This window comes from Manihot esculenta, chromosome 16 (genome assembly GCF_001659605.2).
Source record: "Manihot esculenta cultivar AM560-2 chromosome 16, M.esculenta_v8, whole genome shotgun sequence".
In the NCBI taxonomy this organism is placed as follows: Eukaryota; Viridiplantae; Streptophyta; class Magnoliopsida; order Malpighiales; family Euphorbiaceae; genus Manihot; species Manihot esculenta.
The window spans coordinates 28129712-28201485 of NC_035176.2; the positions used below are offsets into that span (position 1 = coordinate 28129712).

Sequence of the window (71774 nt, forward strand, 5' to 3'; positions counted from 1 at the left end):
TAAAATATTTTCCAATAAAAATTGAAATACAAAAATCTAGAAGGGAGTAAAAGGCGTTGATATTTGATAGAAGGGAAAGTCAGGCAAAATTAATACAGAATAGTTAGTGTGAGTGTGACAGGCAAGTTTTTCTTATGGGGCTTGACTTGTGAATATAATAGACTTAAATGTAGGGTAGATATTTTGCATGGGCTGGCATTTGATTTGGAAGGAGTCAATGATGAGTTGGATTTATTTATTTATTTATTTATAATAATAATAATAATAATAATAATTTGTGTATTGTCATTTTCCTAGTCATGCATATGATGTGAAATCATTGTGTTCATATCATTATTCTATTAATTTTATACCCAAGAATCTAGTGATTATTTTGATGATAATTCATCATCCTCTACCTATCAGTTTCATGCATGTTTCCAGTGGCGGAGCCAGGAGCTTCTCTTTGACAGGGCACTGGCTGCGCTGCTGCGGCACCACCGGTTGCGCCGCTGCGGCACCTTCATCTCCTTCAAAGTATTTTTCAGTCGCCGGTACGGCACGTGCCCCTTGCCTTACCTTCCCTCCACCCCCGCATGCTTCCATCACATGTGTGCATGGGACATATATTCATTTCTATTTTTTTAATTAATAATATATTTAATTAAATAGCTTTTAAATCTTTTACTACACATATAACTATTAATAAAAAATATTACTATTATTTTAATTTTTAATTTGTTTTTATTATATTTTTACATCACTCATTCTAATGATATTTTATTTTGTATATTTATTGGCTCTTGATACAATCTATTAATAACACAAATTTATATTTGTTAATTAAAATATTTAATAAATTAAAATTAAAATTTTAATTATCATTTATTTTTAATGAGTAAATGATATTAAACTAATTTAAATAAAAATTGAATAATGAATTTATCGCTCTATTTCTACAATAAAATTTTTAAATTTTTATATAATCAATTATTCAAAAATACAATTCTTTTGTATAAAATATAAGTTATTATTAAGTGAGAAAAAAAGTTTTTATTGCCCCTATATGTATTATTTTAAAATGTTAAATGTCAAATTATTTTCCTTTTCTCCTCCTCTCTCTTGTTGAGCATGTGCTTTTAAAGTTTTTCTCTTTCTGTTCCTTTTCACATCCTCTATTGCCGACATTAAAATGATTCCTCACTTAATTATTATTGAGACAAGGTGAAGTTAATGTTTTTATTTTCAGTAACACTGGTTATTGCGGTTCCCGATTTTAAAAGTTCGTGATAAGAGTTGACTTTATAGTTTTTCTTTTTCTTTTTATACTTGTAAATATAGAGTTTTTCAAATTTTTTAATCTTCAGATTGAGTTCTTATAAGGAGTGAATGTGTGGTTCTATTTGTTTGTTGAGCTTATCTTTCCATCCTAGTCTAGTAAATTACTCCAACACCAACCCACAGTCTACCATGAATCAACCTCTCACATGGTATCCAAATACTAGTAATGTTCGTTTAGTTTCTGCATACAATCACTCAGTGCAGTTAATGAATATCCCAAAACTGACCAACTTCATGTAGGTAATGGTCAAGGACTTCCAATCACTCACACTAGTATGATTATACTTCATTCTCATAATAAAAAATTTTACTTGCAAAATGTTTTATATATTCCTCAAATAGTGAAGTATTTACTGTCCATGTTTTACCACTGATAATAATTGTTTGAATTTTGGCTTAACCATTTTGTTCTAAAAGATCAACAAACACACTACATTCTGATGTGCAGACCAAGTGAGGTTGGCTTATACAAGCTACAATCCACACCAAAAACAATACTGGCAACATTTAAGCCTACTCTTGATGAGTGGTCATCCAAATTATCAAAAACATCAAACTCTTGTTCGTAATAATTCATTTTCAGCTTCTTCAAATAATATTAGTCCTTATTCTAGTTGCATCTTAGGAAAACTTTCTCGTTTGTCATTAGCTTCAGTTGAGCATACTAGTCATTGTCCTTTTCCGATTATTCATTCAGATGTATGGGGATTCGTCCTAGTGCTTTCATCTTTAGGACATCGTTTCTTTGTTTTATTCATTGATGAGTTTACTTGATCTACATGGATTTATTTTCTTAAACACAAAAGCGATGTGTATGAAATTTTTCTTAATTTTCAAAAATTAGTGGAACGATAATTTAATACAAAAAATACAAGCTTTTCATTCGAATTGGGGGAGAGAGTATCAAAAATTGAACCAATATTTTAAACAGTTTGGCATCATCCATTAAATTGTGTGTCATTACGTGCATGAACAAAATGGCCTCCCAGAAAGAAAAACTTGCAGATGAATATATCTAACACTATAAAGGGAGGAGTTTACATTATAATAAAAAAAAGAATGAAAAACAAAGGATAATTGAAATATATCATCACGAAGGTTTTCCTTGAAGATTTCATGCTTCAGTGTTAGTTGACAAAATCACATTTATAGTGAAAACATATCAAAAAGAGCATACTTGCATAAGAGCAATTGACCATCATAATATAAATCATATATGCATTTGGATAGTTAAGAAGTTGAAAAGTAGTTTGAGTGTTGATTTATATACGAGTTATGAGTTAATGCAAAATGAGTTGAGAGAGAAATGGGGTGTTGAGCTTCTAATATGGTAGCTGTGTATGGCTAAATGCAAGATTAGAGATAAAAATATTAGGTTGCATGAAGATAACTATAAGAAGCTTCAAAAACGTATGCATTACTTGAAGACATTTAATCCTGCTAATGAAGTAAAGATTATGATTGATGAGTATGAAAGGGAAAATGAGCCAAGGGTTTTCAAGAAAGTGTTTGTCAAACTTGAAGTAATCAAGTTAAAATTCTTAAAAGGATGTAAGTATTCCATAGACTTAGATGCTTGTCATCTAAAGGATATTTATAAAAATATTTTCTTATGTACAATTATTCTTGATGGTGCTTGATGGTGCTAGAGGTATATTGCTTTTGGCATTTACCATTATTGAATATATATGTGGAGATAACTAGAGATGGTTTTTGTAAGCTCTTGAAGAAAGCATTGGTCAAGAATATGAATAAAAATCTTGGGTGATTATGTTTTATAGGAAAAAGATAAATTGCAAATATATTTACCTTTAGTTACATTTGTAATTCAGAACAATAACATTTAATATTATTTTTAGGGTTTAAAGGAGGTAGTGGCTAACATTTTCTCAAATGCTGGTTATAGATTTTATTGTAAATATTTTTATGCAAATTTTACAAAAGAGCTCCCAGGTATTACTCTGGATTATAATTTCTAGAATGTAGCCAAAACTACTCATAGTTATAAGTTTTGACTACATATAAGAAACATGAAGTCAAAGAAAGAGCAGAAACCATATAACTGGCGTACAAAAATACTTATGTCATAGTGGGCAAGATATGCTTTTTAGAAAATTGCAAATGTGATAACTACACTAACAAACATGAAGTCAAAGAAAGAGCAGAAACCATATGACTGGCGTATAAAGATACTTATGTCATAGTGGGCAAGATATGCTTTTTAGAAAATTGCAAATGTGATAACTACACTAACAATTTCACATAATCTTTTAACTGTTGGATTGGAAATTTGAGGAGACTATCAATTATTCAAATTATTGATAAGATTAGACAAATACGTGTGAGGTCTCATAAGAGATATGAGAAAGCATCAAATTGGGAAGGAAAAGTAACTTATAAGATAGAAAAAAAAAACTTTGAGAAAAATTATCAACCAAAGCAGATTTGTTAAACTCATACTTGGGAGAAATGATAAGTATGAAATCCATAAAAGCTCATATAGATTTGTTGTGTCTTTGTATAAGAGAATATACTCTTTTGGATAGTGGGTTATTTCTGAACTTCCATATAAGCAGGTTGCCAAAGCTATTGGGTATAAAAGAGTGGACATTAAGGATTATTGTGATGATACATTCAGTATTGCAAGTTATTTAAAGGTGTATAATCATGTAATACATCACATTCTATTAAGGCTCTTCGATGCAAATGGTGAACATCCATCGCTTAGGCCACCACCACTTAAAAGACATCCTGGTAGACCTAAAAAAGCTAAGAGAAAGGGAGAGGATGAGACAAGACCTGCATCTAAACACATGAGAAATGCAATAATTGTTTGTGCAAGATGCAACCAACTAGGTCATAATAAGAGATCCTCTCAAGGTGGACCTGTTTAGGTAAGATTATATATTTATCTTTTAACTTTTAGTTATAATTATTATGATGTAAGTTAATATAATATCATTTTGGATTATATAAGCTAGTATAAGAAATGGGAGGCAAAGTGGATCGAGTGGTAATCAGTACAATATTGACATTCTATCTGGTGTTGCATTTGATCTCAATACTCAAGAATCTCTAATTGAAATCACTCTATGAATAACATTTTCTCTATATTTTTGCATATGAACTTGATCATAAGAATGATTAATGAAGTTTATATATTATTCAAATGATCAAGTATATTAAAATATTTCAATGACTATTATCATTGAATTGACGGCTAACTTCCACTTGCTTATTCAGATTTTTCAATTAATTATTATGCCATTCTATGTGTAACGACCCGGAAACCGATACCCCTCTGTAACGGCCCGAACCGCCACCGGCGCTAGGATTCAGATCGGCTTAAGGCCGCCGGGACCCGTAGCAAGCCAAACATACCTCCTATCACCTGGTCAAATCCCATACATGATCAAAACTTTAACATAAAAACTGGAACATCTGATGTAATTACCGAGCTCGACCTGTATGCAACATAACTGAAACATAAAAGGACCCCCTACTAGAGCCCTCATCAAAACTCTAGCTGGGTCAACATAACATACATCAAGCTGGGATTACATCCAAAGAACTAGAACCTAACCTGTGCATGCCTCAAACCACAAACATAAGACCTCCTCTAGGGTCCTCATCCATTACCATAGCGTGGTAAACAACACATGCCACAAGATTAGTTCAAACATAACTCAACAATAAACCAAAACATACATCATGTATTAAACAGGGACCAACCAAGTCTCAGGGCCAAGCACAGTACTAATCCATAAATATAACTCCAATTAACCTTACATTTCAATAACTCAGTTACATTACATCATGTCCATACTAACAGTACTAATCTATAACTATTACAAAAGCATAACCTCTGCTCTTGAGACTTCCCGATCAACCTCAAAACCTGCAACACTGGGGTTAGGGGAGAGGGGTGAGCTAAAAAGCCCAGTGAGTAGAAACATAGAAAACAGTTCATTAATTACATGCTCTCATGAAATGCGTCATATCACAAAGAAATCACATAACTGTATCTTGTCCGTCTCGGGGTTCATGCAAATAAATATTCCCCACGGACTGTTTTTGAGAGTTCTTTTCTTTGCTAGCATCCTTTACTCTCAAGGATTAGACATGACCTCAAAAATCCCTCTGTCGGTGCCCGGCTCCCCCAAGGAAGCTCACACAGGACTTTCACATACATGACAGGGTACCAAATCCACAGAGAGCTCACCAGGACTTTCCTATATGTACTTGTCCGGCTCTCAAAGGACTTACCCAAGACTCAATGACAGAAATGGGCTATTGAAGTCGCCTTGGTCCAAACCTCCTGAATCAACATCAAATAATGCAATGCGCCATATTCGTGAAACTAGTGCAATCAGCCTATTACATAAAATCATGATGCATGAACATGCTTTAGGCATTTGATTTTATAAAATAAAAGATTTAGTTAGTTCTACTCACCTCTGGCAGACGCTGAACTTGCTCTGCACAGCTAACACTACTGGCCTCCTCGGTCTCTCGGGTCCGATCCTACACAGGTGGACTCGAATGAGGTGCCAAACATACTCTAAACAACTCATAAACATACCCCCAAAAACCCCTAAAACATCATAGAAACATGCATGGAAAACACCCAAGAAAAGGCTGGACAGGGCACTTTCGGCGGCACCTTCGGCGGCCGAAAGCCCCTTCCAGAGACGAAACTCGGGTAGGTTCGGCGGCAGGTTCGGCGGCCGAAACCCCTGGACAGAAACGAAAGTCCCTCCTTCGGGGGCACGTTCGGCAGCCGAAAGGCTGCCTCCCATGCAGGTTCGGCGGCCGAAACTCCTTTCGGCGGCCGAACCTGGTCCCCTCTGGACGACAGGTCCGATTCTGCCTCACCACAAACCAACTCAAAACCTCACATACTCTCTCCCAATCATGCATAAAGGAGCATAAACTAACAACATAGCATCACACTAACACATATAAACACACATTGGGCATCAAACCCACATAAACCTAAACATGCATATCTACCCAAACTCAACCATCAAACTCTATAAAACTTACTTAAAACTTCATTAAACATAAGGAAAAGCAAGGATCTACACGAACCTCTTGGAGATCGAGGGTTGGTGCAACCCGAACCTTGGAGGTGGGGAGAAATCTAACTCCGGGTCTCCAAGCTCCAAATCCTTGATCCAAGCTTAAAACTCTTTAAAACCAAGAATAAAACTCATAAAAACCATAGAAGATTGAAGGAAAACATGAAATCGACCAAGGGAGGACATGAACACACCTGGGCACGAGAATGGGGAGAAACTCGCCCACTTTCGGCCTGAGAGCCTTTTATAGGTGGCCAGCTAAACCTCCTTCGGCGGCCTAACGTGCCTCCTAAACTCATGCAAGTTCGGAGGCCGAACTTGACTTTCGGCGGCCGAACCTTGGCTCGTTCAAACAAGACTTTCGGAGGCCAAAGGCGCTCCCGAAGCCTTTCCATGTTCGGCGGCCGAACTTCACTTTCAGCGGCCGAACCTGGCAAACGCCTCATTGGTCTTTTCTCTTCAAAACTAAATTTTCTTTCAATTAAAAACCCTTAAAATCATTTGAAAATATTTTTAGAAAACACATTCTACCCTTCTAGAGAGATCCAACACCCTAGATTCCACCGGAAGGTAGGAATCCCGATGCCGGATTCTAGCCGGGTATTACACTATGGATCTAATTAATCATAAAAAAATATACATAAATAATAAGTTTTATCGACGTGAACAAGTTTTAAATTTTTTGTCATTTATTTATCAGTTAATAAAACAATTAAGTATTTAATTGTATAAAACTCAGAGTGCATTTTGAATTATAAAATTCAACTATTTATAAATGTAACGACCCGGAAACCGGACAGCTACCGGCGCTAGGATCCATATCGGCATAAGGCCGCCGGGACCCGTAGCAAGCCTAACATACATCATGTGTACCTGTTAATCCCATACATGACCATATAAGTATATAAAAACTTTAAATTTTTCTTTTCAATTTCCAAGCTTAACATGTGCATGCACAAACTTATAATCATAAATCCCCACACTGGAGCCCTCATCAAATGCTCCAATGGGGTAACATATCATACATTAAGCTTGGTTTTCATAACATTATCATTTATACATTAACATAAAATCATGTATCAAAAGGGATTAACCATCCATGACTAGGGCAAAGCACAACTCTAACCATTACATTACATTATAACATTTTACATTTTATTACACATCTTTACATTACATCATGTCCACTACTATTCTATTACAAAACATAACCATAACCACAACCTGCTGACCTTCTGAACTATCTTTGTCCCTGCAAACCTGGGGTTAGGGGAGAGGGGTGAGCTAAAAAGCCCAGTGAGTAGAAACTATAAAAGAAACAGTTCATTAAAATATATGCTATCATGGCATGCATCACATCACAAACAAATCACATCAAGGATGAATTTGTCACCAATAGCCCTCTACATAAAAAAATCTCATATCATAACAAGTTCAGCAATACTCTGTGCCAGGGGCAATACGGCCACACCTGGTCTTCTCTTACTCTGTGCCAGGGGCGATACGGCCACACCTGGTCTTTCCATCTCATATCATATCATACATGTCATATCATATCATTTTGTATCATGTCATATCATATCCTACTGAGGGCTAGAGGATCATCCAATATCCATCCATATCATCATCATCGTATTATGCAATGCATCATATTCATGAATTCTAATGCAAACAACCTATTACATAACATGGTATTCATGATGCAGAGCACTTTCGACGGCACCTTCGGCGGCCGAAAGTCTCTTCCAGAGCCAAAAGCCATGCAGGTTCGGCGGCACTTTCGGCAGCCGAAAGTCCTTTCAGAGCCAAAAGTCTGGCACCTTCGGCGGCAGGTTCGGCGGCCGAAACTTCTCACAGATCCGAAAGTCCTGGTCTTCGGAGGCATGTTAGGCGGCCAAAGCTGCCTCCCATGCAGGTTCGGCGGCCGAACATACCTTCGGTGGCCGAACCTGGTTCCCTCCGAACGACAGGTCCGAATCTGTCTCAAGCCAAACCAACCCCAAAACCAACTAAAACCTCACATACACTTTCCCAACATGCATACACACTCCCACAAGCATATAGGGGCATAAACTAACTAAAACCCCAACACAAACATCATATAAACACATATAGGGCATACATCCAATATAAACCCTATCATGCACATCTATTCTAACACATGCATCTAACCCCCATAAAATCTCTTAAAACTCATTAGAAACATAAAAGGTGGCAAGGATCTACACTCACCTCTTGAAGATCGAGGGTTGGTGCGATCCCTAACTTGGAGATGGGAGGAAACAAACTCCTTAGGTCTCTAAGCTCCCAAAACTTGATTTAAGCTTTAAAACTTCAAAACCCAAAAAGGAAACTCATAAAAACGTGAAGGATTTGAAGAAAGAACATGAAATCAGCCAAAGGAGGACATGAACACACCTGAACTCGAGAATTGGGAGAAAACTCGCCCATTTTCGGTCTGAGGGCCTTTTCATAGGTGGCCGGTCAACCACCTTCGGCGGCCTAAGCTGCCTCCGCAGCTTCACCACCTTCGGCAGCCTAACTTGCCTCCTAAACTATCCCATGTTCGGCGGTCGAACTTGGTTTCTTCACTCAAAGCCTTCGGAGGCCTAAAGCGCTCCCGAAACAGCCCCATGTTCGGCGGCCAAACTTGAGGTTCGGCGGCCGAACCTGGGTCCTTCCTGCTTGACCTATTCTTTTTAAAACTCATTTCTTTTTCATTTAAAACCCATAAAATCATGTGAAAACATTTTAGAAACACATTTTACCCCTCTAGAAGACTCTGACATCTTCAGAATTTCAGATTCCAACGGAGATTCAGCCGGAAGGTAGGGATTCCGATGTCGGAATCTAGCCGGGTATTACAATAAATACTTAAATCCTTCCATTTTTATACCATAAAATACTTCAATCTTTAATAATCTCAAAGCATACAATACATTTTTCATAGACTTGCTGTCATTTTCAATTTCCAAGATATCAAATTTAGCTACTTTTTATAATATGACAACCATTAAAAATCTCAAGTTTTATTCATTCAAATATTTCATACAACTAAATTATTTATCTTTTACTACTATCAATAAAAAATATAAATTACAAAAAAACTTTTTAAATGCTCTAACATACTTTCAACCCTTTTAAGCTTTTTTTAAATAATTTTATGATCTTAACTTTTTTCACCTCATGTTTCATCTTGGCCAATTCTTCCTTATTATTGGGCAGCTCGTGATTTATCTCTCTAAGCAATACTAACAATAAATTAAAATTTTTATGTGGACTAACATTTGCTCTTATATTTAGAATCTCACACTGATCACAGAAATTACTATGAACATATTTTTGTATTAGCATTAGGGGTTATTTGGATTGTTTGTAAATTCTAAAATATAGATCTTTGCCCTCTTCATCATGTATTTACAATTAATATTTCTCAACTTCATATTATATAATCCATCGTAAGCACTTAAAATAAATATTTTATCTACTTGTTAGTATATATTTTTCGAAGAAAAAAATAAAAAAGAAACTCATTGGTGAATAATGACAATATTCAAAATTAAATTATAAATCTTCTAAAATAAATTTAGATACACAGTTAAAATTATAGTTAAAGGATAAATTTGATAGTTTAACAAATTAATTTTAATCCAAATAACCACATAAAACACCAGTATTATTTATTAGAAAAAAAAAACAAAAAGGAAAACAGAATTGCGAAGCCCAATGTTGATTGGGTTTACGTGGACGATCAAGGGAAATATAAAAGTAAATGAAAGGAACAAGGCATAGAGGGGGGTAGGGTCAGTCCTTGGTGAGATTGAATCTGCAACTGGAACCATTCATCTGGGAAGTACATCGGCCGGTGAGGAGACTTGGTTTAAATTTTAGCCACATCTTGGGTGAAGGAAGGAAGACAAACGCCGGGAGTCTTGGACCGATTACGACACATTAATGTTGAGTGAGATATCGTATCAAAATTCTTCGTTCGGTGAATCTTGATTGACTATTATCAGATCATGGGCCACTCCCTATCTCATCATAGTACTCCCAAGGCCAAGAATATCATTCATCTTTTAATTTTGAGATAGCCTACGACCTTGCATTCAACATAATTTTCTCCTCTCATTCTTTCCAAAAAAAAAAATAAAAAATTATTATTTAATTTCTATCATATAGAAAAAATCACTAATTAGTTAATATTTTAATTATGAAAAATTAAAAAATTATATTTTTTTATAATATTTAAAGTGATAAATTTTAGGGCAGACATGACATGAATACTAGAGCTAAGCCTAGAGAGGTAAGTGGGCCAATGAGAGTGGGGCCAATGGAGGCCTAAATGAATAATAATGGTGCAGCCACATTTTAGGGTTAGATATCAGAGGGCGTAGGACATCTAATTTGGTCCAAATAGGGTTGCGGGCCATAGAAAGGTCAACGTGGATCGCCCTCATCCTAATATTTTGTACTCCCTTCCCTTATTATTACGTCGGAGCCACTCGTCTTATCAACTCATTAATATCAAAATATCCTTTTGATTTCTCTTGCACACAAAAACAAGCAAATAAAATAATAATCTTTACAGAAATATATATATTTAATTACTAATTTTTTCTCACAATTCCCATCATTAAAAATTCTATTATTAAACAAATTTCTTTTAAAAGAAAATTTAATAAATTTAATTCATCGAAATTTTTAACAAATTTATTTGTGTCACGGCAATACACATCAAATTCTTATTTATATTTATTTATTTTTTATTTTTGGAAATGATATAGGAAGAGTTTGATGGTTTTAGTCTAAAATTGAATACACTTTGAAAAGGAAAGTTTTATTACTTGAAGTAATCAAGCATAATTAATACATGTAAAAACTTTGTTATTAGGCCTAATAATAATAATAAAAACTTTTAACTTTAATTATTTATTTAATTTTATCGATTTTAAATATATTTAATTAAACAATATATTATTTATTATTTTGATTAAACAATATACAAAACTATGTATTTAATTATGAGTATAATTTACGTATAATAATCCAAAAAACATAAATTATTGTAAAGTCTAACAGTCCAATGAATTTTATATTGTATAACTAATTTTGAGATTTATTATTTTTAATGAGAATTGTTAATTAAAAAAAAAGTTATCTTCAATTATACAACTCATCATTAATTATATAATTCATCAATTATTATTTAAAATTTTATTTTAAAAGTATCCAATTATTAGCTGTATAATAAACTATGTTAATTTTTTATTTTATAATCAATCAATTTTAATTTATTTATATTTAATATTACATAATAATAATTTAAAAAGATGATGGACGAATACTCGAGAATAAAATCATAACAAGAATTTAATCGATGTTGTTTAGTAGTCTTATCTCTTTGTCAAAATTCACTATCTCCTAAAGATATCAGATCTTCATAAAAAATAAATTATTGTTAATGATTACAATTCAACATATCTTTTTTACTTATGTAATTATAAAATTTGTAATCAATTAGCGATTAAAATTTTTTATCAACAAACTGATAATATTATTAATGAATTTATAAAAAAATATTATAATTAATTTATTTTTTGTAATATAAAATTTAATGATTATAGAAATAAAAATATATAATTTTTATATAATTATTTTTAAATTTTAAATAATTTTATATATTCATTTTATTTTTTAATTTATTTACAAGTGTTTGGAGCTGTGGCTGTAAGCGTTTAACTATCTTATATATATATATTATCAAGTTTAACCAAAGTCTCGAAAGATCTCAAGATCAGAGTTGAAATTGTTTGTAACCAAGAGACTATGGCCGCACTACAAAATTTATTTTTTATTTAAAAATAGGTTAAATTATAGGCACGAATTTTTAAATAAACTCTGATATTTGTCCTCAAACAAAAAAACAAAAATTTTAAAATTAAAATATATAGTTGTCTAATAAAATAAAATAAAAAAAATTAATGAGTTCACGTGGTGATAATTTACAATATTTTTTTTTATTTAAATTATAAAAAAATTTTAAAATTATTGGTAAAGCACACTAGAAGCACCTAAATTTAAACATAGAGTTCGTCACTATTAATAAATATGCATAATTTTTTGATATATATAGACAAATTTTATAATTGATTCAACTCGCAAAACAATGAATAGAAGCCCGAAGATTTCAATTTACTTGATTCTTTCTCTACCACCTTACTCAATCCACCAATCAAACACCTCTTCTTTACTCAATTGCCTCATTCCCATCGTCTAATAATTTCCACAGTGTCATCTTGCATGGCATCATGCATGATCTAAGGGCAAAAAATTTTGGTCAAAAACTTTTATTTTTATTAAATAATTCGCAACTTGAATTTGCTGCCCTCATATATATATAATAACCCAATACCCACAAGAAAACTACACACACAAGAAAAAGGAAAAAGAAAATGGAGCTCTCTCATCTTCTGCTCAGAATCTTGCCTTCTCTTTCTCTGGTTGGACTTGTTTCCTTCATTCTTTATCTCTTCAAGACTGTGTTTCTGAGTTCATACTCAGCGAAGAAGAAGCTGCGCATGCAAGGTATTAGTGGCCCTTCTCCTTCTTTTATTAATGGGAATCTCCCTGAAATGCAGCAAATTCAATCCAAAGCCGAGAAAGATCTTGTTTTTCCAACTCATGATCAGATTGTAGCTCAAGATTACACTTCCATTGTCTTCCCTTACTTTGATCATTGGAGAAAAGTTTATGGTATGTATTAAACTTTCTTCTCTTTTTTTCATTTCTTGTTAATTTCAGTCTGCAGAAATTGTTAACAAACGCTTTGAATTTTCATGGATGCCTTATCTCTTTCATCTCTTGCTTTACTTTCCCTATTTCTTTTGATCTAATGTGAAAACATGCATCTTTCTATTATAGAATTTAATTTTTGACTAATTCTGCAACTTTTCTTTTTCTTTTTTTAATTTACACCGGTGACGTGCTATGACTATTTATATGTGATTGCTATGTATATCTATTTCATATCTTGGCGACAATGACCTCAAATATTGTGCTTTATATTTATTTATATTATTAGAAAATGAAACACACCCATAAATCAAAACGTAACAATTCATATAATCTATAATTTTTTTTAAAAAGAAAAAAAAAAGGAAATCCCCTTTTGCAAGGAATAGGAGGGTAGAACATGAACCAGCAAATTTGTGAAATAAAAAATAAAATAGGTGATGATTTATTTAAGGATCCGAAGTGGCAGATAGATGGAGCTGTCAAATGAAGGGGACCAAGTAGATTCGGTCCAGTCATGAAGAAGTCAGAATCAAAGTTGGCCAAATTAATAATTGTTTCATTAAAGATGGTAGTTACATATTTACATTATTCTTAGTGGCCCATACAATATTGGCTTAGAAAATACGACCCTAGCCTAAGCCCTACTGCAAGAAAAAAAAAAAAACAATTATTGCAGCTTCTGAATTTTAACCTAGTATTATTAAACGCAAGTTAAATCAAAACGTTTGATTTGACACTGAACTTTGAGTCAATTTCATAATTTGCAGGTCCGATTTACACGTACTCAACTGGGTTCAAGCAACATTTGTACGTTACAGATCCTGAGGTTGTAAAAGAAATGAACCAGTGTAATACTCTGGACTTAGGCAAGCCTCCATATGTGACTAAAAGATTTGCTCCGATGTTCGGTAATGGCATCATGAGATCCAACGGTCATTTTTGGGCCTTGCAAAGGAAAATTGTAGCTCCGGAGTTTTTCATGGCTAAGGTCAAGGTAATGATTCTTTCCTTTGTCTTTATTTTACCTGTCTTTTAACATATTAATAGAAATAAATAAATTGAAATCAGAGCATGGTGGGGCTGATGGTGGAATCGACACAACCGTTGCTGAGAGAATGGGAGCAGCGGATTGAAGCTCAAGGTGGTTTCCAAGCAGAAATCACAGTTGATGATGATTTGAAAGGGCTTTCTGCTAATGTAATTGCAAGAACTTGTTTTGGGAGTTCTTATTTCAAAGGCAATCAGATTTTTTCCAAGCTTAGAACTCTCCATAAAGCTCTTACCCATCAAGGTACCCTTTTTGGGTTCACATATTTTCGGTAAGTTAACCTGTCAAGCCACCTCTTTTATACTCTGGAGAGAGCAGTCAGGACAATTGAGATCATTTTTCTTTTGCTTTTCTCAGCAAAAATAATAAAGAAATCAGAAGCTTGGAAAGAGAGATAGAGTCATTGATCTGGGAAACAGTTCAAGATCGCCAAAAGCAGAGCTCAATTGAGAAGGACCTGATGCAGCTAATACTTGAAGAAGCTGTCAACGATACAAATTCAGGGAAGCTTTCACCGAGGAATTTTATTGTTGATAATTGCAAAGGCTTATATTTTGCAGGACATGACACAACTGCTATCTCTGCTTCTTGGGTTCTGATGCTTCTTGCTTTACACCCGGAGTGGCAAGCCAGAATCCGAGCAGAGGTGGCTCAGTTTTGCAACGATGGTTCAGTAGATGCAAATTCAGTTTCCAACTTCAAGACGGTATTCATTAATTCATTTCGTATTTCAACAAATTTTTTTTTCCAAGCTAGAAATGATTCTATTTCATTTGACTCTGAAGGTGACCATGGTGATTCAAGAGGCTCTGAGGCTATTCCCACCAGCAGGATTTGTGGTGAGAGAGACACTTGAAGAAGTCCGAATTGGGAACATTACAATTCCAAAGGGAGTGTGCACTTGGACTTTGATTTCAACCTTACACAGGGATCCCACCATTTGGGGACCAGATGCTAACAAGTTCAGGCCTGAAAGGTTTGCAGATGGGATCTCTAAAGCTTGCAAATTCTCCCAAGCTTATATCCCATTTGGCCTGGGGACTCGCCTGTGCGTCGGCCGAAACTTCGCCATGATGGAACTCAAAATTGTCATCTCCTTCATTGTCTCCAAGTTTAAGTTCTCGTTGTCTCCTAACTATGTGCATTCTCCTGTGTTTAGAATGCTCGTGGAACCTAACAATGGCGTACAACTTATAATCCAAAAGGTTTAGAATAAGATTGAAGGGACTGCTAAGAGTTATATATATATATATATGAGTAGGCTAGCTCTTGCTCTAGTTATGTGTTTCAGTTCAACAGTTTGTTAGTAGAATACCAGCACTTTCTTATATATATATTAATCATTTTGAATTAGTTTGTTTTGGCATTTTTCTCTTCTAAATCAAGATCAGTGATTGCAAATTATAAGAACATTCATGATTCATCTATCAGAGCACAATCTCATATTGCTGTGCATGACAACTGACAAGGATGAGTGGATGACAACTGATAAGGAACTCTCTGCTTCCCCTCTAGATCTTACAATCTCATATTACTGTGCATGAATATTTTATATATTTGACATGAGGATTGAAGTTAAGGAAAGGATCCCAACTGGCTGTTGGAAGGAGCTGTCAAATTAGGGGACCAAATAGCTTCAGAGCTGGTCCAAGCAGAAGCTGTAGTTTTTCAGCAGATGTCATTGGAAGAGCTTGTCTTGCAGAGACGAGAGACTTTTCATTAATTACCAAGCAAGCCAGTTCTTTGCCATGTCAAATAGTTTTCAGTATATAGAAAGATCAGCTGCTTCGGAAAGAGAGTATGGGAGAAGATCTGCACAAATAATATTGTCCTAAAAATGACCTGTACACTAATCCTTGAGAATCCTGAAGAATTCACCAAAGAAGCAGGAAGCATAATTGCTGCCTCTTGGTGTTTAATTCACCAAAGAAGAAAGATCCACTGTGTATTTACACCAACGGTTCATATAAGCCCGGTCTAATTAGGTATTTATATAGATAGGTCACATAAAATAATAACGATCAAATAAGAGTCTAACAAAATAATTGAGAGAAAAACCGAGTAAAAGAGTACTTGCAAAATAATTGGGTTTATATGAAACCGTAGTATAAATAGGTGAGACTTTATATGCAATCAATGTGTGGTTACACTGAGAATTTATATAGATTCCATCTATGTAAGTGGATTTTATCAAATAATAAAAATTAAATAATGAGTTCAAAAAAATAATTGAGAAAAGAAATGAGTAAAAGAGCAACTTGCAAAATAAGGCAATTTCAGTGTTCTCAGAGTTTTATAAAATAGCGTAAAATAAATTTTAGTAGTAAGTTGGCGTAATAGATAGAGTCAAAATTTTATAAAGTAGCGAAGAGCAAGTTTTAGTGGTAAATTGGTGTAACAGATAAAATCAAAATTTTATAAGATAGCGGAAAGTAAATTTTAGTAGTAAGTCGGTGAATCAGATAGATTCAAAATTTTATAAAATAGCGGAGAGTAAGTTTTAGTGGTAAATCGGTGTAACATATAAATTCAAAATTTTATAAAGTAGCAAAAAATAAATTTTAATGGTAAGTCGGTGTAATAGACAAACTCATAATTTTATAAGATAGCGAAAAATATTCATTAGAGAATTTACTCATAGTGTTATAAGGTAGTAGAAAACAATAAAAGGATCATTCATGGCATATCCTAATATGGCAAATAGTGAGTCATATGTAATTAAACTATGATTGAATAACCACTATTGAATTTAATGAGTTAAATATGATTTTAGAGTATTTTTTTTATTTCAAATTATCTCTCGCTTTGAAAAAAGTTTAAGATAATATTAATTTTTTATTTTTCATATATACTCTTATAATAATAATATATGAAAAAAATATGTTTATTTAAAGGGTATTTTAAATAAATTATTATAGATTTTTCTAAAATTAAGATTATTAATTTAAAATTAATTACGGACTAACAAAAAATTTTATTATTCAATATTTTAGTTTTTTTTAATTGAACAAGTTATACTTAAAATTAGTATATATTAAATTATAATGAATTAATTGGTAAAAGTAACTATATATATTATTTTCATGGATAGACATGCAGATAAAATTTACTAGAATTAATTTGAATTAAGATGATACTACTATGAATATTTCATTAATATATTAATATTTTATTAATATATATATTTTTTAAAATATGTTATTTGATTTTCATTAATACTCTTTTTAGTGGGAATTTATTTATAAAATATAACTTATTTAATTCCATTAATATTTTTCTATTTTAAATTTATGACTCAATTATTAATACCTCTTAATGTTATTATAAAAATTGTTTATATAATTAAATTAAAAAGTTTATAATTAAAATTATTTATTAAAATTATCATTAATCGTGTGAGTAAATTTTTTTATTAATTAATTAATCTTTTAATTTTTTTATTTATCCATTCAAAATTTTACAAAAACTTTTTAATGGCTATAATAAATTTTCAATTTTTAATTACTTCCTAAATAATTTTTAATATATAAATCATAACTAAAATTCAAGCATCAAAACTGATTGTTTAAAATACCTGATATGGAGGATTAATCAATAAACTTTTTAAAAATTTAAAAGTTCAATTAATAAATTTTTTAAAATTATAAAATTAAATAATAAAATATTTAATAAAAGATTAACAGATAAATTAATTAATAAATTTTTTTATAATATAAAACTAAAAAAAATAAAAATTATTACTTTTAATAGCTAGCGTTATCCAACATGACCTGCATTTAGAGTATGTATTTAGTTTTAAGTTTTGTTTAGAGATACTGTTAACTTAATAATCCAATGGTTTTTAGTGGAAACACGTCATCTCTTTCAGTTCTTCTAGAATTATTAAGCTAATTAATGTAGTTTACCCAATTAATAATAACAAGATATATAATCTTATACTAATTTCTTTCTGTTTAAATTAAAAAAAAAAGATAAAAATTTTATAATTTGATGTTTTATATTTTTTATATATAGTTACTAAGTATATGAAATCCAATTATTTTAAATATGACTGTCTTTTAGTTCTAATTTCTTCTAGTAATTTTAACATTTTTATTTTTTATTATTGATGTGATTAATTTTGTTTTGATAGTTAACTTAAATTGATAATATTTTATTATTATTATTATAATATATATAGATATATATATATTACTTAATAAATGAAATGTATTTTTTTTAGTTTTATTATTTTTTTCATAATCTCAATTTATTCAGCCATCATTTTAAAATTGGTTAAAAGTTTGATTAATAAAAAAATTTTAATTTAATTTATCAAATATAAAATTAAAAGATTGGAATATAAATATAATTTTTTAAAAAAAATTTAAATTATTTTATCAAATAAACCTAAACAAAAAGATAATACTTTTCTTAGCAAGAATAATAAAGAGATCAGCAGCTTGGAAAGAGAAATAGAGTCATTAATCTGGGAAACAGTTCAAGAACGCCAAAAGGAGAGCTCAGTCGAAAAGGACCAGCTGCAGCTGATACTTGAAGAAGCTGTCAACAATGCTAACTCAGGGAAGCTTTCACCGAGGAAATTTATCATTGATAATTGCAAAGGCTTATATTTTGCAGGACATGACACGACTGCTATCTCTGCTTCTTGGGTTCTGATGCTCCCTGCTTTACACCCACAGTGGCAATCCAGAATCCGAGCTGAGGTGGCTCAGTAGATGCAAATTCAATATCCAACTTCAAGACAGTATTCATTCATGTTTTTTGAATTTCTACAAATTTTTTTTTCCAAGCTAGAAATTATTTTATTTCATTTGACTCCGAAGGTCGCCATGGTGATTCAAGGAGGCTCTAAAAGGAGCCCACCATGTATTTATACTAAAGATCTCTGTAGGCAGGTCTAATTAAATATTTAAGTGAGTGGATTCTATAATATAATAACGATCAAATCAGGGCTTCTCCTCTCGCTCACCTTGATCTTTATCCGGCAATAGCTTTTAAATTTTGCTGAATAGAGGCTAGTCCATGCTTAATTTAAGTTTTTTGAGAAAGATTTTTCGAGAGATATTATTAATTATTTGGGAGTTTCCAATAGAAACTCATCACCTATTTCAATACTTTCGGAATAAATTTTTGTCAGGCTAACTATCATGTGGGGAGAGCGAGGCATTGTATTGCTGCTACGATCTACTTGGTCCTGTCAAGGCATTTCAACTAGATTTACAAAATGCTTGCCACATAATTGGCTTATCAGGCATAACTATGGATATCACGAGTATTGGTCGATGGAGCTAGCAAGCAAATTTGCCAGAATCATAAATATATGCTCGCCAAGTCGGCATCAGTGAATCAGACTCGAGCAAATGATTTATTTTTCTCTTTTCTTTTTTTCTTTTTTTACCTACAGAACCCGTCAGTGGAGATGGTCTTGACGGGTTTCTGCTGAGGGCTCAATCAAACGTTGAAGTTATAAGAAAGAAATTCACAAAGGGGGATGATTCGACATATTTGAAATGCGATGTTACAGTAATACATCTCCTTGGATTAGTATAATACAAATCTGTAAAAGATTTTAATGAAAGCAAAAGCTAGTTGTTAACTGTTTCAGATCTTTCAGTGGCCAACTTTTCTATCATGACTCATTTGGAGAATCCATGAGCCCAACAAAAACAACATAATTTTTGATATCTGTATGAAACACAGCGTCTAAGTAGAAGCTGTAAATCATAAATGTTGGTGAACTGGCAATGCCTTTGAAAATTTAAGCCGCAATTTCTATGCATGGGAATTGCAAGACAAATGAGGTTTTCCCTAAAAGATTTCCAGCATCTTCCCTCTCAAGATTGCCTCCGCTTTCCTCACCTGTTTCACTGGTCCAATTATGAATACCTATAAGAAAATTACCAACATTAGGTACTTGAATGGCATAAAACAAATCTGATCATAGAAAATCCTTAACTACAACAGTATTCAAACTAACATATATAGATCATGAATCTAGGAATCCAACAATAACAGGATACAAACTCTCGCATATAGCTTCTGAATCTAGGAATCCAACACTTAATTTCAACATATTTGTTGGTTCATTTTTCTTCAAATCTATAACTTCAACATATGGAATTGCATATTCAATTTTGTAAAAGTGGATTATGTGACAGCTAGATATCACGTAAAGTTTCAAAGGTTATAAGACTAACCTTGTCGGGTGGACCCTTTGAACCCCCAATGAAAATTGCTGCACTGCAAAAATATCATCTTGATGTAAAAAACAAGATAACCATATTGCTAGGCGCAAAACATAGGACATGCATGTAAAACTGTGAAGCATGAAGAGGGGGAAGAGAGAGAGAGAGAGAGAGAGAGAGAGAGAGAGAGAGAGATGAATAGAGAGGTATATACTTGCAGGATTCCTTTATTGACAAAATGTTGGCCCCTCGTCTTCCAATAACACGTCCCATCTTTCCAGGGGGGACATCAAGAACTGATAGGACTTCCTCCTCAGGATCATTACACCCTCTTATAAGGTTATCTACATAGAAAATATGTCCAGACCAGTCTTCTATCAAAAAATAAAGTACTTTTCCACGCATTGAAATTACATGGTATAACTAAAGTAGAATGTTTGAGTGCTCATGTATAAACAATTTCCCTTTTTTACAATATACCCTTGTTTTAAAGTTTGCATATTTCACGCATGAAATGGTAGATTCAGCTTATAATAGCCAGTTGCCTCTTGGGCTTTTATTCATTTGTCATAGTCTAATCTTCATCTCACTACAAACTCAGAATTATGAGGGACATCAGATGCAGAGTTGGTGCCTTTAAATAGTAAAGAACATACTGAGGGTTTGTTTCCCTCTAGGCAGCATGTGAAGATTGGTTTTCCCTTTTTTTTTCCCAGTCTCACCTAGTCACCTCCAAGGAGTTCCAATTTACTTTGGAGTTCCATTTTTGTCAAAATACAGCTACTGATTTAGTTTAGAGTTTTTCTTATTCTAATTAGGATTTTATTGTGGTATCCTATCCCATCTAGGATTAGCTATTCCGGTTTTCTATTTAGTTAGGAGTTAGTTTTCTTACTTTAGGTTTTTCTATTGCATTTTAGTTTATCTAAAGTCCTTTAATAGTAGTTTCTTTTTCCTCTTGGGGTTAGGAGTTTAAAATCTCTATAAATAGGTCTAAAATCTATGTATTTTTAGTTTTGAGAAGTTCAGTATTTTGATAAATAAAATACAGCAGAGTATTTTCTCTCAATTTTCACTCTCTTATGGGTGAGTATGTGTTCTTGAGAGCTTCATGCTGCCTCAACATCTTTTTGAAGCAAAGGTTAGGAGTGTACACGATTCCCTCAGCCGGAAATAAGTTTTGAATTGGTTAATAGCTTGATTAGTTAATTGTTTTTTTACTCATAATTTATCAATATTATGATTTATCTTACCTTTGTGTAGATTTATTGTTATTGGCCGTCTATAAATAATTATTTTCTTTACAAATAAAACTGAAATTGTTTTGTTCTTAACCATTGAAAAGAAATATGTTCCACCACTTTAAATTACATTAAATCTATTATCCTTTGTGGTTAACCACTTTCCCTTGATTAGTTTTCCAGTTTCAGAACGAATTTTCTGTTTCTTTTTTCCCTCAGTCCCATTAAGGACCCTGAAAAAGAAAAAAGAAAGAGGAAGGGGGGGGGGGGGGGGTCCATTTGACCCAAAATCAAGAAAATTAGTCTTAAATACAATTTTAAGGCCACTTAAAAACAGAACCTGGAATGGGTAGTAGGGATGGCCAATCAGCAAAATCATTATCATTGATGCAGAAACATCGACAATACAGAGCACTACGAACTGCTAGACACCATAATGATCTTTGGTTTAGTTTCTTCACCATCTTATGATAGATGTAAAGAAGAAATCGAACATCATCTGCAGCCGCACGGATCATCAATTCAGATAATGGTCTGTATGTCCAGAAATTAGGGTCCTGATAACAACGGAGAACTTAAATGTGTCAGAAACATAAGTTAGAAGATATTGCACAGCAATGATGTTACAATATGAGATAAGAATACAGCACAACAACAAAGCCTTAATCCCAAACTTCTTCGAGTCAACTATAGTACTATATGGATAAGTTTTTGTCATTCGCCTATGCTTGAAACCAATTCAGCATCAATACAAAAAATTGTAAACCTTTCAATACTCGTGTCCCTTATTGTCATTTTGGGTCTCCTCATTTCCTTTCTCACACCTTCCACCACCAGTTTGTCACACTTTCTTAGTGGTAGATTCAACAATCTATATTGGACATGACCTAACCATCTTAATTGACCATCTCTCATTTTATCTCTAATATGTATTGGATGCACTTTCTGGCAAATGTAATAATTCTTAATCCTGTATGATGTTACTAGACATCCATCTTAACCTTCAAAATCTATCATTGATCTTATGGGCACGTTATACCTTACCTGCCCAACAACATAGTTGACCTTAGTGTAATGTTACGTGATTTACCTTTTACTTTCTCAGGGACCCTACGGTCACATAGCACACTCATTGCATTTTTCTATTTTTCAACAGTTTTATTTTGATTCCTGTGAGTTAAATCCTGATCCATCACTCTGTTCATTTATCCAGTCGAATTTCACCTCCATTCCATCTCAAAAGCTAAACATATACTTCACCTTATTTTACTTAGCCTAAACCCCTTACTTTCAAGAGTCATTCTCCACAAATCTATCTTTTAAGTTAACTCTTTCACTAATTTCCACAAACCTAACTTTTAGATAACTCTTTCACTAATTTCATCCACTAATACAACATCATATGCAAATAACATGTATCATAGGTAGCTCATCCATTACTAAGGTATACAAATATAGACTCAAAGTCGATACCTAATGTAAACCCACTATTACAGGGAAACTCATCCGCATGAGACTGACAACTATGCTTAACTAAAGTCACATAGGCAGAGTTAAGATAAGAATTATTATACCGCTTTATAACAAGTAGCTCCACAAGAAAAATATGATGTTTCAACCAACCTGTCTAAGGAGCACGCGAACCTCTTCTTTCTCCAAATATGATATGCCTACATTCAAATGCTCAATGTATTAATCCAAATAATGATGAATGCTATGCACAAATCAAATTCACCAGTTTATAAACCTAGGCCAAACTTAACCAATTTACAATGTCTGGTTCAAAGCATGGAGATAAAGAGCATCACCAAACATACATTTCTTCTAAAGAAAAAAGAGCAACCTTAAAAGTCATTGCAATCAATAATGGAGAAAAATATGCTATTACAAGCAAATTAAAAGAGAGAAGAAGGAAATGAAGAAAGAAACAAGGTAGAATCTTCAAATTACTAACTCTAAGCTGAATGTGATACACTATCAATCTAATTTAAATTGAAGTAGAGACCTGCTAACGAAATCCTGGAGGAAAGGGTGGTTCAAAGAAAATAAATTTTGCAGTGTGAACCTATTTTTGTGCTTTGTATACTCTGGTAAAATGGAAGATATGATTAAAATAGACCATAAAACTAAATGTTGTTGCACAGAAAAAAGATAGGGAGTTTTACAAGAGCCATGTTTCCACTCCAGTCTCTAAAATTCCTTTCCAGATTACTATTCAATTGAAAAAGATTTTAGTTCCCAGAGTCCCCCCCAATTCAATTCTAAGTGCATTAAAGAAATTCCAGAAGTCCTATTCCCTAATTTTCTAAACCTCTTCCATTCAGATAGGACTCTCAACTCTTAGGTGGTGATTAACCTTAGAGGAGACTTGACAACATAAATCAAGCAACCCTTTTACAATTACAAGAAAATAAAGATACTAAGGAAAAAGCTATAAATGCTCAGCAGAAATTTACGAAATGATTTATCAAAGACCTTCAATGGGTATCAAACAAATTTGTTTGAATAGTTTAACAAGTAACATAAAGTTACATGTCCTGAAACAATAAAATGCAAATGGATACCACGGCATATAAAGTACCACAATAGCGTGAATCTGCAAGGAGGCCAACAAAAGATATGTAGTCATCTGGCAATCTAGTCCTTCCTTCTTGCTCCTCTATCAGAGAATAAGCAATCTACAAAGTGACAAATATGCATGCACATTAAATAACAGCTATAGAGCAATAATATTCATTACCAGTATAAGTAATTCTAGCATGCACATTTTCATTGAAATAAATATACAAGTTTAATAATAGACATATAAATTATAATTTGGTTGTTATTCTCAAAATGTCAAAGTGACATCAGTCATCAGTGTAGAAGCATCTATTGAAGATTGGTCCTTGTTAAAGAAATTTTTAGATAGTCTTATTTGCCTGCCTAGATCTGGTCATGCATTTGAGGTTAATAAATAAATACATAAAAGATATGTATTCTTATATGACTCCTAATGCTACTTTTATTTTTAAGAACATATCCTCAAGCTCCCATAAGCATTAAAAATCATCCCATGATGATCAACTATTCAAATAAGGTCCAGAATTGACACATTATATCTCAAATGTGTATTCATTTGGTCAGGAAAAAAAAAAAGGAAGAACCTAATAAGAATTGAAAGCAAAAGGAGATAGATGCCTTATCTCCCAACCCACTGGAAAAGGGAAGGCGGAGAAGGAGGAGGGTTCTCTGTAAATGGTAATCGAGTAGAGATATGGAGTAGTTTAAAAGGGTATGCTACATATTGAACTGATCAAAAAGTTGAACTGAAGGAGACAAATGGCAGGGGAGGCACACCTGCTAATGTGCTAAAATCACTCTAACCCATGCAATAGTACACCACTTCTGTAGGCAAGCTACATAAATCAATAGTATTAGATGCATAATCAAAACTTAAAAATCATTTGCACACTCAATGTTTGATGAATGAAGGAGAAACAACATTATCTGAAAGACTTTACAAGAAACAAAATAGCAGCTCCATGAATAAGTTCCGCTAGTCACTTACTTGGGTATCAAAGACATTGTGCAACTTGATGCCAAATTGAAAGTACAATGCCTACAAAATGACGTTAGTATCAATTATGGAAATAACGGGTCATAATGCTAATCAAACAATCTATTGCTCGAATTAGAGAAAATCAATTAAAGACCTCACTATCTCGCTTGCAATCATGAATGACTTTTGTGATGTAACTAGATTCAAGAGCAGGCTTACAAGCTTTCATAAGCATATCTCCACCCTGAATGGCATCAACCAAAAATATAGCATCTGGAAATGCAAGCTGCCAAAAAGAGAAAAAAAAAATTAGCATATAAAAGGTAGTCTCACAAGGCAGGTTATTAAGTTGCATTATCAGAGATTAGTTGCGAAAATTCTTAATAGAACATAACTTTTGTAGGACAAACCAAAGAAATACACAGTTTTTACCTGCATAATGCAAAGTGTTCCATGCCGACATAGATCAACACCCTCACAATCAAAACCAATAATCAATTGCCTCTCAGGTGAAGGGTTAAGGAATTCAGCTGGCAGTTGAGAAGCCTCAGTAACAAGATGAATAGGAACCAGTGATGATTGGGCTTCATGGTCTAAGGGTTTAGCACCTATTCAAATTCAAAACCAACAGCTCTTCAAATTTCCAGCTTCAAATAAAAATTAACAATAAACACTGGATCATCCGGACTTCATTTATGAAATTAATTAGGTTATTCACTAAATAAACGTTTTCCGCTTATTTGTTTTCCATTTTCCAGTTAATCAAACAAAACAAATTAGGATACTTGAGGGCGGAAGAGATGCATTGTAAAAAACCTAGAATTAGAGGCAAAATGATAAGAGGGAAATGGGCTACACTAATCATAATGAAACCGAAAATAATTGAAGCTTTCACGGAGATTAAATGTGTTTGCAGAGATGAAAGAAATAAGAATTACCAGGGTCTGAGTCTGAGGGAAGAGGAATGTGTGTCTGATGAGAAGAAGAAGAAGAAGAAGACGACGAGGAGTCCATGTCCTGGAACCATCCAAGCTCTCTTAATTTTGCTTTCTTCTTCACTCAAACTTTGGCTTTCCCGTTTCAACCATTAAGGTTTCGAGGTTTGAGCTGATTTTTATTTTATTTTATTTTTTTATTTATTTAAAAAGAGAGAGACGACCGGTGAGCATTCGGTCGGTTCGGTTTAAAACCGAATCGAATCGAACCGAATAAATTGAAAATTAAAATTTTAGTGTTTATAAAAACCGAACCGATTTTGATTAAAAACCGAATCGAATCGAACCGGTCTGATTCGGTTCGATTCGATTTAATTTGATCGGTTTCATTTTTAATAATTTTTTTTATTTTTTATACATTATTTTTAATATTTTAAAATTTAATTAAAATATTTTAATCTTAATATAATTTAATTTCTCTATATGATTAAAAAACATATTATTATCACTAATCGATTCGATTTTTTTAATTTTTTTTGATCAAAATCAAACCGAACCAAAATAACTAAAATTTCTAAAATTAAAAATCAAATTGAATCAAAATATATAAAAAATCAAACTAAAATTTTACTTTAATTCGATTCGATCGATTTTTCGATTTGAACCGAATACGGCATTCCTAGGTACTACGACCCATGCTGCTTTCGTTTATTAGCCCCTGTGATTTAAACGGCTAGTCGTTCTTTCCCATTAATATATATTTTTTTTGAAAGCAACCCCATTAATATTATAATCTATTTAAATCCTATTAAAATTTACTTTCAATTATCGAACTTATCCAAATCTGACGGCTGCTATTCGACAAATACTCATACTTGATTGATTTTATAAATTTTATTTTAATAATTTACATAAATATAATTTAAAAATTAATTTATATCTTAAACTTTTAATAATTAGATAAACTATTCAGATTTTTATTTATTTAATTTATAACTGTAGGTAAAATGCTACTACAATTCGATAAAGGTAAAAAATTTCTAGAAACCCTAAAATGTTGCACCTCAAATAATTGTTGGCAAGCAATCAATTTGACTTCTATTTAAAAAAAAAAATTAACAGGGGAGAGAAAAATTAGATAATAAATTTAAGTTTTATAAAAATAATATGTTGCATATTTATTATTGTTAAAAATATTATCTATATATAATTAATGTATATAAATATGAATGACTGGGATTTCTATCATAATTTTACTGTTTACAAAAATAAATTTTATAGATAATTATTTCAATATGTTGACAAATATTGAAATACTCTCACACTTTTATTTATATTACTAATTTATAATATAATCATATGCTATATTAATAATTTAATAATTTAAATATATATTTTATTTATAAAATTAAAATATTATTCGATGTAAATTTTCACATAGAAAATATTAAAATTATTTTTTTATAAGAGTGAATAATATTTAGTTTAAATTAAAATAATTGATCGAACCGAATTAATTAAAATATTTCGTTCGATTTTAATTTATAAAAAATTTAATTATTTTAATTTAATTTTAATTATAAAAAAAATAAAAAAAAATTAAACTGATTACTTAATGATGTAATATTTTTTTTATAATATAAAAAAATTAGAATTTAAGTAAAATTAAAATATTTTAATTGAATTATAAAATATTTAAAATAAAATAAAAATAAAAAATTAATTAAAAAGTCCAATTAATCAATCTGAATTAAATTAAAATAATTTAATTTAAATTAATTTGTTTTTATTTGATTTAATTTGAATTTTATAAATATTTTAATTTTAAATCGAATCGATTAAATATTTATTGATATTTTTTTATTGTTTTTATGCTTTATTTTAAATATTTTTTATTTATTTTTCTTACATAAATAAATATCAAATTTTAACGTGTACATATATTTATATTGAAAAGTTGTGACTCTTCATATTTAGCTCAATAATATCTCCATTATATTTCTTTGTTTTTTAATGAAATTGAATTATTCCATATTAAAAACCTGATTCTCAACAAATATAAAATAAAAAAAAGTAAATTAAAAATAAAATAAACCATAAAAAAATGTCTTGAGTGACAATTTCTTAGATAGTGAGAAGATTAAATAATTTTCCAGATAAGTAATCAAACCTAATCCAGTAAATTTTTGTGTGGATAATCCTCAGATTTAGACGGCAATTAATTAATAATAATAAACCATTAAAAAATTATTAAAAAAGCAAAAGAAAAAACAATTGCCAATTGGGCATACACGCCAGATCAGACTGATAATTGTTAAATCAGAAAAGGGCATCGAGAAGGGTCTCACAAGCGAGCGCTTTTCTGCCCTTTCCCTTTTGATGGACGATGATCTTCGTCTTTGTTGGAATCCCTAATGTCCCATTTACCATTTAGACCAATCCCATTTCTTTTCTCGAATCTTTTTGTCTTTCTATTAGATTTCTGTCTCCTTTTACCTTAATTCTTGCTCCCCATTTCTACCTAACCAATTTCTGCCTCAAGCCTCGTTTACCCTCACTATTTCTTTCAAAGAGAACCTACCTGCACCATCAGGGTCTTTCTCGTGTTGTTGAGGCTTGGTCTTTTGGATATTTGAGGATTTAGATACATTGGTATAGAGTAGAGTTTCTTTTGATTTTTGGGGTTTGATTTTTTGCTACTGGGTTTTGATTTTGAAGTCTAAATTGTTGCATGTCCTTGAGGAATTGATCGGTTTCTGTGAAGAGCATCTGATTCAAGTATTTGCAAAAAAGTCTATTTTTGCAACTGGGTTTCGAAATTTTCTTTGTTTTGTTTTTAGTTTTTGGGGTTTTGTTTTTGGAGGTGGCTTTATCTGTTGAGCTAAATGAGAAATTAAATTTTTTTTTTTTTTTTTGCTCGAGTTTGGGAGATAGATATAGGAGATGAAGAGAGGGAAAGATGATGAAAAGAAAATAGGGCCTATGTTCCCTAGGCTTCATGTGAATGATACAGATAAAAGAGGGCCAAGAGCACCTCCAAGGAACAAGATGGCCCTTTACGAGCAGCTCAGTATTCCTTCTCAGAGGTTCAACTCTGGTGTTTTGCCTCTCAACCCCAGTAATGCTAGCAACTTGTTTCCTGCTGGATCCTCAAGTCAGGTATATGTTTTGTGATATTTATGATGGGAATTACGGTATGGATTCTGCTATTATTTTTTTGTTTATTGTTAAAGGTTTAGACGCGAGAATTCTTGATTGTGAAATTACAGTGAAGATAATGATTTACAGTATTTTGGTTCTAATTTGATCTGTGGTTGGTTATGATATTTATGTTGTATGTCTTAAGTTGCACTCTTATGAATGATTTTTGTTGCTGTTGTAACTTGTAAGGCTGCTAATCAGGAGTTGTATTTTGTTACATATAGATTACTGGTGGAATCTATTTGCCTCCACACTAATTGATTCTTTTGGGGTTGGGGGTGGGGATATTGAAGAAACTCGCTTTTCTAGGGAGGAAAACATGAGATTGCATTTCTGGGGAGAAAACCACCAACTAGTATTTTGCATTTATACTGATTCTATTTTTGTTAATAATGATGAGAGGACTGCAACTAAATACTGTTTTGATGACTGGGTTGAATATTTACTGAGATGGTAGTTAATGGTTTTCTTTCTCTCTCTCTCTCTCTCTCATATATATATATATATATATATATACACATATATTTTTGGCCTTCCTAGTTAGTAAATAGTAATTGAGGAATCATTGTACCCTACCCCCATGATACTTGAGAAGTCCTGCTCATGTGCTTGTCTTAACTGGGAGAGAGGGGGGCTTTGTGTGTGCAGTGGTAGTGGAGAAACAACTTGCTTGTTACAACACAATTCTTTTGCTTTTAGCCTGATTTGATGTTTGTTAGTGATCATGAGAAGGACTAGAACTAGATATTCTGTTTGTGACTGGGTTGAATTGTAACAAAGATGGTAGTTAATGGGTTTCTCTCTCTCTCTCTCTCTCTATATATATATATATATATATATACGCATATATATTGGTCTTTCTGATTAGTAAATAATAATGAGGAGTCATTGTGCCCCATATTACTTGAGAATTCCTGCTTATGTCCTTGTCTTAACAGGGATAGCAGTTTTGTTATTTCTGATCTGTATGAACAATTGATATGTGCAGGGGAATGGCTTTGAAAGAAATTTGCCTGTCCCAGTTCGTGCCTCGCCTACACCCTCTCATCTGGATGGGAAGCTCCATTCTTGCCAGCATGATGGAGGAAACTCAAATGCTTCATCAGCCCAACTTGAGCAGAGGAAGAAGGTAGGAGATGAAGATGATTTCACAGTACCTGTATTTGTTCACTCTGGGATGGACCAATGTCTTCATAAAAATCGGAATGGCATTGATAGGGAAATGCTCTCTCCCTTTAGCCAAAATTACTCAGGTTCAAGAAAAATACAAAATGCGGGCAATACTTGCAAAATTAATAATAGCTTCAGAGACCCCAATTTGAGACAGGATGTAAAAAATGACAGTGAGGAGAACCTGGAGGTCTGTGTATCGAGTAGGGATAATTCAGCAAGGCCTTCAATGAATTTACCAACTAGGGAGAGGATAACTAGGCCTGGGGATGCATCTTTAGATCAACAAAATCAAGGGCACCTTAGAGCCAATTTTAACAAATTGTCTGAAAGTGATGCTTGTTTGCTACAAAATGGCAGCACACACAGTGAAGATGTTCCTGAGCTAACAACAGAAATGGAGAAAGGTAATATTCCCCGGTCTAGAAGCGACTCTCATTCAAAGGAGGTTCTTAATAGTCCCAATGAACCTGAAATTGATAGTGAATCTTGTGGAGACAAGACATGTAGGTCACTGCAATTGGGAAATGGAGATAAAAGTGATGGTGTTTCTGAGACCTCGATGGTGGACTCCATATCAGCATTGGATATTTCTCCTGACGATATTGTTGGAATAATTGGTCAGAAACGCTTCTGGAAAGCAAGAAGGGCAATTGTCAAGTAAGTCTCCATACTTCCTGATAGCAACTCTATATCACTCTGGATCTTGACAAATTTAAGTTGTTTGGTATGGATGTTTTAGTTTTTGGTTCATGCTGTCTAATAGTCAAACAAAATTATATTTCTAAAAAAGTTGGTTTTGTTGACAAGTAAAACCATAGAAGTAGGTTTTCTAAAAACCCTTTTTATCAGCCAATTTTTTCAAAATGCAAATATTCAGTATTTGACAACAACCAAAAATAGAAAGCGAAATTGGCAGCAGACAAGCTCTCAAATTTTTTATGATGGTACTAAATTTGATTATTTATTCTGATTGTAGTAACTGCCTAACTGGGTATTTGCTCTCATACATGGACACCATTAGTGTCTTTTTCTGCATAACACTCATTGTGATGTCTCAGTGATATTTATATATGTATCTTTATGAAGGAAGGGATAGAAATGAGAAATTGAGAACATGGAAAAATTCAACCTATATACAAACATATTGATTTGGGTCAATATTTATACTGGGATGATGTGTATTGAAATTAAAATTGTTAAAGAAAAGAAGAGAGAACCCATTTTTCTCTTGCCTCCTATCCCTAACAACTTAGATTGTGTGCTCCTTTTTGTTGGCATCTAACCCATTGCTTATGGACAATTGCAAGAGCTTTGTTTTAGTTAATTTCACTTTAAATTTTATCATATTTTTTATGCGAGTCACTTCTGTTTTTGGGCTGTTAATTATTGGTGTTGACTATGATTCCCTGAGAAGAACTTTGGATTTCCTATTTGAACAGAATTTGTGAAACTAGACTTTTTCTCCCATGAAAGGGAACTGATAAATGGTATATAGGAAGCTTCTGCAAATTTTGTTATTGGCATTAGTGTTCTTCCTATTCGCACAATATGAAGCTAAATTAGATTGTTGAAATGCATTGTGGAATACTAACTTTAGGAAAATGGAATGATTGTCTGTTTTCAACTCGAGAGTTGTATTCATTGCTGTGGGCGAGGGGGAATTCAGTAGTATGGAGTCTCAGGATCCATTCAACTGGCATTTTGTGTGTTCAAAGGCCATCAATAGCAAATGGGGAACATCTGACAGCAGGGAGATGCACAGTATTAATTGTGGTACTTTGTTCAAGGTGCCACCGAGACATTGGGTCATCTCATCGATCATTATGCTTTTGAATCTCCTCCTGGCTCAGTCTGATGTTGCTTTATTTTCCCTGCTACAATTCAAGATTTTTCCTATCTGTGGTACTCAAGGGCTTGGAGCAAGGAGGCAACAGATGGTGGAGGATGGTTCCCAGAATTATAATTGGCTTATTGATAATTGGTGGCAGACATGGTGGCCAACCATAGATTTCTCATTCTCTCATGGTGTTCTAAGTTGGATTTGGGGACTGGGATTCATATCTTTTGTGCCCACTCTTTATCTTGCGACTTTCTTTGTGTAGCTGGTGCATATAAATGTTTTTCATTAAATAGTAATATATCTAATAAATTAAATAGAGATCTGTATAATATTTACATGTTGTAATTGCAGAAGTGCTGAACCCTCTCTTGCATTTAGCTTCCCACCTGATTTTGTTGTATTGAAGGTAGTTTTTGGTGTACAGGAAATTTCTGTGTACATTTTCACAATCATTAATGGCTTTTGATGCTTTTAGAACAGAAGAGCTGCAAACATGTATATGTGTTTATCTAGTGTTAGAAGCTTTTAGATTTTGTACAGTTATGTTACAAGTTATCCTCGTTGGGCAACTTGCTAAAGCTTTATAATGCATAGTCTTCTTGCAACATCATGTACACAATGAACTTAATGATGGATTCCTAATTGATCTGCCTAAATGTCATTACATATCCACAGAAGCACTTCATGAGTCCTAATTTTGGCCATGGAGGCCCTTAAAAAGTTACCATCCTGCCATATTGTGAATTATTTGTTGGGATGATTTTCTGCTTTCATCTCTATGCTTATATAGACTCTTGTTACTCTCTACAGTCAACAAAGATTGTTTGCTTGGCAAGTGTTTGAGTTGCATAGACTGATGAAGGTAAGATTTTCTTGGACCCTATCAAGTAGCTCCTTCAACTTCTGGGATTGGATTCAGTGAACATTTTGTTGATATATGCATAATTCCCAACTATTTACCTGTATGCAGGTTCAACAACTGATTGCTGCATCTCCAAATCTTTTACTGCAAGACATTGCTTATCTGGGAAAACATTCTTCAAAGGTCTCTCCTGCAAAGAAACTTCCGTCGGAGTATGTGGTAGCACCTGCAGTGCATGTTGCAAAGCGCAAAGGAGATTCTGAGAAACCAAACCATAAGATGGAATGTTCTGCCGAGAATGCAGTCGGGAAGACATCACTTTCTTCTGTGAAAAGTGGTAGTCAGACCTCTAATTATGGGTCTTGTACTGGGAACCCACTACCCGTTCCTGTGTCTACCGATCCAAAAGTGGGTCCTTGGTGTTTCCATCATTCGCTTGGGCATCAGTGGTTAATTCCGGTAATGTCCCCTTCAGAAGGACTTGTATACAAGCCATACACTGCACCTGGATTCACGGATTCAGCCTGTGGAGGATGTGCGCCTTTAGGGCCAACTCCTCTGAATGGTAGCTTTATGAATCCAGCCTATGGGATATCAGCTTCGCATCATCACCATCAAGGAACTGGGGTCCTACCATTTGTTCCTCCAGGTGTTCATGGTTACTTCCCTCCATATGGCATGCCTGTCGTAAATCCAGGAATCTCATGTTCAGCAGTGGAACAAATGAACTTCTTTGCAGGATCTGGTGTGTATGCTCAAACTGGTCAGTTACCAGGAGGAGGAGCAAACCTTAATCTGCGACATCAAAGCTCGTGTAACGTGCCAACACAGAAGAGCACTCCACAAGATACGAAGTTCCAGGCATGTAAAGACATGGAGCTACAGGGAAGCACTGCAAGTAGTCCCAGTGAGAAGACGCAAGGAGTTCGAACTGCTCAAGCTGCTGAAGGAAGAAATGCAGTTCCACCGTTCCCAGTAGCTCCTGCTGGTCCGCAAGGAGTGTCTGTGCCTCAAGTGAGTGATCAGCCAAGAAGGGTGATCAAGGTAGTGCCTCACAACCCTAGATCTGCTACTGAATCAGCAGCTCGAATTTTCCAATCTATACAAGAAGAAAGAAAACAGCATGACTCTACTTAGCATATCATGATATCAGACATTAGTTGAGAACCGTATTCAACATGGCACTTGTAACTTACATTTGTTTTTTGATTCCTTGCTGTACTTTGTTAGGGCATGATATTTTGCAACATTCTCTTTCTCCTCATTTTGGTTGACCTTATTATAGGGCTATTCATCTGTAGATACCATGGCGGAAAAAATACAGGAAAGCTATGTAACATGAATGTGTTGGCCTTCATGCTACTATGTATAACATCTGAAATGAACTTTATACAGTTGTCTTTGATGTGAAATGGCAGGCAGGATATCTAAATTTTGCAGCTTATTTGCACTTACCACTCTTTAGCCCTTTGTTTAGAATTATGAAAAAGATTTCCTAAGAATTAATTTAAAAAAAAAAAAAAGAAATTCGTTTTTTTTAAACAAAAAATTCATAATTTTTATGATTGAAACTAAAATATGGAAACGATAACTTCAACAAACAGTATGCCGAGGTGTCACTAATATTATGGTTCAGCGGTAATATATTTTCCCATTTACATACTAATTCATCGCTGCTACAATAATCCATTGCTAATATTTCTTTTACCAATGAAAACTTATATAACAAATGGAATATGTATATTGATTTAATTTTTGATATTATTCTAATTAATAATAAGATAAATTATACTTTAATCCTTAAATTTTAACATAATTAATGGATTAATCCCTATATTCTTAAAACTAAACACTAATCGTCCAAATTAGAGATCTCTCCATCCATTTTAATCGTGAAAAGCATTTAAATGTTTTTATCATCCTTTTTAAATAGATAAATTACACTTAAGTTTTTGAGTTTTAGCATAATTAATATATTGATCATTATATTTTAAAAAACATACAATTAAATCCATCTATAATTAGTCCGTCCTCATCTACCATAATTTAAATATTTTTATTCTTTATTTTTTATTTAAAAAAATACTTAGGTCTCTACTAATTTTTATCTATAATATCTCATTTAACTAATTTTTAATATTTTTATTCTTCAATTTTTATTTAGTATAATACTTTAATATTTATAATTTCAAAATTTTCAAAAAATAGTTACAATTTCTAACTATTTTTAAGTTATACCAAATAACTTTTAAATAAATTATAAATTTTTATAAAAAATGTTTTAGGAAGGAATTGCAATTTTAAAAGAAGTTTGACTACTCACTAATTTCAAACTAATATCTATAATAGATGAATGAATTGTAATTTTAGATGGATTAATATAGGGAGATTTAAGGATTTAGTTTTAAAAATATAAAAATTAATTTGTCAATTATACTAAAATTTCGAGACCAAAGTATATTTATTATAATATAAAATTTTCACCTATATTAAAAAGAATTTAAGTGTTGATAGAGTATTTTAAATATTCCTTTTGACCAATTGACTAATATAATTATGAATGAAAGGATCTCCGATTTGAATAAAATGATTATATAAGAATTTAAGTATTTAATTTTAAAAATATGAAAATTAATCCGTTAATTACATTAAAATTTAATAATTAAAGTATAATTTATCCTTAATAATAAAATGAATTTTATTTTATTTTAATAATTCTAATTGTAAAAAAATTTTAGTATAATATTTAATTTAGAAATTTGATAATTGTACAGTCTTAATCCCATAAGTATTCTTAATTTATTAGAATTATATGATATATTAAAATTAATAAAAAAATATCTCAATAAAAAAATTTAAAACTTATCTCCATAAAAAGTCAATAATTTTATAATAATAATGAAAAACATTTAAAAAACAGCTTTGAATTTAAATTCCATTGAACAGTATTTTAAATTAATACTTATAAATATATTACTTAATTACTAATTTAAGTTAATAGAAAAATACATGTTAAAAAAATAAAATTATTTTTTCCCTTTTTCCTTTTATTTTTCTCTTGCTTTTATAATATTAAAATTTTTTTTTTTAAATAGGAAATTGGGGAGTAAAACCTTAGAAGACCTTTCAAGTCTACTAAGATGCATTTTCCACCGGACTAAGTCTCGGAGTGCATAATATTTAATTTTTTAAAACTATGAGATTCAAATAGTTATCATTTTATATATGAGATCCACTTTTATTACGTGTTTATTCTTAATTGGCTTGTAATTTTATGTAGATTTATTTTACATAGAATCACCATTTTACTATATAATTTCTTATAGGCAATAATTTATTTCTTTAAAATAGAGAATAAACGTAGAAAACTTCCTGAACAAAATGCTTTTTCTTTTATTATTATTATTTTTTCTCTCAACTCTTGATGAGTTCACAATTGCAACTCGTCCTTCAACCATCAACCAAACTTATTACATCTAAGATTTTCTGCCTGCAAATCCAAGATCATCGTCATGGACAAGTATAGGTTTGACCAGGACCTCCAAAGAAAAACACAGGTTCAACTCCATTTCCTTCTATGTAATTAATGGCAGAGTAGCATCTATACTCATCAGCGAACACATTTACAGGATTTGGGTACTTAGGAGACTTTGAAAAATCCACAATCCGAACATTGTTAATGAAACAAGCCAACCCAAATAATTCCTCTGCAGCATATCCACTTCCCATGGCTGTCATCGTGTGTGGAGTTTTCCTCACATTTTGACTGTAAACGTCACCTCCCCATTCAACTGCTATGGCACTGTAGGTCAGGAATGAAAACAGCTTTCCAGGCCAGTATCCTACTGGTTTATTGTTTACATGCAGCCACCAGCTGCCTGTCGTTACATCCTATGATCAACAACAAAAAAAAAGCAACTTCATATCATGTGTAACACATAGAGAGAGAGTGAAGACGTAGAAGGGAATGTGATATTACCAAGAACATGTAAACATTGATGACAGTCTGGTACTGAAATGAAGAGATGGGTTCAATGGCTAAACCAAGAGCTATCTCCGAGCTCGTTTGCACGAAACCAGTGCAGGTGAGATCAAAGCAACCTGTGTTTCTATAACCATCAACCTAATAAAAACGGGAAAATGTGAGAATTAACACTACGTAGATACATGTTTGAACTTGCTTCCCAACTAGGATTTTGTTTAACGAGAGCTTACAGTCCAGTATGCGAAAAGTCGGGTCCTCGTATCACCAAATAATGCTGGGTGTACCTGGAAAACAAGTATCTACATTCAGACAAAAGCAAATGAAAGTAATCCTAGGCATTTGTTTTGGTTAATAAACTAACCACCCATCCTGCTTCTACGCTTTCAAAAGTGTCTCCAGGGCCAGCCTTGGCCCAGATCTGAGCAGTAGTGTATTCTCCCTGAGCTTGTACATGTGGGTTCCAAACATTGATATCTCCACTGGCCCCAATAAAATTGTATGCATAAGCGAAAAGGACGGCAGACTGGTTCAGGAGGCATCATCCAATCGGTTAAACGAGAAACTAGCCACCCAGTCACAGAAGCAATATTTACGTTTATACTTAAGGGAGTAAACGTGATAATTTATTAAAAATAAATTCATATTTCAACAAATTTACATGTAAAAATCAAAATTTCAGGGGGCGGTAGCTGCCACCAGTCCCCCCTTAGGTCCGTCACTGTAGCCACCATAAGAATTCAGTAACTTAAAGGGGTACGTACAGAACGATTCGGCAGAGAAACAACTGAGACTGCTTTCTTGCCTAAGTGAGCATTGGGATCTTGGGTGGCTGTTTGATTTCTTGAATTAGGATACTTTCTTCCAAACTGATCAAGAGAAGCAGCTCTCAGTAAATCTTCCCTATGAATTCTGCGGATGGGAATTGTTCCATTTGGACAAGTTCCACTTTTTTGCCAAGTTTGAAACGCCTGTACTACTTCATAAGTTTTATTTTTTGCAGTTGTTGAAGTTTCTGTAAGAACATCAGAACTGGGTCTCATCTGCATATTACATAAAAGCCAGAATCAGTTTACAGCTTCAGGTATAGTTTCATCTGTGGGGAAATGAATTGGGATTAAAAAGTTCCACCACATTGAAAATCTATACAACTTGAATTTAGTCTCTGAATATTCACAGCATTTTAAAAAATCTATTAAAACGTTTTTTTATTTTTTCTTTTTATCAATGAAAAATTTTGAATTTGGAAAAAGCACCTGAAGGGTATGATTTTTTAATGCAGGATGATCAAAAGCAGGCTGCTTATATATATCAACACAATCAATGATATCTCCATCTTCACTCTGCAAAATCCACATCAAATGATAATACAATCATCAAATTGTCAACAAGAAATTACCCAATTCAATTAAAAAATTTCTCCAGTGGAGTACACCCAGATCCTGGATTCTACCTTAATGGTCTTGACTGCTGGCTTGTTGAAAAGCTTCAACTTCATATTGATTTCTTCCTCAGTTTTTTCACCTCCAGCTTCACAATGGACTCTAGTGCTCAAAACACTCACTGCCATTAACAACAAGAGCTTGGAATTTCTTTTCTCCATATTCTCTCTTGCTCTTTGTGGTATGAAATTTTCTACACAGCCATCCTATATATATATATATATATATATATTGGAAAAAAATTATTTATAAGAAAAGATAATTAATTCAACCGTTATCTCTTCATGTCTGATTTTTATTTTATAAAGAATAGTATTTTTAAATTAAAAAATTAATTTCTTTCTTTTTAAGTATAAAAAATTAATTTATTTATGAAATTTAATTTATTAATGCTGAAACTAATTATAGAATTGATAAGTCTCAAGTTAGAATCTCTGTTGGAGCCAATTGTACTAAAAAAATTATAATAAATTAATCAATTTATTTAAATTTTTATAAAATTTTAGTTTCCAAACATGGAGATGTGATCCAGAGAAAGCTAAAATAGAAAATCTAGAGGTTGGTAGTTAATTAATTTGACGGTTATAAATGGAATTTTATTTTAATAAATTAATCTTTTTATATAAATAAATCTATAATAATCCTACCTTGGGGAATAATTATAACCAATTCATTCGTTTAATGAGATTTTTATTAAATGCTTTGAAACTACTCTTTGTTTTTTTTAATCAAGAAAGACTTTATTTATCATGTAGAATAATAATTCAAGAGACAATTAGGAATGTTAATTCAAATCTTAAATTTACCATGATAAATAGACTCTCTAGTTAATAAATGGGCGGCTCTATTTTCTGAACGCCGTACCCAACGAATATGAATGTTACCATGAGACCGCATAGCATCCTTACAATCAGAAATAACTAATCCAAACTCCGAAAAGTCATTCAGAGGAGAGCGAATAGCCAAGGCTAAGAATTGGTTATCCGTAAAAATACAACCAGCCTGAAAAAAAACAATTTCTAGCATAAGATAAACATTGACGCTAAGGTCAAAGTTTCAACAATAACAGGTTGCTAATGTGATAAAAAAATATTTAATTTAATTATTTAAAATTTAAAATTTTATATATAAATATAAATTTACATAAAAGTACAGTTATTATTTATTTAATAAATTTTAAAAATAATAATTTATTATAGACGAATTAAAAATTTTTTAGTTAAAATTAATGGATGAAGTTAATGCGAAAAAATTAATTTTATTTAAAATTCTAAATTTAAAATATAAATGTAAAATTTTTTAATTTTTTAATTTTTTTTATAAAAAAATGACACTAAATCTTAATGTTTGAGATTGAGTAAAGAGCAATTTAAGATATATTTTTTGATGACTTCTTTGGTTGGTATGTTTTTTTTTTATTCTTTTTTTCTTTTGTTCTTTACTGATGTGTAATCACTATTGTAACGACCCGAAAATCGGACCGCTACCAGCACTAGGATCCAGGTCGGCTTAAGGCCGCCGGGACCCGTAGCAAGCCTGACATGAAACCTGTAAACCTGTATAATCCCATACATGATCAACAACATGCATAAAAATTAAAACTTTTCTTTCCATGTACATCAACCTGTGCATGCACTGTACATAACATAAACATAATCATGACCCCTCTGTGGGATCTCATCAATGCCCAATGGGCGATACATCATACGTTGAGTTGGTTTGCATACTCATCATAAAATACATAAGATCATGTATTAAAAGTGATATCTTATACATATAGTCAAACACAACCTCTAATCCTCAAAGTCATTACATGACTAAAACTGTACTTTTACTTAACATTAATACATTCATCACGTCCACACTATCTATTACATAAACCATACTTCATTACTCTTGTAAACCTCCTGGTCTACCCTGTACCTGCAATCCTGGGGAAATGGGAGAGGGGTGAGCTACTAGAGCCCAGTGAGCAGAATAATAAAAACATTTAAGTCATATGGATCATGGAATGCACCACATCACAGCTAATCACATCAAGGATGAATTTGTCACCAATAGCCCTCTACATGGTCCAACTGTGCCAGAACGTAGAATGGGTCCTGGTCTTTCCCTTACATAGCATATCATAACAGTGTCCAACTGTGCCAGAACGTAGAATGGGTCCTGGTCTTTCTCTTACATAGTGCCAGCGAACGTAGAATGGGTCCCACTGATCTTACTTTCCGTACCGTACATATCACATCGTCATATCATAGATCGAGGGCTATGGATCATCCAACATTCATCCACATCAACATTTAACATATGCAATGCAACATATTCGTGAATTCTAATGCAAGCAACCTAATTCATCACATGGCATTCATGATGCATGAAGCATGCTAAAAGGTACATTATTTGCTTTAAAACATAGTAGGTTATTCCACTCACCTCTGGATAGCTCTGACCAGACACTGGGGCAACAGACTCACTGCTGGGGTCCTCGGTTCCTCGGGTCCGAACCTATACAGGTGGACTCAAATGAGGGACCAAACAAACATGAACATAACTCTAAACTACTCCCCAAAAACCCCCTAAAACATCATGGAATAATCATAGAAAAGCATGTAAGAAAGGGCTGGACAGAGCACTTTCGGCGGCAGGTTCGGCGGCACCTTCGGCGGCCGAAAGTGCCAGACAGAGACGAAAGTCTCCTTTCGGGGGCAAGCTTCGGCAGCCGAAGGCTGTCTCCATAAGCATGTTCGGCGGTCGAAAGTTCCTTGGAACAACTGGTACTCACTCTCACCAGACTATTCCCTTAAAGTGGGAGGTCAAGGGTTCGAGTAGTGGGGGAGGCGACCTAATTTCCAAAGGGAAATTTGGGCCAAATCCACTTGGGGAATGATGCATTTGATGCAAGAACCCAAGGGAACAAATCCTGCCAGGAACCCGTGAGGGTGAATGGATGTTAAGAGCTGTTCACGACGCCAGTGGAAAGCCCGAGGTGGCGAGAGGGCCAGGCGAGGGATAGCCCTGGGCCGTGAACGGTAACAGTGCCGGGGATCACGTCCGGGCTGTTACAACTATTTTGCGTCTGTACATCATGTCATTATCACGTGAGGTCATATGTATAAACGCACCGTATTTTTTTTTATTGTCACAAAATCATTTAATTTTCTCTGGTACCATGTTGACATGATTCAAAATGTTTAGGGGTTTATTACTCTATGGATCCATCAAATCGATCGGGCCAAACCTCCTTCGCTCAGATCTGATCTCTACTCTGTTCAGTCTATTTGAACAAGATCTAGACCAAACTGGAAATCATATCTACGTATAGAATTTTGATGAGTTACAGTTTAATCTTTCAATATGGGTTCAATAATAATTCGATGATAATTAATTATATATATCATAGGAGTTCATTCTTCATTAATTGCTTTGAAACTTCTTTTTTTGAATTAAGAATTGTGGAGATCTCTCAAATTTATTCAGATGCACTTACTACTAAATTAAGCCTGTGAGTGCAATTGCTTTGAAATCTTATATTCTAGTTTAGAAAAAGATAATTTGTCTTATTAATACGAATAATTAATGTTTAAAAATTTTAAATAATATATTTGCAAAGAGAAAATCTTAAATTTGAAACTAATAAATATAAAGAATAAAAAAAAATCATATAACTAAAAGAGATAGTAAAATGCATTAAAACTATTTATATTTTATTATTAAGTTTCCGTTATTCACAAAAAATAATTTGTATTTGAAAATTTGTTTTATTCACTTAATTTCGATTTACTTTTTAAAATTCTTTCACTTTTTAAATATTATTAAAATCCATATATTTGGTAGGTTTATAAACCACACCACTATTAAAAAATTATTTCTTTCTTCTCCTTTCTCTCACTAAATTTCATTGTCTCTCTTAAAAAAAGTGCATATTAAAGTAATAAGAAATTATGAAAATCAACATTAAATAATATTTAATTACGTAAAAGTCTTAAATTTTCAGTATAATTACAATGTTAATAAAATATAATTAAATTAAAATTGATAATATTTATAAGAGTATTTAATTATTATCACTCAATTAATATTGTATGTTCATTTTATTTATTGAAATTAATTATTAAAAAATTTCAATAAATAATAAAAGAGGAAATTTAAATTGAGAGAGGTGAAAACAGAATTCTTTCTTTGTGATGATCGCTGGATTTCTTCACCCCGGTCTAAAAGGCCAGACCCATGAAAACAGTCCATGATCCGAAGGCTTCAATATTTCCCTCGAGAGTCAGGTCCAGCCCGCTCAGTCACAGGGCCAGACTCCGCCTAGACTCCTCAATCAAGCCGGCCCAAACCTCTTGACCCAGTAATCAGGCCCTCACCAGGCTCAACTTCAGCCCTACCATTCAACCCAGCCCGGAAAGGGGAAAATGACCAAGATGCCCCGCTGGTAGGTCCTTCCGCATGCGTATCAGAGGAGAATCAGAGGCTGTTACGCATGGAGCAGGCGCCTGATATCCTCGTACGCCCATATCTGTATGGCAGAGACGCGTGGCCCAATCATAGGAGAGCCGTTCTACGTCACCAGCAAGCAGAAAGAAAGGATAAAAGGGATACCCCTCTAGAGAGATAGACCAAGCTCTCTTCTTCTTCCTTCCCCTTCCTGGACACCATTTTTATTCTTTCGGCAACCCTTGCCTAAATACATTACTCTTACGCATGAAACCTGACTCGAGCGTCGGAGGGCCTCCACCAGGGCACCCCCGGTAGGCCCCTGACCATTCTTTCTTATTTTACAGGTCCTTTCACCAGGTAGAACATGGAGAGACCCACCAGGGAGCCCAGCAAGAAGGGACCCAGAAGAAAACCAGATCTATCATGGACCAGGAGGAGGAAGAGATTTAACAAATGGCGCCGTCTGTGGGAAACGAAAGAGATTTTACTATCTCTAAAGTTTCCAGATCCACCCATTGAGATCCACATAAAGAGCGAAAAATTGGGAATCTGCTGCTTTGGGTTCATGATAACAGTGACTTCATGCCTGGTGAACGGCGTCGGGACAGCCGGCGCAGGAAGGTGACGATCCAGTGTCGCGTCCAGTCATGGGTGTCACCGGCGAAGCCCGAAGCCATGCGTTGTAACAGCAGAGAAAGCTCGGTCATCTTGAGGATGGGGAAGACAACTGTGGGAGGTCGCGAGATCCCTTGCGATGCCTTCAACTTCGTATGCGCCGGCGGCGGAAAGGAACGCTGGCGAAGCACAAAGGTTTTATTACGGCCGATTTTTTCTTTGAAGCCTGGTGAATATTTTCTGTAAAAGGAAAAAAGGGTGAGTAATTTATGTATTTGTTGAAATTGTGAGGTCGGCTGTAAAATTTCAGGTTAGCAAGTTAGAGAGAAAATTAATAAATGAAAAATAGACAAGGTCGGATTAACATTTCAGGTCGGATAGGACATGAGGTCAGAGGATACACGATTCATAGCCATCCAACTCTGTTGCAGAGCAACGCCCCTCGAGTATCAGAGCAACCTGGAGATAATAGGAAATAATCAAATATCCAGGCAAGGTGGATAAGCTCCGACGCGGTATGCCATCCAGCTCAAAGACAAGGTGATGATCCAATGTCGCGTCCAGTCATGGGTGTCACCGGCGAAGCCCGAAGCCGTACGTTGTAACAGTAGAGAAAGCTCGATCATCTTAAGGATGGGGAAGACAACTGTGGGAGGTCGCAGGATCCCTTGCGATGCCTTCAACTTCGTATGCGCCGGCGGCGGAAAGGAACGCCGGCGAAGCACAAAGGTTTTATTACGACCGATTTTTTCCTTGAAGCCTGGTGAATATTTTCTGTAAAAAGAAAAAAAAAAGAAAGGGTGAGTAATTTATGTATTTGTTGAAATTCTGAGGTCAGCCGTGTATATATATATATATATATATATAAAAGAAAGAAGGAAAAAGAAAAGAAGAAGGCGAGAGAAAGAGAAGAGGAGCCCGTAAGAAAAAAGGAGGTCGGAGCCGTGTTTGAAATCGGGCTCACATTCCAGGTCGGATGGCTGGACTGTCCTGAAGATTCGAATTAACAAAGCCGAATTGAGTGAATTTGGAAAAATAGATTGGTCGGTCGGTTGGAGTAGCAGGACTGAAAGGAGCTCGACAAATACGTTGAGGTCGGAGCCAGGCTTCGGACCCGTGCTCGAGATTAGATTTGTGATCGAGGTCGAAACTCGGTGTGTCGTCTAACGTGAAGATGAGGTAGGTAGGGTTAAGAGGTCGGCAATCCTTCTACCTCTGATTGAACAGATCTGATTCAGTACCAGAACGCTTGATCAAGGCATCAAGCTCTCTCTTCTCCTTTTCCCCCGCTGCCGCCGCCGGCACAGACTAAACCTCCGGCTGAATTGTTATCCGGCCACTCCCAAGATGAGAGTCACAATGGCAATTCATCTCTTGCTTACAATCAAACCCTAGATCAAAACAGACAATCATCACTTTCCTAAGCAAGATCTCCCAACCCAGATCGACTTTCAACCATTTCAAAAGGATCCGGCTCCAAGACATCCAATGTCAGGTATTGAGAATGTCTAAGGAACCCCGCGGCCAGCATCGGCGGCAATGCTTTTGACGGCTGTGGTGAGTTCGTGCCTGGGGGAGAAGAAGGCACAATCGAAGCTTTAAAAGATGCGGCTCCTGACTGCCACCGTAACTTCCACCGGAACGAGGTGGATGGGGAGACTCAATTTGGTCCGAGTTCGTGAAGAAATCCGTTCGTCCTTCAAATGCCACCACCACCACCATGTGTTTTATCCAAGAAAAGGTTTAGGACCAAACTCACTCAAGAGCATAAGGATAAAATGATGGAGTTCGCAGAGAGGATCGGATGGAGGCTCAGTAAGCCGGAAGAGGAGGTGGAGCAGAATTAATGAGAAAATGAACCTGCAATAAGCATGCAGATTGATGATTGAAATAAAGAGGAAGCAACACGAGTTGAAAACTCTCAGATTGCATTTACTTTGATGCCCTGACAAGCGGCAACTCGACAATGGCTTGAGTGATGTAATAACCATCAAGAAAAGAAATTGGCAAGGTGCAGTGGAACCCACACGCACAGATGGAGGCACGTTACGAGATTTTGTTTGTGTTGAAAATGCCAAATTGCACAGCAATGCTGTACCGCATGCAATAAATATCTTTCATTTGAGGATGGGACCCATCCCCTGCCAAAAATCCATGAATGGCCCCCTGGAAGTTTGGACACTCCATATTCATTCATATGCCTTCTTGCTTCAGCTGCTTCATTCCATTCCCCAACAGCAACATGAACGTTTGCTAAGTGGATGTAATAACCGGCTAGACTCCGGTATCGGAATTCCTACCGTCCGGTGGAATCTCGGATGTCGGAGACCTCTAGAAGGGTAAAACCATGTTTTCATGAAATGTTTTAATGTTTTTGATGATTTTGAATGAAAAGGAAATGAGTTTTTGAATAAAAACAACCTTGGAGGAAAGCTCAGGTTCGGCCGCCGAACCTCAAGTTCGGCCGCCGAACATGCATGCGTTTCGGGTGAGCCTTAGGCCCCCGAAGGCATAAGTGAGGGAAGTCCAGGTTCGGCCACCGAACATGGCATGCATGCGGAGGCACATTCGGCCCCCGAACGTGGCCTGGCCAGCCACTATAAAAGGGTCCCTTAGCCGAAAATGGGCGAGCTTTTCCCCATTTTCGGCCAAGGTGAGCTCTCCGCCGTTCCTCACCGATCTTTGATGTTTTTCCTCTAGATCTTTCAAGTTTTTCATTTGTTTTAACTTTGTTTTGAAGATTTGAGCTTTTGAGTAAAGTTTTGGAGCTTTGAGGTTCAAGAACTCAAATCTCTCCCAACTCCAAGTTTGGTCGCCTCTACTCTCGATCTTCAAGAGGTAAGAGTCGATCTCTAGCTTATATCATGCTTTAAGCAAGTTTTATGAAGTTCATAGGGGTAGAATGCATGTTTAGGTTATAGTTATGTTTATGGGTATAAATGTATGTTCATGAACAATGTGGCTTGCAAATGCTTGTGTATGTGTGTTGTAGTTGGGGTTTAAGGTAGTTTGAGACCCCTAGGAGCTTGTGTGCATGTTTTGGTTGAGCTAAATGCATGATGGTATGAATTTGAGGTGGTTGTGCATGTTTGAATCAAGTTTCTGCCCTTTGGGAGAAACCAGGTTCGGCAGCCGAAGGGACTTTCGGCCGCCGAACCCTCTTGTGGAGGCAGCATTCGGCTGCCGAAGCTTGCCCCCGAAAGAGGACTTTCGCCTCTGTCTGGGAGTTTCGGCCGCCGAAAGTGCCGCCGAACATGCATGAGTTTCGTCTCTGTCTGGGAGTTTCGGCCGCCGAAGGTGCCGCCGAACCTGCCTGACTTTCGGCTCTGGAGAGACTTTCGGCTGCCGAACCTGTCGCCGAAAGTGCCCTGTCCAGGCCTCCTTTGCATGTTCTTCTATGGTTGTTTGGAGATGTTTTAGGGGGTTTTTGGGAGATGTTTTTAGAGTTATGTTCTAGTTGTTTGGTCCCTCATTTGAGTCCACCTGTGTAGGTTCGGACCCGAGGAACCGAGGACCTCAGCAGTGAGTCAGCTGCTTCAGTCAGTGTCAGAGCTAGCCTGAGGTGAGTGGAATAACTCTTATGCTTTTAAATAAATAAATCAGTTTTGAGCATGTTCATGCATCACGGATGCCATGTGATATTTTAGGCTGTTTGCATTAGAAATCACGAATATGTTGCATTGCATAAAATGTTGTTGATGCGGATGAATGTTGAATGATCCATTAGCCCTCATATGTTACGACATGATGATATGATATGGAAGTCCAGATGTGGCCTGCACTACGCCCCCGGCACCATGGAATATGTATGTTATGTTATGTTATGTATAAGAGAAAGATCAGGTGTGGCCTGCACTACGCCCCTGGCATGATTGGATTATGTAGAGGGCTAAATGGTGACAAGTTCATCCTTGATATGATTAGTTGTGATGTGATGCATTCCATGATAGCATGTGTTTTAAATGCTTTATGATTCTGCTCACTGGGCTCTAGTAGCTCACCCCTCCCCCAAATTCCCCAGGTTTACAGGTACGGGTTAGACAGAGAAGTCAAGAAGAGTAAAATCATATGTATGTAATAGTTAGAATGTGGACATGACAGATTGTATAATGATGTATAGATATGTAATGTAACGATATTAAGGTTAGAAGTGTGCTTGACCATAGTATATTGTAATCCCTTTTTGAAACATGATCTTAATGTTATTGATGCCCATGTTTAGCCAACTCAACACTTGTTATGCCACCCACTGGGGGCATTGATGAGATCCCACAGAGGGGTCAAGATTATGGTTATGTATAAGTTCAGTGCATGCACAGGTTGAGTTTGGTGTATGATTGTAACGACCCGAAAATCGGACCGCTATCGGCGCTAGGATCCGGGTCGACTTAAGGCCGCCGGGACCCGTAGCAAGCCAAAAATACATCCTGGAAACCTGTTTAATCCCATACATGATCAAGAACATACATAAAAATTTAAACTTTTCTTTCATACATCCAACTCAACCTGAACATACATTACATAACCATAATCATGACCCCTCTGTGGGATCTCAACAATGCCCCAAAGAGCACTATAACATGCGATGAGTTGGCTTACATCTGTATCAACAAATATCTAAGATCATGCATCAATAAGGGATTACAATACTCATAGGGTCAAGCACATCTATAACCTCAATATACCTCATTACATAACATACTGCAATCTCTTACATTACATCATAGTACAATTGTCATGTCCACAATCTAGCTATTACATACACATACTTCAAAACTCTGGCTAACCTCCTGGTCTACCCTGTACCTGCACATCTGGGGTTAGGGGAGAGGGGTGAGCTACAAAGCCCAGTGAGCAGAATAGTGAAATCATATATTAAAATTCATGCCATTATGTAATGCAACACATCACAACTAATCATATCTCGGATGGTATTGTCACCTATAGTCCTCTACATAGTCCAACTGTGCCGGGACGTAGAATGAGTACAACCGGTCTTTCTCTTAACATAACATATCATACAGTCCAACTGTGCCAGGGACGTAGAATGGGTACAACCTGGACTTCCTCTTACATCGTGCCAGGGACGTAGAATGGGTACAACCTGGACTTCCATACCATATCATGCCATAACATCATCATATCATATGAGGACTAAAGGATCATCCAATGACCAATCCACATCAACATCATAAATGCAATGCAACATATTCGTGAATACTAATGCAAACAACCTACTATATCTCATGGCATTCATGATGCATGGGTCATGCTCAAAAATTCATATTTCATTTATTTTAAAACTTAAGGTTTATTCCACTCACCTCTGGCTAGCTCTGAAAAACTCTGTAGCAGCTGGCTCACTGCTGGGGTCCTCGGTTCCTCGGGTCCGAACCTACACGGGTGGACTCCAATGAGGGACCAAACATACATAAACATAACTCTAACATACTCCCCAAAAACCCCCTAAAACATCATGAAAACATCACATAAAAACATGCAAGAAATGGCTGGACAGGGCACTTTCGGCGGCAGGTTCGGCGGCCGAAAGTCCCTCCAGAGCCGAAAGTCAGGTAGGTTTGGCGGCACCTTCGGCGGCCGAAACTCCCAGACAGAGGCGAAACTCATGCATGTTCGGCGGCACCTTCGACGGCCGAAAGTCCCAGACAGAGACGAAAGTCTCTTTTCGGGGGCAACTTCGACAGCCGAAAGGCCTGCCTCCCCAGCCATGTTCGGCGGCCGAAAGTGCCTTCGGCTGCCGAACCTGGTTTCTGCAAAAGGGCAGAAACTCGGCTCCTTTATGCACATTTGCCTCCCAACTCTCAAATCATGCATAAACTTGTTCTAAAACATGCATACACACCATACATCACACCTAGGGGTCTCAAACTATCATATACCCCAACTACAACACTTCAAACACACAAAAATCAACATACATTGTTCATCAAAACATCAAAACCCATAAACTCATCAACAAGCCTAAACATGCATCTCTACCCATAAAACAACTTAATGCTTGTTTAAAACACATAACAAGGGTGGATCTGAGCTTACCTCTTGAAGAAACGAGAGGAAAGGCGGTCCTAGCTTGGAGATGGGGAGATTGAGCTCTTTGAACCTCCAAGCACCCAAAACTTGCTCTTTACTCACAGATCTTCAAAACAGAAGTTAAAACCCGTGAAAATCATGGAAGATCTAAGGAAAACACTCAAGATCGAGGGAGGGGTGGCGGAGACTCACCTTGGCTGTAATACCCGGCTAGACTCCGGTATCGGGATTCATACCGTCCGGTGGAATCTCGGTTGTCGGAAACCTCTAGAAGGGTAAAACTATGATTTTATGAAATGTTTTAATGTATTTCATGTTTTAAAGTAAGAATTAAATGAGTTTTTGCATCAACAATCTTTGGAGGAAAACCCAGGTTCGGCCGCCGAACTTTGAGGTTCGGCCGCCGAACATGCATGCTTTCGGAGGGACTTTAGGCGCCCGAAAATTTTGAGTGAGGGAAATGCAGGTTCGGCCGCCGAACTCCAAGTTCGGCCGCCGAACCTTGCATGCATGCGGAGGCACTTTCGGCCCCCGAACGTGGCCTGGCCAGCCACCTATAAAAGGGGCACTTAGCCGAAATGGGAGAGTTTTCTCCCATTTTCGACCTCAGCGAGCTTCCGACCTCCCTCTCCCAAATCTTGTGTTTTTCCTTCAATCCCCACCATTTTCTTTGAGTTTTAAGGTTCCACAAAAGTTTTTGAGTGTTTTTAAGCAAGTTTGGAGCTTGGAAGTCTTGGAGCTAAATCCCTCCATTTTCCGAGCTAGGGTCGTTCTTCCTCTCGATCTTCAAGAGGTAAGCTTCGATCTATGCTTCTTTTATGTTTTATGAAAGTTTTATGCAAGTTGATGGGGTAGAATGCATGTTTAGGCTTGTTGTTAGGTTTATGGGTTTATGTTGTGATTTAAACAATGTATGTTGGAAATGTGTTGTTTGAAGTGTTGTAGTTGGGGTATATTATAGTTTGAGACCCCTAGGTGTGATGTATGATGTGTATGCATGTGTAGAAACAAGTTTATGCATGTTTTGAGGCGTTTTGGAGGCTGCGGACACAAGGGAGCCAAGTTTCTGCCCTTCGGCAGAAACTCAGGTTCGGCCGCCGAAGTGACTTTCGGCCGCCGAACCCCCTTGTGGAGGCAGTTTCGGCTGCCGAAGCCTGCCCCCGAAACTCAAGTTTCGTCTCTGTCTGGGAGGTTCGGCCGCCGAAAGTGCCGCCGAACCTGCATGACTTTCGGCTGCAGAGGGACTTTCGGCCGCCGAACCTGCCGCCGAAAGTGCCCTGTTCAGCCATTTCTTACATGTTTTCATGTGATGTTTTCAGGATGTTTTAAGGGGTTTTTGGGGAGTATTTTAGAGTCATATTCATGTATGTTTGGTCCCTCATTTGAGTCCACCTGTGTAGGTTCGGACCCGAGGAACCGAGACCCCCAGCAGTGAGCCAGCTGCTTCAGAGTCTCTTCAGAGCTAGCCAGAGGTGAGTGGAATAAACTTTAAGTTTTAAAGCAAATTAATGAAATGTTTTAGCATGATTCACGCATCATGAATGCCATGAGATATATTAGGTTGTTTGCATTAGAATTCACGAATATGTTGCATTGCATACCTTGTTGTTGATGTGGATAAATGTTGAATGATCCATTAGCCCTTGTATGTCATGATAGCCTATGTGAGTCCAGGTGTGCCTGCTACGGCTCTACGCCCCTGGCACTATGACTGATTATGGAAGTCCGGGTGTGCCTGCTACGGCTCTACGCCCCCGGCATGTATAAGTAAGAAAGATAGGGGCTAAATGGTGACAAGTTCATCCTTGTTGTGAAATGTTTGTGTTATGGCGCATACATGAAAGCATGATTTAAATTTATGTTTTATTATTCTGCTCACTGGGCTCTAGTAGCTCACCCCACTCCCTTTATCCCCAGAGTTGCAGGTACAGGATAGATCAGGAAGTCGGCTAGAGTGAAGTTCAGTCACGTATGTTGTAATAGATAGTAGTGGACATGAACATGATGTAATGAGTATTTATGACCATGTAATGTAATGAATGATTTGATGATGTATTGAGGATTATAGTAGTGCTTGACCTAGAGGTGTGTGAATCCCCATTATGTACAGAGTGTTTAATGAGTAATGATGATAATGACCATGATTATCCAAGCGGATATGTATGATGATGATACCCCATTGGAGTATTTGATGAGGACTCCAGTGTGGGGTTTATGTATGATCTTGTGCATGCACAGGTTTTGCTTGGATAAGAGAAAAGAAAAATTTTCTACAGATTATGTATATGTTGTTATGTATGGGATTACACAGGTTTACAGGAGGTATGTAGGCTTGCTACGGGTCCTGGCGGCCTAAAGCCGATCTGGATCCTAGCGCCGGTAACGGGTCGGATTTCCGGGTCGTTACAGAGTGGTATCAGAGCCCTAGGTTCATATGGTCGGACCTAGAGTGTCGGGCTCATAGATGTTCTAGAAGGTCAAGCACACTAGGAAAATCATGTCCACTAGGATAGGATGTAGAGTCCTGTCTATATGATGATATGATATGCCATGATGATATGCATGTGCATAAATGCTATGATGTGATGCTATGTATGTGATGAGGGTTCATGTGTTTCCACATGAACCATATGATGCTAATGATTGCTTGTGCTATGTGCTGTTTTTCAGAAGATAGAATGAGAGGAACTCGTCGATCTGCACGATTGACTGGAGTGCCACCTCAGGACGAGGGCGCTGATGCCCGTCCTCCAGCATTGCCTAGGGCAATGTCCAGTAGGTCCAACAGAGACAGAGTAGCTAGAGACCCTAGAAGGTCTTTGGATCTGGGTAGAAGCAGATCAGTAAGGGGAACAGTGCAGGGAGGAATGTCTGAGGATATGGAAGTAGAGGAGGGATGGCAGTCTCGGTGTGAGCATGCCGAAAGAGGGCATGGGAGAATCAGAAGGAGGCACTCAGGCCTCGAGTTATGTCCAGCCACATCACTACTCACACTATTCACACCATCCAGGGTATTCGATGGGAGGTACATCGGATAACCCCAGTTTTAGCCCTTATCCTCCACATATGCCCTACCCACCTTACTACCCACCATACTCTCAGTACCCCATGTACCCACCTCCACCTCCCTATACCAGTACAGCAAACCCTACCCCAGGGGATGTTGCACCTCCACCACCACCAGTACCTACTGTCCCGGAAACACAAGTACCCAAACCTACCTCATCTGGAGGGAGCAAGGTCAAGATGACCGACTACATGAAGTTGGGTGCTCCTCAGTACAGAGCAGGTGATGACCCATTTGAGTATCTGAGCAGGGTCAAGACTATTACAGATGAGATAGGGGCTGATGACAGTAGAGCCATTCAGATGGCTGGGTTCACACTGGAGTGCAAGAAGGCACGTGGTTGGTTTAAGAACTATGTGAACCCGAGAGCGGACAGTATGTCCTGGGAGGAGTTCGCAAATGAGTTTGCAGGATGGGCTTTCCCTGAGAGCTCTAGAGAGCAGAAGATGATAGAATTCGAGCAGTTGAGGCAGACTGATCAGATGAGTGTGGAGGAGTACACAGACAGGTTCCTGGAGTTGTTGCCATATGCTGGACAGAATTTGGACTCGGATCAAAAGAAGTCAAGTAGATATATTATGAGGCTACACTCCAGGTATTCCTCTTTGATACAGTCAGCAGAGAGGGAGAGTTTCCATGCCATAGTAGATATGGCTAGGAGAATGGAGGCTAGTGCTATCGTTGAGGGGAAGGTAAAACAGTCAGTGGCACAGTCTTCTGGTTCCAAGACCCCAGGTGGGGAAAGGTTAGACTCTTCTTCTCTGAGTACAGCAGTTGCAGGCAGTAAGAAGTGGGACAGAGGCCACAGAAAATCTAAGAAGAATAAGTTCTGGAACAAGATCAAGTCAGGTCTGGGTTTAGGCAGTGGCTCAAGCTCTGGCGCAGAGGTTACAGCATGTATGAGATGTGGGAGACCATACAAGGGAGTATGTCTGGCAGGGACAAACACATGTTTCAGATGCGGACAAGCGGGTCATTTGGCTCGAGATTGTCCTAGAGCAGCCTTTGCAGCACCGTCTCAGCAGACAGCCTCCGGCAGTGTGGTACAGCCAGTAGCTCCAGCCGCAACACAGGCCAGTGGCAGAGGCAGAGGGAGAGGGTCAGCCTCTTCATCAGCAGGATACAGAGGTGAAGGTCCATCAGCTCCGGCACGGATCTTCACTATGACTCAGCAGGAGGCCAACACATCCAACACCGTGGTGGCAGGTAATCTCATCATTGGTTGTTCTGATGTGTATGCCTTAATGGACCCGGGTGCATCTCATTCTTTTATTGCTCCGAGAGTCGTGGAGAGGGTAGGATTGATGGTCTCTGGGTTAGAGTGTCCCCTATGGGTCAGTGGACCCAAGTGTGACCCGTCAGTGGCAGAGGCAGTCTGCCAATGTAGTCCAGTTTTCATAGAGGGAAGATGCCTTTCCGCCGACCTTGTGGTTCTAGATTTGACAGATTTTGACGTCATTCTAGGGATGGATTGGTTATCGACCCATGGTGCTACCTTGGACTGTAGAGACAAGGTAGTCAGATTCAGAGATCAGGATGGGTCAGAGGTCGTCTTCAGAGGAGACAAGAGGGGTACACCTAGAGGTCTGATCTCAGCTCTTCAGGCTCGTAGGTTGCTTAGGAGGGGATGTCAGGGGTTTCTAGCTCATGTGAGGGAGTTAGATAGTCATGTCAGAGAGCCCGCCTCAGTGCCTGTGGTGAGTGAGTTCTTAGATGTTTTCCCAGACGAGCTGCCAGGGTTACCACCTGCTAGGGAGATAGAGTTCGAGATTGAGTTAATGCCTGGTACCAGACCGATCTCTATCCCTCCCTACAGGATGGCACCAGCTGAATTGAAAGAACTGAAGGAACAGTTGCAAGAGCTGGTAGATAAGGGTTTCATCCGACCGAGTACTTCACCTTGGGGTGCTCCGGTTTTGTTTGTGAGGAAGAAGGATGGATCCCTCAGACTTTGTATCGACTACAGACAGTTGAACAAGGTCACTACCAAGAACAAGTACCCTTTGCCGAGGATCGACGATCTATTCGACCAGCTAGCAGGAGCAGGTTGTTTCTCCAAAATAGATCTGAGATCAGGGTACCATCAGTTGAGGGTAAGGAATGAAGATGTACCGAAGACAGCTTTCAGGACCAGGTATGGGCACTATGAGTTCCTTGTGATGCCGTTTGGGTTGACCAACGCCCCTGCAGCATTCATGGACCTCATGAACAGAGTATTCAGTCAGTATCCGGATCACTTCGTTATTGTCTTCATAGATGATATCTTAGTGTATTCCAGGAATGCAGAGGAGCATGCCCATCACCTGAGGACAGTTTTGCAGACCTTGAGAGAGCATGGCTTGTATGCCAAGTTCTCCAAGTGTGAGTTTTGGCTTAGGAGCATTTCATTCTTGGGGCACATTGTGTCAGAACAGGGTATTGAAGTAGACCCCAAGAAGGTAGAGGCTGTAGCTAACTGGCATAGACCCACCACAGTGACCGAGATCAAGAGTTTTCTGGGTTTAGCAGGTTACTACAGGAGGTTCGTTCAGGACTTCTCAAAGATTGCTGCTCCTATGACCAAATTGACAAAGAAGAATCAGAAGTTCATATGGACCGATCAGTGCGAGGAAAGCTTTGAGGAGCTTAAGAGGAGGTTGACTTCAGCACCGGTGTTAGCTCTGCCAAGAAGTGATGATGACTTCTCAGTATATTGTGATGCGTCCCGTGTGGGACTGGGTTGTGTGCTAATGCAAAATGAGAGGGTGATCGCTTATGCTTTTAGGCAGCTGAAGAAGCATGAGCTGAATTACCCCACACATGACCTAGAGATGGCAGCAGTGATCTTTGCACTCAAGATGTGGAGGCATTACCTTTATGGGGTAAAGTGTGAGATCTTCACAGATCATAAGAGCCTGCAATACATCCTGAGTCAGAGAGAACTGAACATGAGGCAGAGGAGATGGGTAGAGCTGTTGAGTGACTATGATTGCAAGATTCAGTACCATCCGGGTAAGGCGAATGTTGTGGCAGACGCCCTAAGCCGGAAATCACTCGGCAGTCTATCCCACATTTCAGCAGAGAGGAGGCCGGTGGTGAAGGAGTTCCACAGACTTATGAGTGAGGGATTACAGTTGGAGTTGTCTGGCACAGGTGCCTTAGTGGCTCAGATGAGAGTGACACCCGTGTTTCTGGAGCAGGTAGCTCAGAAACAGCATGAGGACCCAGAGTTGGTCAGGATAGCCAGAACGGTTCAGTCAGGCCAGAATAATGAGTTCAAGTTTGATGATAAGGGGATCCTCCGCTACGGGAACATATTATGTGTGCCAGATGACATTGGTCTGAAGGGAGATATTATGGGGGAAGCCCATAATACCAGGTATAGTGTTCACCCTGGAGCCACCAAGATGTATCAGGATCTGAAAAGAGTGTATTGGTGGCCAGCTATGAAGAAGGACGTGGCACTGTTCGTGTCAGCCTGCGATGTGTGTCAGAGGGTGAAACTAGAGCATCAGAAGCCGGCTGGAATGTTGAATCCACTACCGATTCCAGAGTGGAAATGGGAGAATATAGCTATGGACTTCGTAGTGGGGTTACCGGCGACGTCCAACAGATTGGACTCCATATGGGTGATTGTGGACAGACTCACCAAATCTGCTCACTTCATCCCTGTCAGGAGTGGTTACTCTGTGGACAAGTTGGCGCAGGTGTACGTAGATGAGATTGTCAGACTGCATGGGGTCCCGGTATCTATAGTGTCAGATAGAGGGCCCCAGTTCACCTCCAGGTTTTGGCGGAGTCTGCAGAACGCTATGGGCACCAGATTAGACTTCAGTACTGCCTTCCACCCACAGACAGACGGACAGTCAGAGAGGACCATCCAGACAATAGAGGATATGCTCAGAATGTGTGTGCTAGATTTTGGTGGTTCTTGGAGGCAGCATCTACCTTTGGTGGAGTTTGCCTACAATAACAGCTATCATGCTAGCATAGGGATGGCTCCATATGAAGCTTTATATGGAAGGAAGTGCAGATCACCTGTTTGCTGGGAAGAGGTAGGAGAGAGGTCCTTAGCAGGACCCGAGCTAGTTGAGATCACCAGCAGGGTGGTACCCATAATCAGAGAGAGGATCAAGACTGCTGCTAGTCGGCAGAAGAGTTATGCAGATATCCGCAGAAGACAGCTAGAGTTTCAGGAGGGGGATTTGGTTTTGCTCAAGGTGTCTCCTATGAAAGGAGTGGTTCGGTTCGGGAAGAAGGGTAAGTTAGCTCCACGGTACATCGGTCCTTTCGAGGTGCTTCAGAGGGTCGGTAATGTGTCGTACAAGCTAGACTTGCCTGCTTCGATGGAGAGAATCCATCCGGTTTTCCATGTTTCTCTGTTACGGAAGTACGTGTCGGATCCTGGAAAGGTTCTTAGTGAGCCTGATATGGAGATCCATGAGGATCTCACCTATGTAGAACAGCCAGTGCGGATCCTAGACACTCAGATCAGAAAGCTGAGGAACAAGGAAATCCCGATGGTGAAGGTCCTTTGGAACCACCACAACTTAGAGGAATGCACCTGGGAGACCCGGGAGTCTATGCTCCAGCAATACCCCCATCTGTTTTGAGGTGAGTGTTAGTTGTTTTGAGTGTCTGTATGTATGCTATGCGGTATGTTATGTTTATGCCATGTTGATGCCATGTTTCATGTGTTAGTTGAGGAACATTCGGGGACGAATGTTCTTAAGGGGGGGAGAATGTAATACCCGGCTAGACTCCGGTATCGGAAACCTCTAGAAGGGTAAAACTATGATTTTATGAAATGTTTTAATGTATTTCATGTTTTTAAGTAAGAATTAAATGAGTTTTTGCATGAACAATCTTTGGAGGAAAACCCAGGTTCGGCCGCCGAACTTTGAGGTTCGGCCGCCGAACATGCATGCTTTCGGAGGGACTTTAGGCGCCCGAAAATTTTGAGTGAGGGAAATGCAGGTTCGGCCGCCGAACTCCAAGTTCGGCCGCCGAACCTTGCATGCATGCGGAGGCACTTTCGGCCCCCGAACGTGGCCTGGCCAGCCACCTATAAAAGGGGCACTTAGCCGAAATGGGAGAGTTTTCTCCCATTTTCGACCTCAGCGAGCTTCCGACCTCCCTCTCCCAAATCTTGTGTTTTTCCTTCAATCCCCACCATTTTCTTTGAGTTTTAAGGTTCCACAAAAGTTTTTGAGTGTTTTTAAGCAAGTTTGGAGCTTGGAAGTCTTGGAGCTAAATCCCTCCATTTTCCGAGCTAGGGTCGTTCTTCCTCTCGATCTTCAAGAGGTAAGCTTCGATCTATGCTTCTTTTATGTTTTATGAAAGTTTTATGCAAGTTGATGGGGTAGAATGCATGTTTAGGCTTGTTGTTAGGTTTATGGGTTTATGTTGTGATTTAAACAATGTATGTTGGAAATGTGTTGTTTGAAGTGTTGTAGTTGGGGTATATTATAGTTTGAGACCCCTAGGTGTGATGTATGATGTGTATGCATGTGTAGAAACAAGTTTATGCATGTTTTGAGGCGTTTTGGAGGCTGTGGACACAAGGGAGCCAAGTTTCTGCCCTTCGGCAGAAACTCAGGTTCGGCCGCCGAAGTGACTTTCGGCCGCCGAACCCCCTTGTGGAGGCAGTTTCGGCTGCCGAAGCCTGCCCCCGAAACTCAAGTTTCGTCTCTGTTTGGGAGGTTCGGCCGCCGAAAGTGCCGCCGAACCTGCATGACTTTCGGCTGCAGAGGGACTTTCGGCCGCCGAACCTGCCGCCGAAAGTGCCCTGTTCAGCCATTTCTTACATGTTTTCATGTGATGTTTTCAGGATGTTTTAGGGGGTTTTTGGGGAGTATTTTAGAGTCATATTCATGTATGTTTGGTCCCTCATTTGAGTCCACCTGTGTAGGTTCGGACCCGAGGAACCGAGACCCCCAGCAGTGAGCCAGCTGCTTCAGAGTCTCTTCAGAGCTAGCCAGAGGTGAGTGGAATAAACTTTAAGTTTTAAAGCAAATTAATGAAATGTTTTAGCATGATTCACGCATCATGAATGCCATGAGATATATTAGGTTGTTTGCATTAGAATTCACGAATATGTTGCATTGCATACCTTGTTGTTGATGTGGATGAATGTTGAATGATCCATTAGCCCTTGTATGTCATGATAGCCTATGTGAGTCCAGGTGTGCCTGCTACGGCTCTACGCCCCTGGCACTATGACTGATTATGGAAGTCCGGGTGTGCCTGCTACGGCTCTACGCCCCCGGCATGTATAAGTAAGAAAGATAGGGGCTAAATGGTGACAAGTTCATCCTTGTTGTGAAATGTTTGTGTTATGGCGCATACATGAAAGCATGATTTAAATTTATGTTTTATTATTCTGCTCACTGGGCTCTAGTAGCTCACCCCACTCCCTTTATCCCCAGAGTTGCAGGTACAGGATAGATCAGGAAGTCGGCTAGAGTGAAGTTCAGTCACGTATGTTGTAATAGATAGTAGTGGACATGAACATGATGTAATGAGTATTTATGACCATGTAATGTAATGAATGATTTGATGATGTATTGAGGATTATAGTAGTGCTTGAACTAGAGGTGTGTGAATCCCCATTATGTACAGAGTGTTTAATGAGTAATGATGATAATGACCATGATTATCCAAGCGGATATGTATGATGATGATACCCCATTGGAGTATTTGATGAGGACTCCAGTGTGGGGTTTATGTATGATCTTGTGCATGCACAGGTTTTGCTTGGATAAGAGAAAAGAAAAATTTTCTACAGATTATGTATATGTTGTTATGTATGGGATTACACAGGTTTACAGGAGGTATGTAGGCTTGCTACGGGTCCCAGCGGCCTTAAGCCGATCTGGATCCTAGCGCCGGTAACGGGTCGGATTTCCGGGTCGTTACATTGGCCGTCAACGGGGGAGAAAAAGCTCGCTCGTGCGGACCTAAGGGATCCTTTTATAGGTGGCTGGCCAGGCCACGTTCGGGGGCCGAATGTGCCTCCGCATGCATGCCATGTTCGGCGGCCGAACTTGACTTTCGGCGGCCGAACCTGGACTGCCCTCACTCATGCTTTCGGGGGCCTAACGTGCCTCCAAAACGCATGCATGTTCGGCGGCCGAACTTGACCTTCGGCGGCCGAACCTGGGTTTTCCTCCAAAGACTTTTCATGCAAAAACTCGTTAAATCTTCATACTTAAAACCATGAAATACCTTAAAACATTTTATGAAAACATGATTCTACCCTACTAGAGGCTTCCGACATCCGAGATTCCACCGGACGGTAGGAATTTCGATACCGGAGTCTAGCCGGGTATTACATTCTCCCCCCCTTAAGAACATTCGTCCCCGAATGTTCCTCAACTAGTACACATAGCATGGCAAACCACAAAACATACATACATAAACACATAAAGATCTAACCTCAAAAGAGATGAGGGTATTGCTGGAGCATAGACTCCCGTGTCTCCCAAGTGCATTCCTCCAAATTGTGGTGGTTCTACAGGACTTTCACCATCGGGATTTCCTTGTTCCTTAACTTTCTGATCTGGGTGTCTATGATCCGAACTGGCTGTTCAACATAGGTGAGATCCTCTTGGACCTCCACATCATGCTCACTAAGAACCTTGCTCGGATCTGACACAAACTTCCTCAACATGGACACATGGAAAACCGGATGGATTCTTTCCATTGAAGCAGGTAAATCCAGCTTGTACGATACATTCCCAATCTTTTGCAAGACTTCAAAGGGTCCGATGTACCGTGGAGCCAGCTTACCTTTCTTCCCGAACCGAACCACTCCTTTCATTGGAGACACCTTAAGCAATACCAAATCCCCCTCCTGAAACTCTAACTGTCTTCTGCGGATGTCTGCATAGCTCTTCTGTCTGCTGGCAGCAGTCTTGATTCTCTCTCTGATTATGGGTACCACCCTGCTGGTGATCTCTACTAGCTCAGGCCCTGCCAAGGCCTTTTCTCCAACTTCCTCCCAGCAAACAGGTGATCTGCACTTCCTTCCGTACAAAGCTTCATATGGAGCCATCCCGATGCTAGCATGATGGCTGTTGTTGTAGGCAAACTCCACCAAAGGTAGATGCCGCCTCCAAGAACCGCCAAAGTCCAGCACACACATTCTAAGCATATCTTCGATAGTCTGGATGGTCCTTTCTGACTGTCCATCAGTCTGGGGGTGGAAGGCAGTGCTGAAATCCAACCTAGTACCCATGGCATTCTGCAGACTCCGCCAAAACCTGGAGGTGAACTGGGGCCCTCTATCTGACACTATCGAAACAGGAACCCCATGCAGCCTGACGATCTCATCCACATACACCTGCGCCAACTTGTCCACAGAGTAGCCACTCCTGACAGGGATGAAGTGAGCAGATTTGGTGAGTCTGTCCATAATCACCCATATGGAGTCCACTCTGTTGGATGCCGCCGGTAACCCCACTACAAAGTCCATAGCTATATTTTCCCATTTTCATTCTGGAATAGGTAGCGGGTTAAGCATTCCAGCCGGCTTCTGATGTTCCAGCTTCACCCTCTAACATACTTCGCAGGCGGACACAAACTGTGCCACTTCTTTCTTCATCGCTGGCCACCAATAAACTTTCTTCAAATCTTGATACATCTTGGTGGCTCCGGGGTGAATGCTGTATCTCACATTATGAGCCTCTCTCATAATGTCTCCTTTTAGCCCAATGTCATCTGGTACACATAGTCTGCTCCCATAGCGGAGGATCCCCTTGCTGTCGAATCTGAACTCACTATCATTGCCTGACTGAACAGTCCTGGCAATCTTCACTAACTCCGGGTCCTCATGCTGTTTCTGAGCCACCTGCTCCAGAAACACGGGTGCCACTCTCATCTGGGCCACCAAGGCACCTGTACCAGACAACTCCATCTGTAGACCTTCCTCAATAAGCTTGTAGAACTCCTTCACCACTGGTCTCCTCTCTGTCGTGATGTGGGATAGACTGCCTAGTGACTTCCGGCTTAGGGCGTCTGCCACGACATTCGCCTTACCCGGATGATACTAAATCTTGCAATCATAGTCACTCAGCAGCTCTACCCATCTCCTCTGTCTCAAATTCAAATCTCTTTGACCCAGGATGTACTGCAGGCTCTTATGATCTGTGAAGATCTCACATTTTACCCCATAGAGGTAGTGCCTCCACATCTTGAGTGTAAAGATTACTGCTGCCATCTCCAGGTCATGTGTGGGGTAATTCAACTCATGCTTCTTTAGCTGTCTAGAAGCATAAGCAATCACCCTCTCATTCTGCATTAGTACACAACCCAGTCCCACACGGGACGCATCACAAAAGACTGTAAAGTCCTCATCACTAGATGGCAGAGCTAAAACTGGTGCTGAAGTCAACCTCTTCTTAAGCTCTTCAAAACTCTCTTCGCACTGGTCGGTCCACAGAAATTTCTGATTCTTCCTGGTTAACCTGGTCAGAGGAGCTGCTATCTTTGAGAAGTCCTGAACGAACCTCCTGTAGTAACCTGCCAAACCCAAGAAACTTCTAATCTCTGTCACTGAAGTGGGTCTAGGCCAGTTAGCCACAGTTTCCGTCTTCTTGGGGTCCACCTCAATCCCATTCTCTGACACTACATGCCCCAAGAATGAAATGCTCCTCAGCCAAAACTCACATTTAGAGAACTTGGCATACAAGCCATGTTCCCTCAAGGTCTGCCAGACCAACTGCAGATGATGGGCATGCTCCTCTGCATTCCTGGAATACACTAGGATATCATCTATGAAGACAATAACAAAGTGATCCAGGTATTGGCTAAATACTCTGTTCATGAGATCCATGAATGCTGCAGGGGCGTTGGTTAACCCGAACGGCATTACAAGGAACTCAAAATGCCCATATCTGGTCCTGAAGGCTGTCTTCGGCACATCCTCATCCCTTATCCTTAGCTGATGGTACCCCGATCTTAGATCTATTTTGGAGAAACTACCCGCTCCGGCTAGCTGGTCGAATAGATCATCGATCCTTGGCAGAGGGTACCTATTCTTGGTAGTGACTTTGTTCAACTGCCTGTAGTCGATACAAAGTCTAAGGGATCCATCCTTCTTCCTCACAAACAAGACCGGAGCACCCCAAGGTGAGGTACTCTGTCGGATGAAACCCTTTTCTACCAACTCTTGCAACTGTTCTTTCAATGCTTTCAACTCAGCTGGAGCCATCCTGTAGGGAGGGATAGAGATCGGTCTAGCTCCAGACACCAACTCTATCTCGAACTCTATCTCCCTAGCAGGTGGTAAACCTGGAAGCTCCTCCGGAAAAACATCCTGAAACTCTCTAACAACTGGCACCGAGGCCGGCTCCCTGACCTGACTGTCTAGCTCTCTCACGTGAGCTAAGTACCCCTGACATCCCTTCCTAAGCAACCTACGAGCCTGAAGAGCTGATATCAGACCTCTAGGTGTGCCCCTCTTGTCTCCTCTGAAGACGACCTCTGACCCGTTCTGATCTCTGAACCTGACTACCTTGTCTCTGCAGTCCAAGGTAGCACCATGGGTAGATAGCCAATCCATCCCTAGAATGACGTTAAAGTCTGTCAAATCTAGAACCACAAGGTCGGCGGAGAGGCATCTTCCCTCAACAAAAACTGGACTGAACTGGCAGACTGACACTGCCACTGACGGGTCACACTTGGGTCCACTGACCCATAGGGGACACTCTAACCCAGAGACTATCAGATCCAACCTCTCAACGGCTCTCGGAGCAATAAATGAATGAGATGCACCCGGGTCCATTAATGCATACACATCAGAACACCCAATGACGAGATTACCTGACACCACGGTGTTGGATGTGTTAGCCTCCTGCTGAGTCATGGTGAAGATCCTGGCTGGAGCTGATGGACCTTCACCTCGGGAACCAGAAGAAGAGGCTGCCCCTCTCCCTCTACCTCTGCCACTGCCCTGAGTTGTGGCTGGAACTGCTGGTTGTGCCACACTACCAGAAGCTGTCTGCTGGGGCTGGCCCATAAAAGGCGCTCTAGGACACTCCCGAGCTATGTGTCCCTCCTGTCCACATCTGAAACATGTATTAGTCCCAGCTCGACACACTCCCCTGTGCGGTCTTCCACATCTCTGGCATTCTGTACCATCTGAGCCTGAGCTCGAGCCACCGCCAAATCCCAGACCGGATTTCAACTTGTTCCAAAACTTATTCTTCTTCGACTTCCTGGTGGTGTTATCCCACCTCTTCTTACCTGAGCTCTGAGAAGAGAAACCTGGTCCTCCTCTGCCTGGGGTCTTAACCCCTGAAGACTGGGTCACTGACTGCTTCACGGACCCCTCAACTATAGCACTTGCCTCCATTTTTCGAGCCATATCCACCACAGTGTGGAAACTTTCTCTCTCAGCTGACTGAATCAACGAGGAGTACCTGGAATGCAGCTTCATAACATACCTCTTGGCTTTCTTCGTATCTGTATCTAGAGCTTGCCCTGAAAAAGGCAATAGCTCCAAGAATTTATCCGTGAACTCTTCTACACCCATGTGCTCTGACTGCCTCAGTTGCTCAAACTCAATCATCTTCAGTTCTCTGGAACTGTCTGGAAAAGCCCATCCAGCGAACTCATTCGCAAATTCCTCCCATGTCATACCGTCTAGTCTCGGGTCCACATAACACTTGAACCATTCCCGTGCCTTCTTGCACTTTAAAGTGAACCCTGCCATCTGAATGGCCCTGCTGTCACTTGCCCCTAGCTCATCAGTTATTGTCTTCACCACTCTCAGATACTCAAAGGGGTCATCCCCTGACTTGTATTTGGGAGCATCCAGCTTGAGGTAATCTGTCATCTTTACCTTGCTCCCATCAGCTGAGCTAGGTCTAGGAGGTTGAGTAACTGGGGCTACTGGTTCTGTAGGTGGTGGAGGTGGAGGTGCAGCATTCCCCGAGGTGGGGTTTGCCGGGTTTGGATAGAAGGGTGAGGGTGGATAAGCCGGGTACTGTGTGTAAGGTGGATAGAAAGGTGGATAAGGCATGTAGGTAGGGTAGGGGTTAAAGCTGGAGTAATCCGATGTACCTCCCATCGGATACCCTGAACCCTGTGGAAAGGGTGGATAGTGGGGTGGAAAACCATACCCCGAGGCCTGAACGCCTCCCTGAGACTCCCCTGTCCCTTCTTCCTGCATGCTCACATCCAGGTTCCCATCCCTCCTCTGATCCTCTTCCATAACCTCCCTCACATTTGAAGAACTTCCTCCTCTATCAGTCCCCCTTCTGCTAGCATCAAAAGACCTTCTAGGGTCCCTTGACACTCTTTCTCTGTTGGCTCTACAAGACATTGCCCTAGGCAATGTAGGAGGACGGGCGCTCGTGCCCTCATCCTCAGGTGGCACTCCAGTCAATCGTGCAGATCGACGAGTTCCTCTCATCCTATATTCTGAAAAACAGTACACATCATACAAACATCAGCATCATATGGTTCATGTGGGCACACATAAACCCTCATCACATATACATCATTCATATCATTAATGCACATGCATAAAGTCATGGCATTTCACATCATCATACAAGACAGGACTCAACATCCTATCCTAGTGGACATGACCTTCCTATTGTGCTTGACCTTCTATAACATCTATGAGCCCGACACTCTAGGTCCGATCCTATGAACCTAGGGCTCTGATACCATTCTGTAACGACCCGAAAATCGGACCGCTACCGGCGCTAGGATCCGGGTCGACTTAAGGCCGCCGGGACCCGTAGCAAGCCAAACATACATCCTGGAAACCTGTTTAATCCCATACATGATCAAGAACATACATAAAAATTTAAACTTTTCTTTCATACATCCAACTCAACCTGAACATACATTACATAACCATAATCATGACCCCTCTGTGGGATCTCAACAATGCCCCAAAGAGCACTATAACATGCGATGAGTTGGCTTACATCTGTATCAACAAATATCTAAGATCATGCATCAACAAGGGATTACAATACTCATAGGGTCAAGCACATCTATAACCTCAATATACCTCATTACATAACATACTGCAATCTCTTACATTACATAATAGTACAATTGTCATGTCCACAATCTAGCTATTACATATACATACTTCAAAACTCTGGCTAACCTCCTAGTCTACCCTGTACCTGCACATCTAGGGTTAGGGGAGAGGGGTGAGCTACAAAGCCCAGTGAGCAGAATAGTGAAATCATATATTAAAATTCATGCCATTATGTAATGCAACACATCACAACTAATCATATCTCGGATGGTATTGTCACCTATAGTCCTCTACATAGTCCAACTGTGCCGGGACGTAGAATGGGTACAACCGGTCTTTCTCTTAACATAACATATCATACAGTCCAACTGTGCCAGGGACGTAGAATGGGTACAACCTGGACTTCCTCTTACATCGTGCCAGGGACGTAGAATGGGTACAACCTGGACTTCCATACCATATCATGCCATAACATCATCATATCATATGAGGACTAAAGGATCATCCAATGACCAATCCACATCAACATCATAAATGCAATGCAACATATTCGTGAATACTAATGCAAACAACCTACCACTACAAAAAAACAAGGTATCAGTGACGGATTTAGCGACGGAAGTAACTTCCGTCGGGAAAAAAAAATTTAGCGACGGAATTAGCGACGGATCATCGACGAATACTTTATGTTTAATTTTCTGACGGATTAGCGACGGATTAGCGACGGATTTTTGAAATATTAGCGACGGAATTTATTCCGTCGCTAATCCGTCAGAAAAAGCAAACAATATAAAAGCAAAAACCTAATCTTCTTTTCATCTCTCTTTTAATTTCAGCCTCCCTTTCCTCTCCTCTCTGCCCCTCAGCGCCCATTCGTGCTTCTTGCCACTCTCGCCGCCGCCGCCTTCGCCGCCGCCGTTGTTCCCGTCGCTGTCGCCCTTCCGTCGCTGTTGTTGCTAATTTTCCTGCCGTCGCTGCTGTTCCCGTGGGTGTCGCGTCGCCGTCGATGTCCCCTCGCCGTCGCCGTCGTTGTCCCCTCGCCGTCGCCGTCGTTGCTGTTCCCGTGGGTGTCGCGTGTTGCCTTCGACTCGCCGTCGCTGTCCCCTCGCCGTCGCCGTCGCTGTCGCTGCTGATCCCGTGGGTGTCACTCGTTGCCTCGCCGTCGCTGTCCCCTCGCCGTCGCCGCCGTTGCCATCCGCTGCTGCAGCTGCTGATCGTCGCCACTCCAGGTAAGTGTGTGTGTGTGTGTGCTGTGATGAGTGAATGATGTAATGAAATTATTTATGAATGTGTTTTATTTTGAATAATTTCTCTCTCTGTGTTTGTTTGGAGGTGATTGAACAAGTATTTGTTGAGACATGGAACGATTGTCACTCTCATCTTTGGATTGTTTATTTTGATAAGCTTTGGATTCTGTTCATTTATTTCAAGTTTATTCTGTGGGTCATTATGTTCCGAGGCAATACGCTTGGGTTCTGTTATTTCCTTCATATGCTAATTTCCCAAATTCATGTTCTGTTAACTGCTATCAATTTATAATGCTGACTTTGCCGCGGGATGCCATGTTGTTAATTAGTTTCACTCGGTTGATAATCAGATGTAATGTTCTGTCCAGTTATTTCTCGCAAATGAGTGTGGAAAAAATAAAATTGTTATCTATCCTTTTGTCCTAAAGACTTAGTGAATAGTATGGGGAAGTCATTGTATGCTTGTCTTTCAGTTTTTGTGGTTCTGTAAATTTGAGGTTGTTTTGAACTGATTATATACTTATGTTGCTGGCAAGGACCCTATAAAAATATTAAAAACTTGCCATTGCTATGTAAATTTGACGTTGTTTTGAGTTTAGAGGTTCAATAGGCATTTTTGTTTGCACTGTCTTGGGCAATTTAAAGAGTAATAATAATAAGATCAAAATAGTTAAAAGGGTAAGATGTTCATTAGTTGTTTTTCATTGGGTTGTCTTGCTCCAATTTAATTAAAATTAAGTAGTAATAATACAAGTTAAATATTTAAAAGGGGTAAGAGGCTCAATATATGTTTTGCTTTGGATTGTCTTTCTCCAATCCAGTTAAAACTTAAAAAAATAATAACAATAATAAAAATAAAATAAGAAATAAAAGAGTTAAGAGTTTCAATAGGCGTTTTCCTTTGGATCACCTTTTCTCTAATTTAATTTTTCTACCCTAATTTAATTCAAATCTCGACCTCAATTTAAGTCAAATACTTAAGAGGTCAAATAGGCATTTTTCTTTGAATCATCTTGACTTTAAATATTTCAGACTTAGTTAAGGGGTCCAATACTGTTTTCCTTTGGACCTTCTTCACTCTAAATTAATTAATTAATTAATTAATTAATAAAATTAAATATTTTAAAATAAGTTAAGCGCTTTAATAGGCGTTTTCCATGGAACCATCTTTACTCTAATTTAATTAAAATTTGAGAAAATGTCTATAAAAATCTCAGACTTTGCATTTTTTTACGCTTGTATGCTTAACATTTTTTTTTCAACAAAAATACCCTATACTAATAATATTTTTACAATCGTACTATTTGTTTATATTCCCATATTCAGCATAAGAAACCCCGGATTAGTAAACAAAAACCCTAAATAGAGTTGTCGCACCAATATAACAATAAAACTCAATAAAAAATTATAATAATTAAATATAAATTAATTATATTATTGATATCTATAAAAAAATAAAAATAATTTAACTTATTATTAAATATATTTGAAATTTTATTGTTATATTTATCTAATTAACTTTATTAACTTATTAAAATTCACAGTATATTTAATGAAATTTAGAATATAATTTATTTTTAGTTTTTTGAATAAATTATTAATAGTTTAGTATAACTAATTTACGTTTAATTATTATAATTTTTATAAATTTAAGTGTTAAATATGTTATAATTCTAATTTAAATGTTTAATAAATTAATAGCAACTAATACAAAATATTCAGCCATTTATTTATGTCCATCACACAGAGTTCTTTTATTCATAAATACTTATATATTGGTTGTCTTTATTGTTAATTGAAACTAATGGACAATTATTTTTTCAGATGCCTCGAAGAGTAATATCATCTAGAGGTAGAGGACATAGCCAGCAGCTCTCTACGAATGAAACAGATGAGCCAGTACAGATGCAAGAGGAAACACTGGAGCACACTCCAGCAGCATTAGAGGGACAAGCAAACGCATCATCATCATCATCAGTTCGAACTAGAGGTCCGAACTTGGGACATCCTATCCCATCAAACCCGTCTGATCGGCAATGGATCAGATTGAAAGGAAATGTGTAAGTCATATCCAACTTTTTGCTATTGATTTAATAAGTATTATTACTTATTACAACTACTAATTATGTATAAAAATATTGTAGCTTTTTAGATTCCATAGTTACTAGATCAATCAGTAATGACATTAAGATGCGCTACACTGCTCCATGGAAAACTTGGTCAGAAATACCTTTAAAGACAAAAGACGAGCTCTTCGGACTTTTTCGGGTAAATACAACTTATATTCTAAAATTTCTAATATGCATTTTAAGTTTTTTAAATTTACATAACACTAATTGTTGTTTGTAGAGTCGATATGTATGGGATGAGAGTGAAGAAGATATGATTCGAACTGCTTGGGAAAAGGTAGGAAAAGAAAGACTGCGAGACATTCTTAATAGAGTTAGGAGTGAATTGTTGCGTAAGCACAAGAAGACAGATATTGTTTATCTATACAATTTAGGACCAGATTGGATGGAGGCAGAGATATGGAATGCACTTGTTGCATATTGGAGTACACCAGAGTGGAGAAAGAAATCAGAAGCTGGTAAAGCAAATAGAAATGTAGAAAAAGATGGGACTATTACGAAACACTCTTGTGGTTCAATAAAACTGGAGGTTCATGAGAATAGATTGGTATAACTTTTTTATTCCTTACTTTTATTTATACAATTCTGTTTTTATATAAATGCCTAGACATTATTCGTGCATATTGTGTTGTGGTGCATCTTGTGTTGTGTGATTATTTCTTTTTTGTAGGCAAAGAAGTTAGGTAGGCAACCAACTCAACTTGAACTATTTCGTGCCACTCACACAAAAAAGGGGAGTCAAGGTGTTTTCATTGATGGAAAATCACAACGAGTTGATGTAAGTTAGTTTTTGCTTATTTATCGTTATCACATTATTTTTCTATTTATTATGTTATCATTAGTTGTGTATGGTGCATGAAATGTTGATTATGTTTTCTTTTTTTACTTAGGGAGCTTATTTGACTGCCATTGCTGAAAATGTGAATGACAATTGTGATAGTCAGTCTGCTTTTGATTTGAATAAGTGGATGGAAATTTCTGGAAGTAGTAAAGGGAGGGTTTATGGTTTTGGATCTTCTGATATTGCAAAATCTGGAACTCCAACTACCTCTTTCTCATGCACATCAGCTCATCCTGGAGGACCTTCTCAAACTATGTTTTCTTTAGAGGAGGTTGAACAAATATTAGAGCAAAACCGGGTCAAAATGAAACAAGACATGGAGCAAATGCAAGAGCAAATGCAAGAGCAAATGCGAGTGCAGATAGAAAAGCAAATAAAAGATCAGATGAAATCATTGAAGAACAAAAAAAGATCTTCACCGCATAATCCAACTGCAGATTGTACTTCTCTATCAGATGGTTCAACAAATTCATAGATTAGTTTTTAGTTTTATGAACATTGTTAAGTATAATTGATTTATTTTAAATTTTATGACGATTGTTAAGTATTATGAATTTATTTTTAATTTTATGAACATTGTTAAATATTATGGATTTATTTTAAATATTCTGAATATTATTGAGTATTATGAACATTACTTATAATTATTATGAATGATATTTAATTTATATTTAATATGATTATTAATTATAAATTATTTGATTATACAGGGAATATGTAAATAAAAACAGGGAATTATTTTTTGTGATCGAATTTTAACAGATTAGCGACGGATTAGCGACGGATTTGTGAGAAAATTTTTAAAATACGTTAATATTTCTGACGGATTTCCGACGGAAAATTTCCGTCGCTAAATTTTTCCGACTGAATTTTCCGTCGGGAAAGCCGTCGGAAATATTTCCGACGGAGTCTAGATTCGTCGGAAATCCGTCGCTAATATTTCCGACGGACTTGTAATCCGTCGGAAAAAATTAGTGACATGACTTTAAGCGACGGACTTGAGTCCGTCGCAAATCCGTCGCAGAAAGTTTCAGCGACGGATTTTTTACTTTCAGCGACGGAAAAATCCGTCACTGATAGTCTGTTTTTTTGTAGTGTACTATATCTCATGGCATTCATGATGCATGGGTCATGCTCAAAAATTCATATTTCATTTATTTTAAAACTTAAGGTTTATTCCACTCACCTCTGGCTAGCTCTGAAAAACTCTGTAGCAGCTGGCTCACTGCTGGGGTCCTCGGTTCCTCGGGTCCGAACCTACACGGGTGGACTCCAATGAGGGACCAAACATACATAAACATAACTCTAACATACTCCCCAAAAACCCCCTAAAACATCATGAAAACATCACATAAAAACATGCAAGAAATGGCTGGACAGGGCACTTTCGGCGGCAGGTTCGACGGCCGAAAGTCCCTCCAGAGCCGAAAGTCAAGTAGGTTCGGCGGCACCTTCGGCGGCCGAAACTCCCAGACAGAGGCGAAACTCATGCATGTTCGGCGGCACCTTCGGCGGCCGAAAGTCCCAGACAGAGACGAAAGTCTCTTTTCAGGGGCAACTTCGGCAGCCGAAAGGCCTGCCTCCCCAGCCATGTTCGGCGGCCGAAAGTGCCTTCGGCTGCCGAACCTGGTTTCTGCAAAAGGGCAGAAACTCGGCTCCTTTATGCACATTTGCCTCCCAACTCTCAAATCATGCATAAACTTGTTCTAAAACATGCATACACACCATACATCACACCTAGGGGTCTCAA

General features: G+C 37.7%; 5 protein-coding genes across 7 annotated transcripts; 3 read left to right on the forward strand and 2 right to left on the reverse strand.

The window, feature by feature from the left end:
- The first annotated feature begins 12583 nt into the window (after positions 1–12583).
- LOC110603140 (cytochrome P450 714A1) lies at positions 12584–15610 on the forward strand. The gene is made up of 5 exons (XM_021740831.2): positions 12584–13154; positions 13964–14190; positions 14265–14515; positions 14602–14950; positions 15030–15610. Exons 1-5 carry the CDS (start codon positions 12854–12856, stop codon positions 15453–15455), a joined length of 1554 nt encoding a protein of 517 aa, XP_021596523.1. The 5' UTR covers positions 12584–12853; the 3' UTR covers positions 15456–15610.
- Positions 15611–19725: 4115 nt separating this feature from the next.
- Positions 19726–26329, reverse strand: LOC110603277. 2 transcript variants are annotated; one of them, XM_043952099.1, is made up of 10 exons: positions 26153–26329; positions 25647–25822; positions 25369–25500; positions 25224–25274; positions 24255–24351; positions 23297–23343; positions 22014–22230; positions 20647–20776; positions 20445–20482; positions 19726–20133 (listed from the first exon to the last, which is right to left on the reverse strand). In XM_043952099.1, the coding sequence occupies exons 1-10, from the start codon at positions 26226–26228 to the stop codon at positions 20006–20008; spliced, it is 1092 nt and encodes a 363-aa protein (XP_043808034.1). In that variant the 5' UTR covers positions 26229–26329; the 3' UTR covers positions 19726–20005. The 2 variants fall into 2 exon arrangements, with proteins under 2 accessions (XP_043808034.1, XP_043808035.1); XM_043952100.1 differs by having other exon boundaries at positions 20445–20487; positions 26153–26328.
- Positions 26330–28453: 2124 nt separating this feature from the next.
- Positions 28454–34615, forward strand: LOC110603399 (protein EARLY FLOWERING 3). The gene is made up of 4 exons (XM_021741112.2): positions 28454–29308; positions 30339–31180; positions 33174–33225; positions 33334–34615. Exons 1-4 carry the CDS (start codon positions 29093–29095, stop codon positions 34360–34362), a joined length of 2139 nt encoding a protein of 712 aa, XP_021596804.1. The 5' UTR covers positions 28454–29092; the 3' UTR covers positions 34363–34615.
- A 2120-nt stretch (positions 34616–36735) lies between these two features.
- LOC110603279 lies at positions 36736–43738 on the reverse strand. The gene is made up of 9 exons (XM_021740978.2): positions 43676–43738; positions 39534–39651; positions 38661–38770; positions 38464–38550; positions 37972–38250; positions 37572–37733; positions 37441–37494; positions 37205–37348; positions 36736–37116 (listed from the first exon to the last, which is right to left on the reverse strand). Exons 1-9 carry the CDS (start codon positions 43736–43738, stop codon positions 36736–36738), a joined length of 1398 nt encoding a protein of 465 aa, XP_021596670.2.
- Positions 43739–69198: 25460 nt separating this feature from the next.
- On the forward strand, positions 69199–70574 carry LOC122722059. 2 transcript variants are annotated; one of them, XM_043951676.1, is made up of 5 exons: positions 69199–69322; positions 69404–69460; positions 69558–69730; positions 69854–69961; positions 70074–70574. In XM_043951676.1, exons 3-5 carry the CDS (start codon positions 69569–69571, stop codon positions 70497–70499), a joined length of 696 nt encoding a protein of 231 aa, XP_043807611.1. In that variant the 5' UTR covers positions 69199–69322; positions 69404–69460; positions 69558–69568; the 3' UTR covers positions 70500–70574. The 2 variants fall into 2 exon arrangements, with proteins under 2 accessions (XP_043807611.1, XP_043807612.1); XM_043951677.1 differs by having other exon boundaries at positions 69564–69730.
- The last annotated feature ends 1200 nt before the right edge of the window (positions 70575–71774 follow it).

Excerpts from the sequence above, each read along its gene's own strand:
- LOC110603279 (XM_021740978.2), bottom strand. The coding sequence starts at position 43,738 with ATGACTGGACGCGACACTGGATCGTCACCTTCCTGCGCCGGCTGTCCC. Across the intron at positions 38,771-39,533 it reads GGATGCTATGCGGTCTCATG|TGAGTGTTTTGAGCACTAGA; the intron begins GTAACATTCATA and ends TGTTAATGGCAG. Across the intron at positions 37,495-37,571 it reads GCGTAGAAGCAGGATGGGTG|GTACACCCAGCATTATTTGG; the intron begins GTTAGTTTATTA and ends CTTGTTTTCCAG.
- LOC122722059 (XM_043951676.1), top strand. The coding sequence starts at position 69,569 with ATGGAGGCAGAGATATGGAATGCACTTGTTGCATATTGGAGTACACCA. Across the intron at positions 69,731-69,853 it reads AGGTTCATGAGAATAGATTG|GCAAAGAAGTTAGGTAGGCA; the intron begins GTATAACTTTTT and ends TCTTTTTTGTAG. Across the intron at positions 69,962-70,073 it reads GAAAATCACAACGAGTTGAT|GGAGCTTATTTGACTGCCAT; the intron begins GTAAGTTAGTTT and ends TTTTTTACTTAG.
- LOC110603140 (XM_021740831.2), top strand. The coding sequence starts at position 12,854 with ATGGAGCTCTCTCATCTTCTGCTCAGAATCTTGCCTTCTCTTTCTCTG. Across the intron at positions 13,155-13,963 it reads TCATTGGAGAAAAGTTTATG|GTCCGATTTACACGTACTCA; the intron begins GTATGTATTAAA and ends CATAATTTGCAG. Across the intron at positions 14,516-14,601 it reads TTTGGGTTCACATATTTTCG|CAAAAATAATAAAGAAATCA; the intron begins GTAAGTTAACCT and ends TGCTTTTCTCAG.
- LOC110603399 (XM_021741112.2), top strand. The coding sequence starts at position 29,093 with ATGAAGAGAGGGAAAGATGATGAAAAGAAAATAGGGCCTATGTTCCCT. Across the intron at positions 31,181-33,173 it reads GCAAGAAGGGCAATTGTCAA|TCAACAAAGATTGTTTGCTT; the intron begins GTAAGTCTCCAT and ends TACTCTCTACAG. Across the intron at positions 33,226-33,333 it reads AGTTGCATAGACTGATGAAG|GTTCAACAACTGATTGCTGC; the intron begins GTAAGATTTTCT and ends ACCTGTATGCAG.
- LOC110603277 (XM_043952099.1), bottom strand. The coding sequence starts at position 26,228 with ATGGACTCCTCGTCGTCTTCTTCTTCTTCTTCTTCTCATCAGACACAC. Across the intron at positions 25,501-25,646 it reads GAACACTTTGCATTATGCAG|CTTGCATTTCCAGATGCTAT; the intron begins GTAAAAACTGTG and ends TCTTTTTGGCAG. Across the intron at positions 20,134-20,444 it reads CAAAGGGTCCACCCGACAAG|GTATTCATAATTGGACCAGT; the intron begins GTTAGTCTTATA and ends ATTTTCTTATAG.